General features: G+C 43.7%; 1 protein-coding gene across 5 annotated transcripts; it reads right to left on the bottom strand.

Moving 5' to 3' along the window:
- Positions 1 to 553: 553 nt before the first annotated feature.
- Positions 554 to 51,023, bottom strand: LOC122941355 (gastrula zinc finger protein XlCGF52.1-like). Of its 5 annotated transcripts, XM_044298534.1 has the most exons (8): positions 50,773 to 51,023; positions 37,803 to 37,919; positions 37,559 to 37,697; positions 37,230 to 37,412; positions 24,900 to 24,969; positions 24,692 to 24,786; positions 22,067 to 22,175; positions 9,346 to 14,450 (listed from the first exon to the last, which is right to left on the bottom strand). In XM_044298534.1, exons 3-8 carry the CDS (start codon positions 37,634 to 37,636, stop codon positions 13,549 to 13,551), a joined length of 1,437 nt encoding a protein of 478 aa, XP_044154469.1. In that variant the 5' UTR covers positions 37,637 to 37,697; positions 37,803 to 37,919; positions 50,773 to 51,023; the 3' UTR covers positions 9,346 to 13,548. The 5 variants fall into 5 exon arrangements, with proteins under 5 accessions (XP_044154471.1, XP_044154469.1, XP_044154468.1 ...); XM_044298536.1 differs by lacking the exons at positions 9,346 to 14,450; positions 37,803 to 37,919 and adding an exon at positions 554 to 731; XM_044298533.1 differs by having other exon boundaries at positions 37,559 to 37,919.
- Between the last annotated feature and the right edge of the window lie 9,925 nt (positions 51,024 to 60,948).

Raw genomic sequence — 60,948 nt, 5'->3', positions numbered from 1 at the left:
CACACTGCGGCAAACCTATATTAAAATTCAAATTATTGCTTTGTTCTCTGGGGTATAAAAAAAGCATATCTGGACACACACACACACACACACACTCAGCACTGCCATTTTTCTACTGCTGTTTCACACCTCCATCTACATCATGCCATATTCTGCCTGACTTGTATATTTATTTCTACGCTGTCTTGCTGCTCTTTTCTCTGAATAAACAAAAGAATCTTCTCAAGACGCGGTCTCAAGAAGTCTTGTGTTGCTGCGGCTAATTTCCAACATACCCCACCGCAGCATTTAACGACGGTATATCACCTCCTTTAAGAATTGAAGATTATGCTAGCGTTAGTGTACTTATAATCTTAATTTTAGTAATGACAGGAGGCTTCATATTTTCCATCAAACTCTCTTTACTTACTCCACATAGCAGTAAAGAAACAGTTAAAACAGTAACCAATCAAAATGCAATAGGAGGTATTGTATTCTCAGCCGTGAGACTCCTCCTCCTCTTTCGCATGCGACATCAGAAAAAACTGGACAAACCAAAGTCAATGTCTCTCAAACCACGAACCACCGAGCGAATTCCTTGTCCTGGAGCTGTAAGGTATGAAGAAAAATCCGGAGTGAACTGTAACCGGTATCAAAAAGGCCTTCTGTCCGCACCCAGATCTCCGGGAGACGAAGTCCGATCCACACGAAGAAACTCCCTGAAGTCGAGCCGGAAACCCCAAGTATTTATACTGAAAAACAACGTGAAATGGGTTAGGAACCGAATCTGAACCTGCTTGCAGGAACGACCCACATATAATGACAGTAAATGACATCACTTAAAAGAATCTTGGCTGCTAAAACGCAAAACCCGCCAAAACCTCCAACCCGAAAGGGAAGGAAACCATATACTTACCCACGAGCACTTACCAAGGGTGGGAAAGAGGTGGGAAAATACTCACCTCCTGTCATTACTAAAATTAAGATTATAAGTACACTAACGCTAGCATAATCTTCAATTTTACCACATGACAGGAGGCTTCATATTTTGCATTTTTAACGCTGATTCACAAGACACATAGCCGCCCCCGTGCTCGGGCGAAAGTAGAATGTCCGGAAGGTAGACTCTCTCGACCAGTCTGCCGAATGTAGGATGTCTGCTAGAGAAGCGCCCGCCGAGAAGGCCGAGGAAGCAGCCGCCCCACGAACTGAATGTGCCCCAAAACAGGGGTCCACCCCCGCCAGAGACAGAAGCCACCGTATCCACCTGGCGAGTGTAGTAGTCGAGACGGGAACGTGAGGCCTAACGTAGGACACTAAAAGCTGTCCCGAGGCAGAGACTCGAAGTGCGGAAGTGACCTCTACGTACCGATTAAGGGTAGAAACGACACAAAGTTGTGGTTCTGAAGCAAAGAAGGGATAAAAACCGATGTAGAGTTCGACTTGGTACGTCTAGACACCCGAAAGGTAACTCCCTCCGGAGAGACCGAAAAAGCGTTGACGTCGAAAGCCCGTACGTCCGAAACCCGACGAAAGGAAACGAGGCAAAGTAACAAAGTCAACTTGGCCGACAGTTGTCTCAGAGAGAGGTAGGTATTAGTCGGCCAATCTCTCAGAAACTGAAGAACCAAGGCCACATCCCAGAGACGAGAATATCTGGGACCCGGTGGTCTCTGCAACCGTATACCCCTAAGTAAACGGCAAACAAGTGGATCCCTCCCGATTGGGATCCCGAGAGAGGGAACGTGAGCCGCCGAAATAGCGGAACGCACCACGTTGAGAGAACGATAGGAGCGGCCCAAAGAGAACAAATGTGACAGAAAATTCAATATGGCGGTCACAGGTGCCGTAAATGGATCGAAGTCCCGTTCACAGCACCAAGAGGACCAGGAATCCCAAGCTGATAAGTAACATCTTCTAGTTCCAGGATCCCAGGAGTCCAATATGAGGTCTCTAGCTGCCTGCGATAAGTCGCTGGTCTGCCAGGCTCCCCGGAAAGAGCCCAAGCCACCAGAAGGAGACGGCCCTCGAGTACCAGGGGGTGCGGATTCCCTTTCGGGTCCGTGAGGAGCATCGGGAAAGACGGTAGGAGCAACGGATCGATGTAGGAGAGCGCCAGGAGGTCTGGGAACCACGGTTGACCCCGCCAAAGCGGAGCGACGAGCAGGAGAGAAATGCGTTGATTCCTCAGGAATTGAATTGTCCGTGCGATCATGGTGAAAGGGGGAAAGGCGTACGCTCCCTTGGCTGGCCACTGTTTGAGAAACACGTCCACCGCTAAACTCTCCGGATCCGGCAGCCAGCTGAAGTAGGCCGGAGTCTGCCTGTTGTTGCGGGAAGCGAATAGGTCCAGTCGGAAGGGGCCCCTCCTGACCGAGAGCCGTTGAAAGACCTGAGGATCCAGTCTCCAGTCGCTGCTGTCCCTCCAGTGACGCGAGAACCAGTCTGCCGTCAGATTCGTCTCCCCCGGAAGGTATTCCGCCATGAGCGAAATGTTGCGGGGAAGGCAGAAATCGAAGATCTCCTTCGTCACCTCCGACAGTAGTCGGGACCGGGCTCCGCCCAGGCGGTTGATATAGCGGACTGCCGAGACGTTGTCCATCCGCAAGAGAATACAGCAATGTAACTTGTCCTTCGCCAGACTGCGGATAGCGAACGACCCCGCCAGCAGTTCCAGGCAGTTGATGTGGAGAAGACTCTCCTGAGAGGTCCAGGCGCCTCCTGTTGACCTGCCTCCGCCCGTCGCGCCCCAGCCCCAAAGGCTGGCGTCCGACTCAAACGACGTCAGGAGAGCTCCCGAAGATGGCTCGGCCGTTCCAAGCCTCCATGCTGTCGAGCCACCATCTGAATTCCTCCCTGACCTCTTCCGTTATCGGGATCGATTGATCGTAGGAAGGATTCCGATGGAGAAAGGAGGTCTTCAGACGTTGCATCGCCCTGTAGTGGAGCGGTCTCGGGAATATGGCTTGAATGGAAGCGGACAGTAGACCTACAATCCGAGCCAGAGTACGGAGTGGGATGGAGAAGCAGCGGATGACTCTGCGCAACTCCTTCTTGATAGCCACGATCTTCGTCGCTGGTAAGCGTAGCGTGCTGGACCTGGAGTCTATCTCGAATCCCAGAAACTGCACAGTCTGAGTCGGGGACAATTCCGACTTCAAGAAGTTCACCACGAACCCCAGGGAGGTCAGGAAGTCGACGGTAAAACGTGTGTGCCGAGTCAGTCCGGACCTGTCGTCGCAAAACAGAAGCAGGTTGTCCAGGTATATAATGCACCGAATCCCTTGAGCACGAAGATGTGCGACCGCAGGCTTCAGCAACTTGGTGAAACACCACGGGGCTGAACTGAGGCCGAAAGGGAGGCACGTGAACTGCCACGGAAGGCCTTGCCACAGGAATCTGAGGAAACGCCGGGAGGTCAAGTGGACCGGTACCGACAAGTACGCGTCCTTGAGGTCCAGTCTCGTGAACCAATCTCCGTCTCAAAGGAGGTCCCTCAGAAGGTGTATGCCCTCCATCTTGAAGTGCCTGTACCGCACGTAGGAGTTGAGCCTTCTTAAATTTAAGACTGGTCTGAAATCCCCGGTCTTCTTCTTCACCAGGAAAATATTGCTGAAAAAGCCCCCCTGATCGTGTGCGGGCTCCACCGCACCTTTGGAGTGGAGCTCTAGTAGCTCGTTCTCGATCAACCCGCCGTCCTCTGCGGAGCAGACGAAAGGATGCAGCAGGACCGACTGGTCCGGAAGGCCCACGAAGTCTATGACGTAACCCTGCACCGTCTGGAGGATCCATGCGTCCGACGATATAGCCGCCCAGTTCTGAAAACAAAGGGAAATACGACCTGCTGTATGAGTGAGAAGAGGTACCTGCAACACGTGACGACATACCGGTGGAGTTGAAGCGAGCCCTGCCCTGGGCACGTGATCCACGACCTCTGTCGGCTCCTCTGGTGAAGGAGAAAGGCTGTCTATAGCCTGCTTCTGGGTAGAACGGTTGAGGCCTTTGAGAACTGGGGCCCGAAGGCCAGAATCGGCTGGCTGCTCGGCCCCTGTGGCCGCCAGCCCTTCCAAAAACACCCCTTTGGGAGTTGGCTCGGAAGACCCGCTTCATGGAGGTCTGCGCTTTGTTAAGCGACGTAAAGACATTCACATGCCTGTTGAGCTCCTTCAGAAAAGTCTCACCGAATAGCTTGCCCTGTGCCAGTGGCCCTAGTTCTTTGGTGCCCAATTCCACCAATTTTCCGTCCAGACGGAGTAATGCTGCCTTCCTCCTCTCAGAAGAGAGGGCTACGTTGGCGTTGCCCACAAAACAGAAGCACCGTTGTGCCCATTCTCTAATGTCGTGAGCCCATTCACGAACCATATTAGCGTCAAACTCCTCCGATCGCGCTAGGGCATCATCCGCCAAATACAAGATGCGGGAAAGTGGGCCAATGGAGTCCAGCAACTTATCCTGTACGCCATGGAATGCCCTCTCAACCCCTTTGCGGGGGTCCCGACCACCCCTAGACATAAAGGTGGTCATGATCTGGTCGAACTCCGGAGTTTGCGCCACGAAGTCGGGTAGCGAAGGGCGAGGGCACTCGGAGCGCAAACGGTTGCGAACCGTTTTGCCCATAGGCTTGCGTAGCCATAGGTGCATAAACTTTGCCAGGTGATCCGGAGGCGTCCAGTCCCCAGAACGTGGGTGACGGATGTTTCTCGGGTCGAAGAGACGTTGGCCGGAGGGGTCCAGGATGGTTTCCTCATCCTCCAGCGGTGGCGCCGAGTCGTCGGGTAGCTGGGCGGTTTCGAGAAAGGTGCCCCCTCGGTCACCGGAAAATGCGCCATCATCTGAGCCCCAGGCGTCCTCCGGAACGTCGGAGTCCGCGGCCTGCCACGAGTCCAGAAAATTCATGGACGGAGATAGCTTATCCTCCTCGTCCGAGGAGTAGTGGTGTCCAGGCGAGGGAGCGGGAGGAGTCGGTTTGTCGCGCTTGGCGGGGGCCTTGCCCCTGTCCGGGTTGGCGGAGCCCTTCTCTCCTTTCCAATGGCGTTTTTTTGGCCGAGTGTCGGCACGAACCTGTGACTCCAAAGCCTCGGAATCGTAGTCCTGTTGCTGGACCTCAGCGAGGTCATCTGGCCCATCAGCCGCCGTCATAATCCTGGAGAAAGCCTTCTCCATCGAGGCAGCAACTGCCTCATTAATCATGGCCTGAAGCTGTGCAGCGTTCTGGTCCATTGTCCAACAGCACACTTGCACAGGGCAGTATAAAATATATAGAGATGGTACCAGCAGTACCTATAACCCCAGCAGGGTAAATTGGGATTTCTGCACTGGGCAGCACCCAGGGATAGAGGATGTATGTCTGACACCTCTGCAGCAGCAGCAAGATAGGGGCGACACCCCAAAGCCCAGGGAACGAACCCTGCAGTGATGAGGCCTGGACAAACGGCCACTGAATTGGAGAGCCCTGCCTGGTCGCCTGACAGGCTTATCCGGTCCGAGCTGTGAAGGAGGAGAGACACAGTGAGGGCTCTGACACGGAGCACAAACGCAAATAGTAAGCGGGCAGGGTTGTAAGGGACTTACCGCAGAGCCGAGCGCGGTGGAAATGGAGTCCCGGATATCCAAGATGGCGGCCACAGATCTCGCGAGACGCGAGCGCGATGGCCGCCGCAGACGCCTGAAGGAGAGAAGATCCCGCGAGCGGCAGCAGAGGTAGCGCGGCGAAAGACCGCGAAGCGATGTGCGCAGACGGGGTGAACGTTACCCCAGGGAAGGGAAAAAGACCAACCACCAACACCGCAAAAGCGCGTGAGGTAACGGTGGCGGGAGGGGGTGGGGGGGGGATTTGAGGGAAGTGAGAAGGCCAAACAGGAACGGGAGACCTGCTGAGGAAAAAATACTTCACCGGAGCCACAAACCCCCCCCCAAATATGGTAGTAGACATTAAATACTACCACAAGGGTAGAAAGCAAAGCCCCCAAATGGAAAATACGTAACCCCAAAACCTTATAACGGGGAGAGCCGAAAACTCTGACCTGTCTGTCTGATGGAGCAGTAAAGAAAGAGGAGGAGGAGTCTCACGGCTGAGAATACAATACCTCCTATTGCATTTTGATTGGTTACTGTTTTAACTGTTTCTTTACTGCTATGTGGAGTAAGTAAAGAGAGTTTGATGCAAAATATGAAGCCTCCTGTCATGTGGTAAAATTGCTTACTTCCCCACAGCCCTGTTGCCACCTGCACTTGTCCATACATTGTTCCACCTGAGGCAATTGCCTCACCTGGCCTAATTGGCGGTATGCCCCTGATTACCTCCCATTTTATTGTACCTATGTCTGTCAGCAGTTGGTATAAAAGTCAGGCACAGATGCACTCTGCGATGCACACAGATATCTTTAACAGGTGTCACTGATACTCCCTCACTTCCCTCAATCTCAATTCATACACTTAAGACAAAACACACTTGGGATCAAAACACACTTGAAATATCGATTTTTGAGCCTGAAATATCGATTTTTGAGCCTGCAAACAGTCTCCAGATTTTTTTCATCAGAATAGGTCATCAGTATCTGATTGATGGGGTTCTGACTCTCGGTACTAAAACCAATCATCAGTTTAAAGAGGTTGTGCTGCAGCCTCTTTCTAACCCAATGATGTCATGTTCATTGGTCACATGGCCTATGGGCAGCTCAGTCCCATTCAAGTGAATACAGTGTACGGAGCAGTGGTGTTGTTATAGCAGCAATTTCCTCACTTACCTCACCTAGCAGGTCAGACCAGTCTCCCGCTGCCTTCTTCCCAGCGGGCCCAGCCACTGGGTCTGCTCTGTCCTTTTATGCAGGCCTATCCTCCTTTGCATGTAGGGCATGCACACGTTCTTCCAGCTCTTAAAGGGCGAGTGGACACACCTTAACCTTCACCAGCCAATGGGTAGCAACCCTGGGGTACTTTAGGCACCTTTTCCCATGGGAGGATGCCTAAGCAAAAGGGTCCTACTCTTTGTTTACTGGATTCTAAAATTTGTTCTTTCATCTCCGTATTTCAAAAAACATACCGCATTTTTCACTTTATAAGACACCCCCCCCCCCCCCCAAAGTGAGAGGAAGAAATGGCCCTGCATCTTATAAAGGGAATACTAATGAGCGCTTCAATTAAGGAAGCGCTCATTTGTAGGGTCTGTTCTCACCGCTTCCTGGTCCTCGGCTGTCGGCTGTGCCGTGAGGGCGCTCTGTGACCACAGGCTATGCGCATCAGGTCACAGCACAGCTGCAGCATGAACAGGGCAGAGCGAGCTGGAGGTGAGGAGCGGCGGCATCCAGGAGCAGGAGAGGTAAGTGTTTTTTTTTAATCTGTGGCATAGGGGCTCATAAGTGACATGGGGGCTAATACAAACCGGATTCCAAAAAAGTTGGGACACTAAACAAATTGTGAATAAAAACTGAATGCAATGATGTGGAGATGGCAAATGTCAATATTTTATTTGTAATAGAACGTAGATGACAGATCAAACGTTTAATCCGAGTAAATGTATAATTTTAAAGGAAAAATACGTTGATTCAAATTTTCACGGTGTCAACAAATCCCCAAAAAGTTGGGACAAGTAGCAATAAGAGGCTGGAAAAAGTAAATTTGAGCATAACGAAGAGCTGGAAGACCAATTAACACTAATTAGGTCAGTTTTCAACATGATTGGTTATAAAAAGAGCTTCTCAGAGTGGCAGTGTTTCTCAGAAGTTAAGATGGGTAGAGGATCACCAATTCCCACAATGTTGCGCAGAAAGATAGTGGAGCAATATCAGAAAGGTGTTACCCAGCGAAAAATCATCAACTGTGCATAACATCATCCGAAGATTCAGAGAATCTGGAACAATCTCTGTGCGTAAGGGTCAAGGCCGTAAAACCATACTAGATGCCCCTGATCTCCGGGCCCTTAAACGACACTGCACCACAAACAGGAATGCTACTGTAAAGGAAATCACAGAATGGGCTCAGGAATACTTCCAGAAACCATTGTCAGTGAACACAATCCACCGTGCCATCTGCCGTTGCCAGCTGAAACTCTACAGTGCAAAGAAGAAGCCATTTCTAAGCAAGATCCACAAGCTCCATAACCCAAGTTGTTATCAACGCTCAGTTCAGAAACCTGCATCTCTGATGGTATGGGGTTGCATGAGTGCGTGTGGCATGGGCAGCTTGCATGTCTGGAAAGGCACCATCAATGCAGAAAAATATATTCAGGTTCTAGAACAACATATGCTCCCATCCAGACGTCATCTCTTTCAGGGAAGACCCTGCATTTTTCAACAAGATAATGCCAGACCACATTCTGCATCAATCACAACATCATGGCTGCGTAGGAGAAGGATCTGGGTACTGAAATGGCCAGTCTGCAGTCCAGATCTTTCACCTATAGAGAACATTTGGCACATCATAAAGAGGAAGGTGCAACAAAGAAGGCCCAAGACGATTGAACAGTTAGAGGCCTGTATTAGACAAGAATGGGAGAGCATTCCTATTTCTAAACTTGAGAAACTGGTCTCCTCGGTCCCCAGACGTCTGTTGAGTGTTGTAAGAAGAAGGGGAGACGCCACACAGTGGTGAAAATGGCCTTGTCCCAACTATTTTGGGATTTGTTGACACCATGAAATTCAGATTCAACATATATTTCCCTTAAAATGGTACATTTTCTCAGTTTAAACTTTTGTTCCGTGATTTATGTTCTATTCTGAATAAAATATTAGAAGTTGGCACCTCCACATCATTGCATTCAGTTTTTATTCACGATTTGTATAGTGTCCCAACTTTTTTGGAATCCGGTTTGTAATAGGGGCTAATAAATGGCACTGTGGACTCATAATGGGGGCTAATAAATGACATGGGGGCTCATATTGGGGCTAATAAATGGCACTGGGGTCTCATAATGAGGGCTGACAAATGGCAGGGGGGCTGATCTGAGGCATGGGATGCTGATCTGAGGTCTTACTGGGCTCTTATTAACATTGGGGGTCTGATCGAGGGTCTGAATAACATTGGGTGTCTGATTGCTGGCCTGATCTGAGATCTAATGAAAAACCTTTTTTTATTGTCCTCCTCTAAAACCTAGGTGCGTCTTATCATCGGGTGCGTCTTATAAAGCGAAAAATACGGTAACTTGCTTTTTAAGCTACATAGCTGTTAGCTTGATTTTGCGGGATGAGCTATTTTTAAAATGACTGCGTTTTGGTGCATTGTATTGTCTAACTTTTACTAATTTTTGATTGTTATGAAGTGAAAAAGGACAGCAATTCTGCTCTTTTTGGGTTTTGTTTTATGGCTTTCACCATGTGATATAAGTGACTTGTTAATTTTATTCTGCCGGTCAGTATGATTACAGCTAAATTAAATCTCTTTATTTCTGTTGCTGTATTCAGAGAGCCATATTATTTAATGTTTGCATCAATGTGGCTGTTTTTTTGCAGGACAAGTTGAGGTTTTCATTACCAAACATATAGATGACATGTAAAAACGGTAGTATTTCTATTTCATTGAAAGTGGACAATCTCTTCGATACAAGTAAAGGTTCCACCAATCAAAATATTTGAAATAATGAAAATATAAAATTGTTTATAAACCTTTCATGACACATTTTAACAGATTGACAATAAACATAACCAGTTCATTTTATACACATCCTATGATTAATAGGTTTGTTCTTGCGTGAACTGTGAACTGTGGGCATATTCATAATAACAGAACTGATCGAGTGGGCTTCATCAATCCATGGGATTAATCTATAAACAGACATTTGAAATTGTTTTGAATTGCTCATTAGAACACTTATACTGACACTTATGGCATAATGGACTCCAGACCTCTAAATCAGTCTGTTGCCGCATTCACATTACTGTATTTTTAGTCTGTTATCTTATGGGATCTGCCTGAGAAAAATATTTTACAGTAACTCTAGGATCAAATAGATTTTCAGGAGCGCTTGCTGGAATGATGACATGGAGTGAGGATTTATTTATCTTTATATAGGCTACGCATTTCAGCACTGTGCTTAGAGGCCTGAGGAAGACCACTTTAAGGAATCTCTTAATCAATGCTGCTAAATGCAGCTGTACCTAAACCTATACAGTATATCCCAAGACTCACATTTAATGGTGCTGAATGCATACTTGTTTTACCTACAAATAAATAGTGCTCAGCTTAATTGAGTTTTCTGGGATTTTACAAGTGATAGCCAATTAGTCGGAAACGTCTTCCGATCAGCTGTTCTTCAGTAGCTCCAATGTCTACTCAGCTCTATCCATTGTGAAGTGGACAGAACTGGTAACTGTAATACTGCTGCAATTGAAGTGAATGGGAAGAGAACTGCATTAACCAGCTATGTCCACTAAAATCTTTGAAAATCCCTTTAAGGGTGAGTTCGTGGGTTCACATTAGCGTTGGGGATTCCGTTATAACGGAAAATAACGGAATCTATAAGACGGAAGGACGGATCCGTTCTTCTGCCCATAGACTTTTATTATAACGGAATGCAAAACGGAAGCCTTTAAAAGGCATTCCGTTTGCTTTCCATCCAAATAGAAGTCTATGGGAATCAAAACGGATCCATCTGGGTCCCGTTATGCAAGACGGGACCCAGACATGTCGACAGAACTTTGTTTTCCATCTTGCATAACAGGACCCAGACGGATCCGTTATGCTTTCCCATAGACTTTTATTAGGACGGAAAGCAAATGGAATGCCTTTTTAAAGGCTTCCGTTTCGCATTCTGTCTGGGCATTCCGTTATTTTCCGTTATAACCATGTTATAATGGAAAGCCATAATGGAATTCCTAACGCTAGTGTGAACCCACCCTAACTGACATTATTTTCTAGAACTGGAGAAGATGTTAGTTTTGGCTATGCATCTAAATACCAGATGCTACAAGCCAAAATACAGTATTTATGCAGCACATGCTCCATTGTCAGTTAAAGTTTATAACCAAATCACTGAAACCTTAATTATATTTGGATAGTAGTATTAATGCAATCACTGAAAATGTAAATAAAACATAACTTTTAATAGTTGTCTGATAAAATCACATCCTTGCAACTCAAAATAGCAATAAAAAGACAAACGCAACAATAATGGTGTCAGGGAACAGTTAAATAAATAATATTGGGCAAGGCATGGGTGAGGGGGAAGATACATTTTCCTTAATATAAACCCTAAAACAACCCCTGCACACGGAGTAACACCCTGATGGTGAATACACTCTACACTCCAACCTATCCCTGGGTACCCTGATGAACAAAACAGAATGCAGTTCCTAAAACAAAAAACAATGCTGCCATGAAAATTCTTGTCCCAACGGGTTGCCCCCTTGTCTGGGTTTATCAGGGGGACCGAGTCATGATCGTATGAAAACAGCAGCGACAGTACAAGTCAAAATCATAGATAAAGAAAGTGAAACCAAGAAATACATTGGTGATTTAATGGACAGAGGCTCAGGATTGAGCCACTGACTCTGTCCTCATGCTAATGGCAATGATAATAGGCAAATACAATAAAACCGTTGGTATAATGAACCAGGGTTCATGATAGAGCCACTTACTCTGTCCTCATGCTTATAACAAGTGCAGGCCAATTGCATGGATGTCGGGCACAGGCAGGGGTAGATTGGCCATAGACTTCACAAGAAAATTTCACAGTGAATGCCCAAGGGGCCACCCAAGCTTTCCTCTCTGCCTCTGGCTGGGTCCATAATGAGATCTCAGTAGTAATTAACTCTGTGAGAATAAGTTACTCGTGTTCCCAGCCAGCAACCACACATGCCCTCCTGAATTCAACTACTGTGGCCCGCATCTCACCTCAATTTTAGTTCCTGTGAGGCAGTGACAAGAGTCATTTATGATGGGAGATATGTGTCACCCAGAATGCTGCAGGAAGCATTCTAAAAGAGGTTTTGTTAGCATTGGGAACGTGTCACCAAGCTGCCCAGCCTTGGTGGAGTAAAGGCCCCTAGATTAGGTGTCCACTAAGGTAGTTGGTGGACACCATGATAGATAGCGTAGCTGGGTGCCTGTTCCCCACTTGGGGCATGCTCATGTCCAGGGATTCTATTTAATCCTGCTGCTGGACTAAGGAGGTATGTCTCAATCTGGGGAAGAAGGTAGACAGTGTGAGTTAACACTGTCAGTGTGTGCTGTTTGTTGGACCCGTCTGTGATCCGTATTTATCGGCTGTGTTTGGACAAGCCTAAATAAAGAAGAATTGATGAACTGTGGTGTCCCTGCCTCTGTACACTGGTCAAGTGAGTACGGTTCCTTAAACCCCCTGCTCCATATCTAAATCAGAGATAAAAAGAGGACGACAGAAAATGACAGCTGATGATGGCCACCACAGAGGGAACGCTTTTGGGACAATATATTGTACTGCACTGCGGTATATGGTTCAGCTGGGACAGTATTTTGTGCTATAGTTTTGCTGACCCCGCCTACTTGTGTTGCCCTGCCTTCTTTAAATTTGGTTTATTCCAGGGCCACTTTAACTTTCCACTCTGCCCCTGGGAGGAGACTGTGGGCTTGTGAAAAATAGATGAATTAAGTTTCCCCTCTGTCCATGTGACCCTTACATCCACAAATGTTATTGTATTAGGGTGAATCTCCAAAGTGAAAAATAACCCAATCTCATTGATGTTTAAAGAAGAGATGAATTAGTGGAATTCATCTCTGGTACCTGTCCACAACAGAAACGCATCAGCCATATATCTTTTCCAAAGAGCAATCTTGTTGCTCCACCATGCATTGTCAGCTGGGAACATCACAGTATCCTCCGACCATTCCAGGAGGAGATTAGCCTAAGTGGGGGCACAGGGGCATCCTATCGTGGCCCCCCTAAGCTGGTGGTAGTACAGAGAATCAAGTAGTTGCGGGTGAGTATGAATTCAATTAATCTTAAAATGAAACCGTTGTGTCTCTCAAAGTGATTTCCCCTAGTATGGAGGTAGTAGGAGGCAGCACGTAGGCCCGATCTGTGTGGGATCAAGACATAAAGTGACTCAACAAATGCTGCTAAATACTGGAGTTTTGGGCCCTAGTTGGAGTTACAAGGATGTGATTTTATCTGAGAATTATTAGAAGTTATGTTTTATTTGTTCTTTTAGTTCAAGGTTATCCCTGGTATGGTTGTATAGACAATAAGAGCCTCAACTGAAAACTGAGATGACTCACTATTATGTTTCATCCAGTAACATTAGACTCAACCATTGTACTTAAAGAGGTTGTCCCATTACAATAACATCCCATATCCATAGGGGCTAAGTTTGGGTGCCTATGTATTTGAATGGAGCAGTGGACACGCAGACATACCTGCCACTCCATTGAAGCAGGGGAACGCTTTCTCTTGATCGGCAGGCATTTGACTACTGGAACCTCCACAGATCATAAGACACTTATCTCCTATCCTGTGGATATGGGATAAGTTGTTGAAATGGGACAACCACTTTAACATAAGCTGTAAATATCCGATTGTTCACTTCAATTAACATTTGATTTTTAAATCAATGTAAAATGCTACAATATGGACACAAAACATGCAGCAAAAGAAGCAACTCATGACTGTTGCAAGGCAAATAGTAATTTTAGGGGTGTGTGGACTTTCTGGTGTGTAACAAGAGTGGATTTTTGTGTAAAACACCTCCCACACTCTGAACATGCAAATGGTTTCTCCCCTCTGTGGATCCTCTGATGTATGACCAGAGTAGACTTCTGGGTGAAACTTTTTCCACATTCAGAACATGAAAATGGTTTCTCCCCTGTGTGGATTCTCTGATGGACCACAAGATCTGATTTCTGGGTGAAACATTTTCTGCAATCTGAGCATGAATATGGTTTCTCCCCTGTGTGGCTTCTTTGGTGCACAAGAAGAATGGACTTCTGAATAAATGATTTCCCACACTCTAAACATGAGAATGGCTTTTCGTTACTGTGATTTCTCTGATGCTTTATGAGGTGGGACCTCAGTGTGAAGACCTTCCCACAATCTTCACAGGAAAATTGTTGACCTTCTGTTTGTTTGAATTGTTTTATCACAAAATCATCTTTCTCTCCAAAATTTTTCTCTTGATTAAAGCTGGACAGCTGTTGGTCAACTGTGTGAATTTTCTGGTGTTCCACAAGTGTAGTTTTGCGTGTGAAACTTTTGTGACACTGAGAACATGAATACGGCTTCTCGCCTGTGTGGATTCTCTGGTGTCTTACTAAACTTGACTTCCGGGTAAAACGTTTATCACACAGAAAACAAGGAAATATTTTGTCATCTCTGTGGGTCGTAGTTTGTGTAACAATGCCCAAGTTATTGGGGAGCCATTCTCCATACATAGCGACATCTGATGAAAGTTCTTCACTGTGAAGCACTGATTGTATTTTTGGGCCACTTTCTGTTAAAGGATCTTCATTGATGCTGCTTTCCATGGCACAATCTTGAGATAAAACCATATGTGTGCTGTCGTGTCCTACAGTAAAAAAAAATATATTCATGCAAATGTGAAAGTTAAACATGGTAGTTGTTAGTAGAAGATTAAGTGTCCAGACAGCGAGGCTAGGCATACATAAGGGAAACAATGAAAGTAATGTATCATACATTTTTTTAACTATTTAAATCAGGATTTTATTATAAAATAGTTTTATACTATTTTGGTGGTGTTTTCATTTGAGACTGTCCACACAAAAACACTGAAATATGCCAGCAATTTTCCACACTGCCCACTACAGCAGTCAGAGTAAGTAGACACTTTCTTTTTTACAGGTAGTAAATGTATTTATCCAAAATGGCAGCCCCAAGGGAAGTTTAAAAAAATACAAAACAGTGTGCCTAAACATTATAAAAAAAGTGGATTGTTATTTCTCACAGTAAAATCTCTTACTCGTAGTCTTCACTGGGGACACAGGAAACATATGTATATTCTGAAGCCACTAAAAGGCTGACACTAAGTAAAAAAAATGCTATCTGCGTCCATGTAGAATATATCCCGCCTTCTGAAACTGAGCTAATAGAAGACGCTATTCCAAAAAACAACAGATGTCAGAAACACCAAAGAACAGAAACTACAAAAAGACAACTCCTACAAAAAATTCTGAAAATGTGTGAGAAAAGATCAGCATTTGTCTCCTACTGATGCTAAGCTAACAAATGTATATGGTAGTTCAGTGCCTGTAGACTGGGGGTATGGTATGGTGAGGAGTAGCTAACTCTTCCTTACTGTCAGCTTTCTCATGGCAGCAGCTTATATCCAGGGTTCCTATGTCCCCAATGAAGCAACCAAGAAATATCAAACTATTTCTCTTCTACAGATTTAAGATTTGAGTTGCATGGAGCAAGTGAGACAGTGGTGGATGCTGAAGGTGACCGCTGCCTGCTGTAGTAGATTGTGGCCCCTCATTCAGGTAGCAATAAAAAAAATGACTTCTTACCCTTTTATCTTGACTGACAAGTCCAGTTACAGAGCCAAGACTGATGATTTAAAGGAAAGCTGGACCTGGAAGGGATTACTGACCACAAGTCAGCACCTTTCTTGCTTGCAAAGCCCAGTGGACACTTGCCAGTATGGCACAAGAGAGGATTAAAAAAAAATATTTTTTCAAAGTAGTGAAACATAATAAAAACTATGGGGGTCATTTACTATCCAGAAATAAGCCTATATTAGGCATATGTCTGGCGCATATTACGGTGCAAAGGCTATGCGCCTCAATCTGCAGCTTTTCCCCGCTCACCCCAGGTCTAAAAAAGTGGGCGTGGTGTGGGCAGGGAAAGGAACAGGTCGGTAGGCCTGTCTCATTCATCATTTTCTAGGCCTGTTTTAGGAACAGGCGTAGAAAGCTGGCTTACATTTAGACTGGCGCTGAATACGCCAGTCTGGATATGATCGATCCACCGCCAGCTATAAGGGATCTATGGGGGATATTAAGATCGGCGTCTAAAATGCCGGTCTTAATAAAAAACTATATATATATATATATATATATATACAGAGGAAAAATGCGGGCACTGGCTATGAATGGAAAAAGTAGGGTGCACGTTCCTGGGGAATAGAATTCTCATCCCCTCAATAGAATGCAAAAAAAGGACGGCACTCCAGTAAAATGAAATCGATGTTACCTTTATTCAACCATCCGGTGCAACGTTTCGGCTCTGAATGAGCCTTTTTCAAGCAGAGATACCATGTGAGTGAAAACAAACTTATAAGCAAATCAATTAACAAAGACACACCCATCTCTGGGGGTGGTTACACAATTACAAACGTGAGCAAATCCTGAAGACACATCCCACATCGGGTGTGTGAACAAAACAAATCAGTGTCATAATGGCATATAAAAAAGTACAAAACACTGAGTGCTAAAGTGAAAAACATACATATCACAAAATTACACATTACAAGTGCATTTATAAATTGCATATCCCATGTGGATCCATGGACACACACATCGATCAGGTAAACATAACTAATCGATGCGTGTGTCCAGTACCGCATGCGTGTAGAGGACGGAGTAGGAGCAAGGAAATATGGACATATCCGACATCACCTGGAGACATATTCCATGTGGCTATACGGCATTGTGGTCATTCCAACACTCAGGTACGGCGTAACCTTCATCCCGGACCAGAAACGTCATCAAAGCTTGCCGACATCATTGCGTCATCAAGACGCCCTTGACTGGTCACGACGCATGCCGAGTATCAATCCATGTTATAAAGCGCCATCTTTAAAGCTGGAGAAATACCCTTGACCTGTGTAGCAGCATACTAAGGTATATTTAAGCGTCAAATCTGTATGGAACCAGAGTGTGGCGGTCAAGACAGGTAGTGACAACAAGGAGAACCAATGTGTCAACAACCCATACCCAGGTATCAATCCTGTACACACACGGAAACCGCAGTGTGTAAACAGGTACATACCATGGGTGTCATACCGCAACTTTCCTTGCTCCTACTCCGTCCTCTACACGCATGCGGTACTGGACACACACATCGATTAGTTATGTTTACCTGATCGATCTGTGTGTCCATGGATCCACATGGGATATGCAATTTATAAATGCACTTGTAATGTGTAATTTTGTGATATGTATGTTTTTCACTTTAGCACTCAGTGTTTTGTACTTTTTTATATGCCATTATGACACTGATTTGTTTTGTTCACACACCCGATGTGGGATGTGTCTTCAGGATTTGCTCACATGTTTGTAATTGTGTAACCACCCCCAGAGATGGGTGTGTCTTTGTTAATTGATTTGCTTATAAGTTTGTTTTCACTCACATGGTATCTCTGCTTGAAAAAGGCTCATTCAGAGCCGAAACGTTGCACCGGATGGTTGAATAAAGGTAACATCGATTTCATTTTACTGGAGTGCCGTCCTTTTTCTGCATTCTATTGAGGGGTGAGAAGTCTATTCCCCAGGAACGTGCACCCTACTTTTTCCATTCATAGCCAGTGCCGCCATTTTTCCTCTGCATATTCTGACTCATTGGCTGAGCACGGCTTTCAGTTTTTTCTGGCCTTCGTCTGTTTTTCATTTTCTATTATGTCTATTACTGAATCCATTTCAACCAACGAATGTGTGTACACAGCTGAAGATACTGAGCGTATCCTGCGTGACATTGGGGGAGATGCCACCTTCCTCAATACCCCTTCCACCAAAGAACTAAAACGTAAATTTGAGAATGTTTTCAAGCGTATGGTTTCCCTGCGCCTTCATATGATGACACTTGGAGAGTACCATAAGACACAAAAAATCCCAAGAGGGATGCGGTCCAATATACGGCCTAAGTTGTTTTAAAGCAATTCCACATTTTGTAAGAAATTTGAGGCATTATCTAACCGTTATTCTCTTGATTTTATTTTACTCAACATTGAGTTTTTGCAACACGAACTTGCCAATTTAAATGGTGAAATACGTGATATTGAGACCAGTCTTCAGTCCCTTCTGTCTGCTGACGATTTTTCCAAATATCTGGAGGACATTTCTACACAAATGAAGCTTTTTCAAGCCGATTCCGAGGAGAATAAAAGAATCAAGTGGTGCAGAGACACCAAAGACTACAAAAAGGGCAATATTTACAATTGGCAGTCGGAGAGACAGTATAATTCACAACCGAGAGATGTCAGAAAGAAAAGGAAAGCAACACAGTCTTCTTCCAGCGGTGAACAGACCTCTTTTTTAGGCAGGGCCCCACAGACTTCGGAGAAACGCGGCGACGCATCAGAAGAGGTGGTCGCAGACACAGACGGTATAGGCAGGCTGCGCAGCAACAAGGCTCGGCCTGCAATACCCAAAACCAATTTAGTGAAGAAAAAGTAGCGGTTGTCAATCTGTCTTCCCAGGACTTGACCCCCCTGCAAGTGAGTGTTTTATCAAAAGGTTTTTCGTTTTGTCCCAGTTCTACTGTGAACTGGTTCGATTTGGAATCCAGTTTGTTTTCGTTCTTTCGCCGCATTAAATTAAAAGTTTGGTTCCACAATAGGACTGAGGTTGAGAGACCCCAGACTAGTGAATTCACTCTGGGCTCCCTCAATTTATTTCAGAAGAGCAATTTGTTACCCAACATTAATGAACCAGCGATAGAAGCATACATCAGTGCTGTCCGACGGGGGTTGTCTGAGCTTCGGTCTTCCACACAGGGAGATTTGAGGTTCAGGCGCCCTAATCTGACCAGCGCTGAGGTTGAGGCCCTAGACGCACTTAGATCTGACCCCTCCCTTGTCTTGAAACCAGCAGACAAGGGTGGGGCGGTTGTAGTTATGGACACCTGTAAATATGTCAATGAGATCGTGCGGCAGCTTGGGGATCCACAGGTATACAGAGTCTTGGATTCTGACCCCAGATTCAAAATAGCTGCTATTATACGCAGGTGTCTGGGAGATGCTGTGGTTGCTGGTATTATCGATAGGGGTCTGTGTGAATTTCTTGAGGTGGCACATCCAGTCACTCCGGTGATTTATGTGCTGCCCAAGATTCATAAGACCCTCATCGATCCCCCGGGACGTCCTATAGTCTCGGGGTCTGATTCCATCTCCAGCAACATAGCTATCTTTCTGGACAAAACACTGTGGGAATTCTCCATTGGGGGGTCTTCCCATATACAAGACACCACAGATTTCCTTGTTAAATTACAACAAATTGATGTGCCGCATGACTCCCCCTTGACATTAGCATCATTCGATGTAACTTCATTGTACACATCCATTGTATATGAAAGTGGTATCCAGGCGGTCAGGAAAATGTTATTGACATCAACATATACTCCTCAAGCTTCCGAGTTCATCATCACCCTACTTGATATTGTTCTTCGACATAATTACTTTCTTTTTCAAGACACATTTTATTTGCAGTTGCGTGGCGTGGCAATGGGGTCTCACGTGGCCCCCACGTATGCAAATATTTTCATGCAGTGTTTTGAGGAGGATGTCGTCTTTCTATCCCACCACTTCAGACGACTTCTTCCTCATATGGACTGGTAGTGAAGAGCTGTTGGTTGATTTTTCATGCCTTTTTAAACAGCCATGACTCCAGTCTGCAATTCACTCTTGTCCATTCTAAAACCGATATTCAATTTTTGGATACCAAGGTTATACTTTGTGGGGACGTGTTACAGACGGAGTTATATGTCAAACCCACTGATACTAACACCTTCTTGTGCTACAATAGTTCTCACCCTAGGAGAATGGTTGAGTCATTACCATTCTCCCAGTTTCTTAGGGTGAGATGTATTGTGTCTGACGACCACTTGTCTGACGTGACCCTTGAATCCATGGCTCATAGGTTTCGCAGTAGGGGTTACCCACAACGATTATTGAATGAACATATGAACAAGGTTCGCTTATTGAAACGTGATGAGGCATTGTCACAATGTAAGAATATTCAAAAAACTGACAGAATTCCTTTTGTGTCTATATACAGCGAGTTGAGCCCTCAGATCAATAAAGTACTCAGGAGACATTGGGACCTCTTGGGCTCTTGTTTTAAGGGTATCCCAGAGTTCCAGTGCCCACCACTTTTCTCCTATCGGCGCTCAAGAAACTTTAGGGATCAGTTGGTTAAAGCCGACATGGGTCCTAGGGTGTCCTTGAAACAGACCACCTTGACACAACCCGGCCTGGGGTGTTTCCCCTGCTTGGGTTGTGTCAATTGCAGATACATCAGAAAGGGGAAGGTTTTTGTATATCCCAGTACAGGTGCATCATATGACATTTCGTTTCACCTTACATGCAACTCCAGTTATGTTATTTATGTTTTATCTTGCCCATGTAACTTGTTGTATGTGGGTAAAACGACAACGGACCTCAAGACACGGTTAAATAACCACCGCTTGAGTATCAGGAAAAAACGTGTGTATATATATACACACACACAGTATTCCTGTAATTGTACTTATCCACAGAATAACTGTCATGTCATTTTAGCACCCAGTGAATGCCACAATATCAAACCTAAAAAACCTTGGTGGAATTGTCTTTAATGATAGCTCCCATTCGCGAGCATAGTGGGCACAATAACTGCTGAGTTTCTGCTGTTTAACACATTAGAGGCCCAGGGCTAATGTCTGCAATCGGAGATAATGCAGATTGCAGCCATTTAACCCCTCAGATGCTGTGGTCAAATATAAAGAAAAGAAAACAACACGAAGACAAAAAACAAAGACAAAAAAACAACAACGCAGCAGCACTCTGCAAACCAAATAAAATACAATCATGCCATAGTAATAGAAAATATTCCGGTACTAATGCTACACTTATTTTGTACATTTAAGATTCTTGGCAAATACATTTTGTACAAAATTATTTGGGCCTGTCTGCCACACGTCAAGGTGATGTCTGTAAGACGGGAACCTAACACTAAATGCTACCTGTTATGTGCCATAATGGCCACCATAAAATTCAGGGAGTGCAGGTTCCACATGGATGCTGGGTCCACTCTGCTTTTTATCATTTTTGGTGGTCAAATATAGCCACGTGTTACCAGGACGAGGCTGCTTTCCCTGGCTGAGATCGAGGAAGGCGTCCTATACTAGTAATGAACTGAACCTGTGCAAGGCTTCCAGGCCAATTATTAAATGATTGCAATGCAGGCCTGCATTCTTTATAGATATTCATTACAGAATACAAGAGGCAATCTAATGATTGCATGTAATAGTCAACTAGGGTGACTTAAAAAAAAGTCAAAAATAGTTGGTAAAAATGTACATATATATATATATATATATATATATATATATATACTGTATATATATATATATATATATATATATATATATAAATTCAAATCTCCCCCTTTCTCTAGAATAGAAAAATAAATAAACAAAACATTGAAACATTATGGGCATCACCACATCCGAAAAGCCTGTGCTATTAAAATATAAAAATATTCTTCCCATACAGCAAATAATGTAGCGTGAAAAAAAAAATCTAAATGGGCGAAACTACAGATGGTCTCACAAAAAAAAATATGTGCACTCACACAGCTCCGTAGACATCCCTGGAAAAATGTTATGGGGGTCAGAATATGGCGATGTTTTTATTTTTTCCCCCCAGTATTAAGATAAACTTATTCATAAACTTATTCATACTGACTTGGAGAATAAAGGTAACTGGTGTGAAGGTAACACATAGGGAACACCCCAAACAAAACCCATAAAACTGTAGCGGAAGAGTTTTTTTTTCACATTTTTTCCTATTCCACCTCATTTTTACAGTTTCGCACTACATTGTATGTACTTCAGATTTTGAGGCCCCACTTTTCATTTTTCTGAGGGCAATATTTTGTCTAAAATCAACCCTGCGTGTGACCATTCTAACAATGCAGTTGTTTAGTAGCATGAAAAGTACTCATAAACACTCATTTAACCTAAATTCTGTTCACAGATAAGGGCTTCATATTTAGCTGTCAGAGCAGCTGTCTGACGGATTCTCTGAAAACATAAAGTAAGATAATCTTCAGACACATTGAAGCTGAAAGCTATAGAACAGAAACAGTTGACAATTTTTAATAATTACCAAATTAAAAGATTTTTTTTAGCCCATTAAAAAAATGCCACATTGTGGGGATTATATCTTATTCAATGGCTATTACCTACCTTGGCTTATTTCTCTAGGGAACTCTTCCTTGCAAATGTGAATATCTCTTCCATACAATTCTTCATCTCCACATACATCTTCTACCTTAACCACAATAAGGTCATCTTCCTAAACAGTCATAAAAATACTGGTGATTCAAGTATAAAAGACAACATATCTTAAGGACAGATCTTTAATAAACTCTCAATTTTTTTATTACAAAGTTGCTGCCTGTCACATATATAAAAATCTATGGAAAGAAAGACCCACAATATATAATTGACAATCGCACAGATTCGCTGCTTGTTAAAGTTCTTGATTTGAGCTTCTGACACTTTGTATTACCATGCCTACTACTTTACAAATATGTAAATATGTCAGAAATCTTTAAGACATTATTATTGTCTTACAAACGTGTTTTTGGGGAGGGTGGTGCCTTGAAACCCCCTTTAAGTCAAGAAACCGTTTAGATCAGTTTATTCCCTTGTCTTGGGTACCCAAAATGGGCAGTCCACAACATATATGTGTTTAAAGTTGCTTTTGTGTAGGGACAGAGATAGGGAACACTTTTGTAATATAGTTTATTTAGAGATTTTTTACATTTATAATAGAAAACATGGCTACAAATGTCCCTTAGCAGCACTTTCTTAAGCGTTCTTCCTAATACAGTATAGTGCAGCACTAACTGTGAAGACTGGCCGGGAGCTGCTGGGTGCCTGCCCTCACTGCCCCCTCATATAGTGGACAATAAATTAATATCTGTAGATGAAATCTATATTTATTTCCTTTGCTCTCTCACTGATCAGCGTGGCCAGCTCTGTCAGTGAGTGCTTCTGCTATATTCCCGGGACGCTGAGTAAGTAATCAGCCGCTGGGAGAGATGTGTCAGTCAGCAGTAAACGCTTGCTATTGTCAATGCAGGAAGGGAGGGAGAAGTGGTTCTACTGTATATAGGGATAGTCAGAGTTTAAATAACTACAACTACTCCCAAAAAAGAGTACCACACAGACAGGGGCATACATACAAATCACTGAGCCTCATAGCAAGAATCTGAATTGGGCCCCCATGCCCCATTCACAGTCAATTTCACTACCCATTCCTAGCCCCTCTACTTGCTCCATGAACTGTGCTTGCTGCTGCATGCGTGTGCCATCGGGGCCAGTTTGGGAGTACAAAAAGCCCTGCCACACAAACCCCACTTGCCACATTGCATAAAAATAATAGTGTAATGCACACTGAGGAGGTGAATTTTGAGTTACTTGGTCATGCCACTATGTAAACCATTAATACAAGAAAGGAAATAAAAGTGGAACGCAAAAATGTTTGATCACATAGTTGGGGACGTTACCCTCCCCAGCAGCAATACATACATGATAACGCTCAACATACTGTACCTCCTAACATAGACTTAACTCAATATCTCCCCAACTAACTGTGACAAACTCCTTTCAGAGCTGTTTGTATTGAGCATCGTGAGAGTTCAGTATTGGGGAGGCGTTACAGTGGAATAAGCTTGTCAATTGGGCTAAAGGCAGAGTTTAAAGGGATTTTACAGTTAGCAGCAACATCCTTTAGAAGATAGCTGTCATTTTGTGATGTATGTCTTTTAACTTTATTCCTCTTATTTTCCATTTTGCGTTGTCCATGTCCTTGTAGCTATTTTTACTGTGATGTTTATTGTGTCCATGGGCATGTCAAAGCCTCAACAGAAGCAGTGATAGTAAAGTGTCTATGTACCTAGCTTGGTGGGAGGAGCTATAAACTAGCTGGGCACTTTTTGGAGGTTTCCACTATAGAGGTACCTCAGGGTCTCTTCAAATATAAAACGGTGCCCAAAAACCATCTCTCAAAATCTGCCCTCCAAAAACCATATGGCACTCCTTCCTTTCAGACCCCTATCATGTGCCTATAGAGCAGTTTACAAACACTTATGGGGTGTTTATGTATATTGCAGAATCAGGGTAATAAATATTGAGGTTTGTTTTGCTGTGTTACAGGAAAAAATTTGATTAATAGAAAATATGCCCCAAAAATTTAATTTTGATATTTCATCTCTACCTTTAATTCTTGTGGAACACCCCAGGGGTTAACAAAGTTTGTAATGATTTGAGGGGTGTAGTTTCTAAAATAGGGTCATTTATGGAAGATTCTATTACGTAAGCCCCTCCAAATCACTTTATAACTGAATTGGTGCTTAAAAAAATTGGTTTTGGAAATGTTCTTGAAAATTTTAAAAATTGCTTCCTAAAAACTAAAGTTACATTTACAAAATGATGCCAACACAAAGTAGACATATGGGGAATGTTAATTGATAACTACCCTTGAAGTATTACTATCTGTCTTAAAAGTAGAGACATTTTTCCAAATGTTTTGCTAATTTATTTTATTTTTATAAATAAAGGCAAAAATATTGACCCAAATTTACATAAAGTACAATGTGTCAAAAGAAAATGATCTCAGAATCAGTTAGATAAGTAACACAGTTATTACCACATAGTGACACATGTCAGATTTGCAAATAGGCCTGGGGAGGAAGGTGAAAACTGGCCCGGGTAAAAGGGTTTAATAACGTATGCAGTTTGTATTGTGAAATCTGGTGACAATTACTGATTAACAAAAACGTATTTTAGCATATCATCCTATACCTCATTTCGTGAAACACCATGACTTTCTTTTGTGCAATCCTGCGAATAGGGGGAACTAAGATATCTGTCTGAAATATTCCCATTATTAGATCCATCTGCATGAAAAACATAAAGCCTAGTTAATATGCGTCAAGAACAGATCATGGTTGTATCAAAGTGACCCTCTAAACGGTTCCCTCATTAACAGTCAGAGTCATTTTCCTCTCACCTAGTGATTTGAGGTTTCGTACCTTCCTCCTCAGCACTTTTTGGTTCAAATCTTTTTCTTCTTCAATATCCTTGGTGGAGATAAAGATGCATTTAAATTCTCATGTTATACTCATATGGCCCTCGAGTCAGGATCTAAGAAATTATATGCAAAAGTACATCCACACGTGAGAGTCCAAATCCACAACAGATCTGGACAAAAACAGTTGGAATTGCCTGAAAAGGATTCCCAGTGGCATCGCCGACAGGATTGCAGTGGGTCTTCCCTGGTAAAACTCGCAGCATATTTTGACATGCTGCGAATTGAAGACGTGCAGTGCAATTCAGTTTATGCTGTGGGTTTTATCTGCGCTGTGTGGAACTGTACAATGATGCAGATCTGCCGCATTCAAACCCACAGCGGCAAACCTGCAGTATTTACACCACATGTAGACAGTAGTCAGTACCTAAAAGAGATGATGAGTTGCTATTTATTTTCTTTTTAGCTCAGCTGTACTAGAGCAAACCTTTGATAGGGCAGATTAGCTACAGCGCCTGGTCTGAGGTAGTCTTAGACACATACCCTAACTCATCATTGGGTCAGACTGCAACAGAGCAGCAGAAGAAATAAATAAAATGCTATATTAACCATGGTGGAAACTGCAGTGTTTGCCAACAGATGCATTTAAATAAAGATACAGTTGCATCTAAATAAATTAGAATATCATCGAAAAGTTAATTTATTTCAGTAATTCATTTCCAAAAGTGGAACTCATAAAGTTATACAGATTCATAACATACAGAGTGATCTATTTCAAGCGGGTTTTTTTTTTTTAATGATGATTACGGCTTATAGCTAATGAAAACCCAAAAGTCAGCATCCCAGAAAAGTAGAATATTATATAAGACCAATTAAAAATTTTTTTTTTTTTAAAAAAAGGCTATTTACTGATAACCTTGATAGTATAAGCATTGACCTAGAGCCAGACATTCTAGAGAGTGAAGTTAAGTGGCCTTTAGAAAGCATTGCCAACAACAAGGCTAGTGGAGGTGACGGAATTCCAGCTGAGCTTTTTACAATAGTATAAGATGATGCTGTTAAAGTGCTGCACTCAATATGCCATCAAATCTGGAAAACACAGCAATGGCCACAGGACTGGAAAAGGTCAATTTACATCCCAATTCTAAAGAAGGACAATGCCAAAGAATGTTCAAACTACCGAACAATTGCCCTCATCTCACATGCTAGCAAGGTTATGCTAAAGATTCTTCAAGCTAGGCTTCAGCAATATGTGAAGCGAGAACTACCGGAAGAACAAGCTGGTTTTCGAAGAGGCAAGGGAACCAGAGATCAAATTGCCAACCTTCGCTGGATTATGGAGAAAGCAAGAGAGTTCCAGAAAAACATCTACTTCTGGTCCATTGACTGCACCAAAGCCTTTAATTGTGTGGATCACACACAATCAAAGGCTTTGATTACAATAAATTATGGCAAGTTCTTAAAGAGATGGGAGTACCGGATCACCTAACATGTCCCCTGAGGAACTTGTACGCAGGTCAAGAAGCAACTGTGAGAACTGTACATGGAACAACTGATTGGTTCAATATCGGAAAAGGAGTACAACAAGGCTGTATATTATCACCCTATTTATTTAACTTATATGCAGAATATATCATGCAAAATGCTGGACTGGATAAAGCAAAAGCTGGAATTAGAATTGCTGGAAGAAATGTCAACAACCTCAGATATGCAGATGATGTCAGAAAGCGAAGAAGAATTAAAGGGAACCTGTCATCATCTTTATGCTGACTTCACTGAGGGCAGCATACATTAGTGACAGAAATGCTGATTTCAGCGGTGTGCCACTCATGAGCTAACAGTAAGTGGTTGCTGAGAACCAGCCTCATAAGCATTGCAGCCAAGTCCTTGAAAAGAGTCAAATCTACTGAAGAGTCATGGTTATTCCTAATCTCCTGCTCTCTCACCAATCTGCTGATTGGCAGTTCTCTCCTAGACAGAAAGGGAGAAAACTAGGCAGAAGACTGTCAGTCATCAGCAGGAATTCATGAGTAACCATGACTCTTCTTAGGTGGCCGGGACTCTTTTCCAGGCCCAGTCTCCAATGATTGTGATGTTGGTTCTCGGCAACCCCTTTTTTTAACTTTTAAATGACAGACCGCTGAATTCAACTCACCTGTCTGTACTTTATACTGCCGTTAGTATGGGCAGCATAAAATTGATAACAGGTTCCCTTTAACCACCTCCCGACCGCCTAACGCATGGATGCGTCCGGAAGGTGGTTGATTCATTCCTCCTGGACGCATCCGTGCGTCATCTCGCGATAGCCGAGATTTGCTGTGAACGTGCGCACACAGGCGCGCGCGCTCACAGGAACGGAAGGTAAGCAAGTGGATCTCCAGCCTGCCAGCGGCGATCGCTCGCTGGCAGGCTGGAGATGTGATTTTTTTTAACCCCTAACAGGTATATTAGACGCTGTTTTGATAACAGCGTCTAATATACCTGCTACCTGGTCCTCTGGTGGTCCCTTTTTCTTGGATCGACCACCAGAGGACACAGGCAGCTCTGTAAAGTAGCACCAAACACCACTACACTACACTATACCCCCCCTGTCACTTATTAACCCCTTATGAACCCCTGATCACCCATGATCACCCCATATAGACTCCCTGATCCCCCCCTGTCATTGATCACCCCCCTGTAAGGCTCCATTCTGAGGTCCGTATGATTTTTACGGATCCACGGATACATGGATCGGATCCGCAAAACGCATACGGACGTCCGAATGGAGCCTTACAGGGGGGTGATCAATGACAAGGGGGTGATCACACATATAGACTTCCTGATCACTTCCCTGTCATTGATCACCCCCCTGTAAGGCTCCATTCAGACGTCCGTATGATTTTTACGGATACACTGATACATGGATCGGATCCGCAAAACACATACGGACGTCTGAATGGAGCCTTACAGGGGGGTGATCACGCATATAGACTTCCTGATCACTTCCCTGTCATTGATCACCCCCCTGTCATTGATCACCCCCCTGTAAGGCTCCATTCAGAGGTCCGTATGATTTTTACGGATCCACGGATACATGGATCGGATCCGCAAAACACATACGGACGTCTGAATGGAGCCTTACAGGGGGGTGATCAATGACAAGGGGGTGATCACGCATAAAGACTTCCTGATCACTTCCCTGTCATTGATCACCCCCCTGTCAGGCTCCATTCAGAGGTCCGTATGATTTTTACGGATCCACGGATACATGGATCGGATCCGCAAAACGCATACGGACGTCTGAATGGAGCCTTACAGGGGGGTGATCAATGACAGAGGGGTGATCACCCATATAGACTCCCTAATCACCTCCGCCATTGATCACCCCCCTGTAAGGCTCCATTCAGAAGTTCGTATGATTTTTACGGATCCACGGATACATGGATTGGATCCGCAAAATGCATACGGACGTCTGAATGGAGCCTTACAGGGGGGTGATCACCCATATAGACACCCTGATCACCCCCCTTACATTGATCACCCCCCTGTAAGGCTCCATTCAGACGTCCATATGATTTTTACGGATCCACGGATCGGATCTGCAAAACACATACGGACGTCTGAATGGAGCCTTACAGGGGGGTGATCACCTCATATACACTCCCTGATCACCCCCTGTCATTGATCACCCCCCTGTCATTGATCACCCCCCTGTAAGGCTCCATTCAGACGTCCGTATGATTTTTACGGATCCACGGATACATGAATCGGATCCGCAAAACACATACGGACGTCTGAATGGAGCCTTACAAGGGGGTGATCAATGACAGGGGGGTGATCACCTCATATACACTCCCTGATCACCCCCTGTCATTGATCACCCCCCTGTCATTGATCACCCCCCTGTAAGGCTCCAATCAGACGTCCATATGTGTTTTGCGGATCCAATCCATGTATCCGTGGATCTGTAAAAATCATCCGGACGTCTGAATGAAGCCTTACAGGGGGGTGATCAATGACGGGGGTGATCAGGGAGTCTATATGGGTGATCACCCCTCTGTCATTGATCACCCCCCTGTAAGGCTCCATTCAGACGTCCGTATGTGTTTTGCGGATCCGATCCATGTATCCGTGGATCCGTAAAAATCATACGGACGTCTGAATGGAGCCTTACAGGGGGGTGATCAATGACGGGGGTGATCAGGGAGTCTATATGGGTGATCACCCCTCTGTCATTGATCACCCCCCTGTCATTGATCACCCCCCTGTAAGGCTCCATTCAGAGGTCCGTATGATTTTTACGGATCCACGGATACATGGATCGGATCCGCAAAACGCATACGGACGTCTGAATGGAGCCTTACAGGGGGGTGATCAATGACAAGGGGGTGATCACGCATATAGACTTCCTGATCACTTCCCTGTCATTGATCACCCCCCTGTCATTGATCACCCCCCTGTAAGGCTCCATTCAGACGTCCGTATGATTTTTACGGATACACTGATACATGGATCGGATCTGCAAAACACATGCAGACGTCTGAATGAAGCCTTACAGGGGGGTGATCACGCATATAGACTTCCTGATCACTTCCCTGTCATTGATCACCCCCCTGTCATTGATCACCCCCCTGTAAGGCTCCATTCAGAGGTCTGTATGATTTTTACGGATCCACGGATACATGGATAGGATCCGCAAAACACATACGGATGTCTGAATGGAGCCTTACAGGGGGGTGATAAATGACAAGGGGGTGATCACGCATATAGACTTCCTGATCGCCCCCCTGTCATTGATCGCCCCCCTGTCATTGATCACCCCCCTGTAAGGCTCCATTCAGAGGTCCGTATGATTTTTACGGATCCACGGATACATGGATCGGATCCGCAAAACGCATATGGACATCTGAATGGAGCCTTACAGGGGGGTGATCACCCATATAGACACCCTGATCACCCCCCTGTCATTGATCACCCCCCTGTAAGGCTCCATTCAGACGTCCATATGATTTTTACGGATCCACGGATCGGATCCGCAAAACACATACGGACGTCTGAATGAAGCCTTACAGAGAGGTGATCAATGACAGGGGGGTGATCAATGACAGGGAAGTGATCACCTCATATACACTCCCTGATCACCCCCTGTCATTGATCACCCCCTTGTAAGGCTCCATTCAGACGTCCGTATGTGTTTTGCGGATCCGATCCATGTATCCGTGGATCCGTAAAAATCACAGGGGGGTGATCAATGACAGGGGGGTGATCAGGGAGTCTATATGGGTGATCACCCCCCTGTCATTGATCACCCCCCCCCCTGTAAGGCTCCATTCAGACATTTTTTTTGGTCCAAGTTAGCGGAAATTTTTATTTTTATTTTTTACATTCATATTCCACTAACTTGTGTCAAAAAATAAAATCTCACATGAACTCACCATACCCCTCACGGAATCCAAATGCGTAACATTTTTTAGACATTTATATTCCAGACTTCTTCTCACGCTTTAGGGCCCCTAAAATGCCAGGGCAGTATAAATACCCCACATGTGACCCCATTTTGGAAAGAAGACACCCCAAGGTATTCCGTGAGGGGCATATTAAGTCCATGAAAGATTTAAATTTTTGTCCCAAGTTAGTGGAAAGGGAGACTTTGTTATAAAAAAAAAATATATATCAATTTCCGCTAACTTGTGCCTCAAAAAAAAAATCTATGAACTCACCATGCCCCTCATTGAATACCTTGGGGTGTCTTCTTTCCAAAATGGGGTCACATGTGGGGTATTTATACTGCCCTGGCTTTTTAGGGGCTGTAAAGCGTGAGAAGAAGTCTGGGATCCAAATGTCAAAAAATGCCCTCCTAAAAGGAATTTGGGCCCCTTTGCGCATCTAGGCTGCAAAAAAGTGTCACACATGTGGTATCGCCATACTCAGGAGAAGTTGGGGATGTGTTTTGGGGTGTCATTTTACATATACCCATGCTGGGTGAGATAAATATCTTAGTCAAATGCCAACTTTGTATAAAAAAATGGGAAAAGTTGTCTTTTGCCAAGATATTTTTCTCACCCAGCATGGGTATATGTAAAATGACACCCCAAAGCACATTCCCCAACTTCTCCTGAGTACGGCGATACCAGATGTGTGACACTTTATTGCGGCCTAGGTGGGCAAAGGGGCACACATTCCAAAGAGCACCTTTCGGATTTCGCAGGCCATTTTTTACACATTTTGATTGCAAAGTACTTCTCACACATTAGGGCCCCTAGAATGCCAGGGCAGTATAACTACCCCACAAGTGACCCCATTTTAGAAAGAAGACACCCCAAGGTATCCTGTGAGGGGCATGGCGAGTTCCTAGAATTTTTTATTTTTTGTCGCAAGTTAGTGGAATATGACACTTTGTAAGGAAAAAAAAAATCATCATTTTCCGCTAACTTGTGACAAAAAATAAAAAATTCTAGGAACTCGCCATGCCCCTTACGGAATACCTTGGGGTGTCTTCTTTCCAAAATGGGGTCACTTGTGGGGTAGTTATACTGCCCTGGCATTCTAGGGGCCCAAATGTGTGAAAAGTACTTTGCAATCAAAATGTGGAAAAAATGGCCTGCGAAATCCGAAAGGTGCACTTTGGAATATGTGCCCCTTTGCCAACCTTGGCTGCAAAAAAGTGTCACACATGTGGTATCGCCGTACTCAGGAGAAGTTGGGGAATGTGTTTTGGGGTGTCATTTTACATATACCCATGCTGGGTGAGATAAATATCTTGGTCAAATGCCAACTTTGTATAACAAAATTGGAAAAGTTGTCTTTTGCCAAGATATTTCTCTAACCCAGCATGGGTATATGTAAAATGACACCCCAAAACACATTCCCCAACTTCTCCTGAGTACGGCGATACCAGATGTGTGACACATTTTTGCAGCCTAGGTGGGCAAAGGGACCCACATTCCAAAGTGCACCTTTCGGATTTCACCGGTCATTTTTTACAGATTTTGATTGCAAACTACTTCTCACACATATGGGCCCCTAAATTGCCAGGGCAGTATAACTACGCCACAAGTGACCCCATTTTGGAAAGAAGACACCCCAAGGTATTCCGTGAGGGGCATGGTGAGTTCCTAGAATTTTTTTATTTTTTGTCGCAAGTTAGTGGAATATGAGACTTTGTAAGAAAAAAAAAATCATCATTTTCCGCTAACTTGTGACAAAAAATAAAAAGTTCTATAAACTCACTATGCCCATCAGCGAATACCTTAGGGTGTCTACTTTCCGAAATGGGGTCATTTGTGGGAGTTTTCTACTGTCTGGGCATTGTAGAACCTCAGGAAACATGACAGGTGCTCAGAAAGTCAGAGCTGCTTCAAAAAGCGGAAATTCACATTTTTGTACCATAGTTTGTAAACGCTATAACTTTTACCCAAACCATTTTTTTTTTTTTGCCCAAACATTTTTTTTTTTTTATCAAAGACATGTAGAACAATAAATTTAGCGAAAAATTTATATATGGATGTGGTTTTTTTTGCAAAATTTTACAGCTGAAAGTGAAAAATGTCATTTTTTTGCAAAAAAATCGTTACATTTCGATTAAAAACATAAAAATGTCAGCAGCAATGAAATACCACCAAATGAAAGCTCTATTAGTGAGAAGAAAAGGAGGTAAAATTCATTTGGGTGGTAAGTTGCATGACCGAGCAATAAACGGTGAAAGTAGTGTAGTGCAGAAGTGTAAAAAGTGGCCTGGTCATTAGGGGGTTTCAGCTAGCGGGGTTAAAGTGGTTAAGGAGCCTCTTGATGAGGGTAAAAGAGGAGAGTGCAAAAGTTGGCCTAAGGCTCAACATTAACACAGGATACATCTCCCCCTGGCAAATAGAGGGGGAAGAAATGGAAGCAGTATTAAATTTTGTTTTCTTGGGCTCAAATATCACTGCAGATGGTATCAACAGCCATGAAATTAAAAGACGTGTAATTAAAAGCAGAGATTTCACCTTGCCAACAAAAGTTCGTATGGTCAAAGCCATGGTTTTTCCTGTAGTAATGTATGGTTGTGAGAGCTAGACCATAAGGAAGTCTGAGCGTAGAAGAATTGACGCCTTCGAACTATGGTGCTGGAGAAGACTTCTGAGAGTTCCATGAACTGCAAGAAGATTCAATCAATCAATTCTTGAAGAAATTAACCCTGATTGTTCATTGGAAGGAGCAATACTGAAGCTGAAATACTTTGGACACATAATGAGAAGGCAGGAGTCATTGGAGAAGAGCCTGATGCTGGGAAAGATCAAAGGCAAATAGAAGAAGGGGATGGCAGAGAATGAGACGGCTGGACAGTATCATGTAAGCAACAAACATGAGCTTAGGCAAGCTTCGAGAGACAGTGGAAGATAGAGGGGCCTGGCGTGTTGCTAATCTGATTAGAGTGTGACACCAAGAGCCTACAGTATTTAACTTTTCCACAATATTCTAATTTTCTGAGATACTGACATTTGGGTTTTCATTAGATGTAAGCCATAATTATCAACATTAAAATAAATAAATGCTTGAAATAGATATCTGTGTGTAATGAATCTATATATAATTAACTTTTGGATTATCTAATTTATTGAGATGCACATGTATATTAGATATATATTTTTTGATTGGAAACAATGGCAGTTTGGAACAGATGACTAGAAGTAGACATCTTAGATCAGTAGCCTACAGCTCGGTTCAGGACCGCATTGTGACTATCATTTATAATGAAAGCCACAATAATCTGCTGGATCTTACAGATACAAGTGCTGCCCGTGGTTCACACTGATTTATAATGGGGTCTGTGGGGTTTAGAATAGGTGTCTATCGTTTTGACAACAAAAAAGCACAGATGTGAACAGTGCCTAACTGACTGTAATATAGTAACATAGTTTATAAGGCTGAAAAAAGACATTTGTCCATCCAGTTCAGCCTGTTATCCTGCAAGTTGTTCCAGAGGAAAGCAAAAAAATTAAAACACGATGTAGACGCCAATCAGACAATCAGCATAACTCCCTGGATCAACAACCCATCTCTAGTAACTATAACCTGTGATATTATTACACTCCAGAAATACACCCAGGCCCCTCTTGAACTCTTTTAGTGAATTCACCATCACCACCTCCTCAGGCAGAGAGTTCCATATTCTCACTGCTTTTACCATAAAGAATCCTCTTCTATGTTTGTGTACAAACCTCCTTTCCTCCACACGCAGAGGATGTCACAGTCCTGGGGATAAATAGATGATGGGATAGATCTCTGTACTGACCCCTGATAAATTTATACATAGTTATTAGATCTCCCCTCAGTCGTCTTTTTTCTAAAGTGAATAAGCCTAATTTTGATAATCTTTCTGGGTACTGTAGTTCACCCATACCAGTTATTACTCTAGTTGCCCTCCTCTGAACCTACTCCATCCCTGTTATGCCTGCTTGTTCATAGGAGCCCAGAACTGTACACAGTACCCCATGTGTGGTCTGCCTGGTGATTTGTAAAGTGGCCGGACTATGTTCTCATCACGGGCATCTATGCCCCTTTTGATAAAACCCATTATCTTATTGGCCTTGGCAGCAGCTGCCTGACACTGGCACTGACACTGGTTTCTAAAGCTTAGTTTGCTTAGTGTATTACCATTTACACTGACCAAAAATATAAACGCAACACTTTCGGTTTTGCTCTCATTTTGCATGAGCTGAACTCAAAGATCTGAAACATTTTCTACATACACAAAAGACCCATTACTCTCAAATATTGTTCACACTTCTCCTTTGCCGAGATAATCCATCCCACCTCACAGGTGTGGCATATCAAGGTGCTGATTAGACAGCATGAATATTGCACAGGTGTGCCTTAGACTGCCCATAATAAAAGGTGCAACACATCTCCGTCGCATAGAGTTGATCAGGTTGTTGATTGTGGTCTGTGGAATGTTGGTCCACTCCTCTCGAATAGCTGTGCGAAGTTGCTGAATATTGGCAGGAACTGGGAAAACGCTGTCGTATACGCCAATACAGAGCATCCCAAACATGCTCAATGGGTGACATGTCCGGTGAGTATGCTAGCCATGCAAGAACTGGGATGTTTTCAGCCTCCAGGAATTGTGTACAGATCCTTGCAATATGGGGCCGTGCATTATCATACTGCAACATGAGGTGATGGTCGTGGATGAAAGGCACAGCAATGGGCTCAGGATCTCATCACGGTATCTCTGTGCATTCAAAATGCCATCAATAAAATGCACCTGTGTTCATTGTCCATAACAAACGCCTGCCCATACCATAACCCCACCGCCACCATGGGCCACTCAATCCACAACGTTGACGTCAGCAAACCACTCAACCACACAACACCACACACACTGTCTACCATCTGCCCTGAACAGTGAAAACCGGGACTCATCCATGAACAGAACGCCTCTCCAACGTGCCAGACGCCATCACATGTGAGAATTTGCCCACTCAAGTCGGTTACGACGACGAACTGCAGTCAGGTCCAGACCCAGATGAGCACGACAAGCATGCAGATGAGCTTCCCTGAGACGGTTTCTGACAGTTTGTGCAGAAATTATTTGGTTATGCAAACCGATTGTTGCTGCAGCTGTCTGGGTGGCTGGTCTCAGACGATCATGGAGGTGAACATGCTGGATGTGGAGGTCCTGGACTGGTGTGGTTACATGTGGTCTGCTGTTATGAGGCCGGTTGGATGTACTGCCAAATTCTCTGAAACGCCTTTGGAGACAGCTTATGGTAGAGAAATTAACATTCATTGCACGGGCAACAGCTCTGGTAGACATTCCTACAGTCAGCATGCCAATTGCACACTCCCTCAAATGCTGCGACATCTGTGGCATTATGCTGTGTGATCAAACTGCACATTTCAGAGTGGTTTTATTGTGGGCAGTCTAAGGCACACCTGTGCAATATTCATGCTGTCTAATCAGCACCTTGATATGCCACACCTGTGAGGTGGGATGGATTATCTCGGCAAAGGAGAAGTGCTCACTAACACAGATTTAGACAGATTTGTGAACAATATTTGAGAGTAATGGCTCTTTTGTGTGAAAATGTTTCAGATCTTTAAGTTCAGCTCATGCAAAATGGGAGCAAAACCGAAAGTGTTGCGTTTATATTTTTGGTCAGTGTAGTATGTACTGTTGACTTGCATTATTCCTTCCCATGTGCATAACCTTACATTTGTCAGTGATAAACCTCATCTGCCATTTCTCTGCCCAAGCCTTCAATCTATCCAGATCCATCTGAAGCAGTATACTGTCCTCTTCTGTGTTAATTACTTTACACTGTAATCAGCTAAAGGAGTTTCCTGTAAGTACTTACCTGACAAAGAGGTGATGTAAGCCTCGAAATGTGTTGGCGACTTGAATATTAAAACTATTATTATTTTACTGAGTCATCTTCTGCTGGTCTGCATTTTCATCTCTATGGTCACTTAGGAAGTAGTTTAACGCTTGTTCCAGGAAACTCTTTTATCTATTTATCTCCCCCACAAGGTGGGCATCCTTGCTGACAGGGGTAGTTATTCATATACCTGAGCAACTCTACGATGTGAGCTTTTAGTATTATTAGGACATAAATTACCTGTATTGAACGTACCCCTCATAGCCCATTCTATGAACTGAAATTAGTGGCAGATTATAGAATGGGATGTTTGGGCAACTGTCTGGGACCGAAGTTCCTAGGAAGGAGCCATGGCCACCCAAAGTGCCCATATGATGATCCACTACTGGTTTACACCTATTTCAACCTCATATATGGCCAACCACCATCACTGCAATACAGCCTCAACTAACATCAGAAATTATCAAAATTCTGAAGTTAAACAGGCCTCTATTGTCTCACTCAGTCTCACAGAGACCATGCTATCTTCATTCCCCCTTTTCAGTCTTACAAACTATGTTGCTATGTTATTTTGTTGTCCAGCAAAAAAGTATAAGTTATATGGATACATTTTTTTTTTTTTTTACAATAGAACCTTATGGTGATTGATGCCACTGCATAGCATCCATATGAGGCTCCCAGTTTAACATATACGTTGTGAATACTTTAAACGTGGGACAAAAATATAATGTGACCATAGCCTTACATGGAAAACCACAAAGCAAAGTGAAATTATGTATCAAAGTTAGATGTCATGAATAATGTGTTACATCATACTTGTCAAGATATTTAGCCTCCTGATGTTAAGAATTATGTATAATATCGTATCTGGTGCTAAACTATACTAACCTGCTTTGTGTTCCTCTCAGGCTGACTTTTGAGATCCACACATCATCCACAAGTTTGAGATCCACACATCATTCATAATGCTTACCTCTCTAGACAGCAGCTCAATGATCTTGTTGGTGAGCTCTAGGATCTTCTGCTCATTGTTTCTTTCTGTAATTAGAGGTGAGGATTTCATTATGGGGTACTGGATCCTGCGCAGTCCTCCTGAAATACAGTTGCTGCTGGTTGTCAGAAGCTCCCCAGATATTTTCTTCACAACCACATAGTCCTATATACAGGAAACATGAATACCCAATGCAAAATGTATAAGCAGTGGAAACAACCTATAGATATATTTTTTAAATTTTTTTTTTCCAAATCTATTTTACTGCAATACAGGTAAGATAATTCAACATATTTCCCAGAATCCCTCACCTCTCCAGTCAACAGGTAGATGATCTCAAGGGTGATGTTTAATATATTATTCGTTTTTTCCTTCTTGTTTCTGTCCATCTCTTGCCGTTTATTCAATGTACATCAAGATGGTGGTTGATCAAAGGTTGAAGCTGACCACCTAATTCAGAACAAATTTACATATTTCTGTAATTCTCTGACATCACAAACACTCTCCTATAATTGTTTTGGCACAGTACAATACTCTACATCTCCCTTCAATCACCAAAAGTTATACTTCACAACTTAAAGCTCTTCCCATTTCTCAAACTGCAGTGAGGTGTCCCACTCTTGTTGGTGCAGCTGGAGTTGTAGTTTGGGGTGATGTGTGTCCTTTTAAGTTCTATAAAGAATAAAACTTATTATTTTTCATTTTAACTTGAACTAAAACAAATTACAAGGAACACGTCACCATATTCTGGTTAGTGGGCAGCACTATAAAAAGGTTACGAAGCTCTGATCTATACCATGCTCAGCAGAATCTGACTGGCAATAACATTTTAATGAGCATGATGATCTACAATGTAAAAGTTCTGTGTGATTGCAAAGGACAAAAATTGAATGTTCAGTTTATGTTTCACTGTTTCATTGGAATTTGTCATATAGACAATAAATTGCATTACAAGTGTAATACAGTAAAATTATAATAGTTTGGTACTAGTGGGACTGCTGACAACCACGATCGTCAATGATTGTCAGTGCTCAATGGAGGTCTGGGACCTGGTGTACCCACTATGGAGGCAACAACATAGTTTTTGCATGCTTATGACCAAGTTGGATGTCAGCATCTTGAGGCCCACAAATTATCTCCCTGATCCAGCAGTAAGGACCCCCAGCATGTGTATTTGTGTGAAAATACTTGACTATGGTCATTATCCTGTTAATTTGGCATGTTTTTGCAGCACACCATATTAGTAGGACTTCAGGAGTGCCAAATTAATGGATAAACATTATAATTCAAACACTGAAGCTTTTGTTCGGAGTCAGTCCAGACGATTAAGAAAGCTACTAAGGCTCCATGAGACATAGGGAAATCAACTTTCTGGACACTACCATAAGTATTCAAAACAACTTAAAACAGACATCCCTATATCAGAAACCCATTGATCACCTTACACACCCGAGATATGCCAGCTTCCACCCCAACCGCTTTAAAAATTCCATTGTCTACAGCAGGGGTGTGGAACCTCTGGCACGTGGGCCACATTGGCCACATATTGGCCACATATGGCCCGAAGGATCATTTCATGTGGCCCCCGACTCCCTGCCCCCAGGTCAAAGCATATAGTTCAAATGCTTCAATTATAGAAGTGTTCATTAGCATGTGGGAGGTACAGGAAGGTGAGAACAGTGCTGCGCTGGCAGTACTCACCTTCCCTAGTCTTCTTCCAGGCCCCGCTCTGTGTCCTGACATGGACAGTGCATATAGGCACACACTATGATGCTGATGCTGTGTGCCTGAGTTCACAGTACAGCACAGCAGGAAGAAGACCATTGAGGGTGAGTGAATCTGCCGAGTGGCATGGCTGTCCAGAGCTGGGTCTGATCTGAGGCTAATGGAGGATGGAGAGGGTCTGATCTGAGGCTGGGAGTCTTCTCTGATCCTGGGGGGTTTGATCTGAGGCTGACCTGAGGCTAATGGAGTGTGGAGAGGGTCTGATCTGAGGCTGGGGGTCTGATGCGGCTGATCTGAGACTAATGGAGGGTGGAGAGGGTCTGATCTGAGGCTGGGCGGTCTGATGGGGGTCTCATCTGAGGCTAATGGAGACTTTGGGGGTCTGATGGGGCATATCTGAGGCTATTGGAGGATTGGGAGGGTCTGATGGAGATATAATCTGAGGCAGGGGGGTCTGATCTGAGGCTGATGGAGACCTTGGGGTCTGATGGGGCCTGATCTGAGGCTGATAGAGGCTAGGAAGGGTCTGATGTGGGGGTCTGATCTGATGGAGACTTTGGGGTCTGATGGGTGCTGATCTGAGGCTAATGGAGGCTAGAAAGGGTCAGATGGGGGTCTGGTCTGAGGCTGGGGTGGTCTGATTTGAGTCTGATGGGGACTGATCTGAGGCTAATGGAGGCTAGGAAAGGTCTGATGGGGGGTGTGATCTGAGGCTGAGGGGTCAGATGGAGGTGTGATCTGAGGCACATGTAGGCTGGGGAGTCTGATGGAGGTGAGGGGTAGATCTGAGACTGAGGCAGGGACAGTTGCAAAGGCAGGGACAGTGTCAGGGAGAGTGAAAGCTGGGCGAACCCCTCTCTGGACCATTAATGTCAAATAAAGAACAAATATATAACATTCTAGTGGTGACCTACAACCCACAACTAGAGGTACAAAGAAAAACTGCAAGGAAACTACAGAATACTCTACTCAAAGATGACCGTCTTAGGACAATATTTCCAGACCCCCCCATGCTATGCTTCAGACAACTTCTGAACGTCAAACTTTTATTTTTTAATAACAAATTTTTTTCCTTTTTTTTTTTTTTTTTGTCCCACTATGGGACTTAGGGTCCGATCCTTCAATTGTCAATTTTACACTGTTGGGAAGGGGGGAACTCCTTTCCAAAAGGGAGAAGAGCAGCACTGCTCTTCCCACATTTGGTTAGGAATTTATGTAACTATGGTAATCCCTCAAGATACAATGGCCTCAGGATACAATGTTTTCAGAATACAATGGGCCATTGTAAGTTGAAACTAGGTAATCAATATCAGATCGGCAGATCTGACACCCGACACCCCCGCCGATCAGCGCCGCCTCCTCTTCACTGTTTACCTTCCTGCCGTTGCATCTGCAGCGGTGAGCAGGTGTAAATACACCCAAGCCGTCCCATTTATTTCAATGGTATGGATCGCTCCTATACAAGTGTATGGGAACGATCCGTCTCATTGAAATGAATGGGACGGTTAGGTGTAATTACACCTGCTGTCTCAGAGATCTGGTGATGACAGTACCCCTCCCTCTACGAGTGGACTCAGAGCCCATCTTCTCAGGAGGGACCTATGGAACGCCCTGAGACGAGTGGCCTTAATGTCCGCCACTAGAACCCACATCCTCTCCTCAGGACCATAACCCTCCCAATGAACGAGGTACTGAAGAGAACTGTGGATAATACGAGAGTCCACAATCCTAGAGACCTGAAATTCAAGATTACCATCAACCACAATCGGAGGCGGAGGCAAAGAGGAGGGTACAGTGGGTTGGACATAAGGTTTTAATAGGGACTTGTGAAAAACATTATGGATCTTCCAAGTCTGAAGAAGATCAAGACGGTAGGCTACGGGATTGATGACGGACAAGATTTTGTAAGGCCCAATAAACTTAGGACCCAACTTCCAGGAGGGAACCTTCAATTTGATATTCTTAGTAGACAACCACACCAGATCACCAACATTCAGGTCCGGACCAGGCACACGTCTCTTATCCGCCACACGCTTATATCTCTCACTCATGCTCTTTAGATTATCCAGAATCTTTTGCCAAATAGATGACAAAGACGAGGAGAATCTCTCCTCATCAGGTAAACCAGAAGACCCCTCTCCAGAGAATGTCCCAAACTGCGGATGAAACCCATATGCGCCAAAAAATGGTGACTTATCAGAGGACTCCTGACAACGGTTATTAAAAGCAAACTCAGCAAGGGACAAAAAGAACACCAATCCTTCTGATTCTCCGCCACAAAACAGCGCAGATATGTCTCCAGATTCTGATTGACGCGCTCTGTCTGGCCATTCAACTGCGGGTGGAAAGCAGAAGAGAATGACAACCGAACCCCCAAGCGAGAACAGAAGGCCTTCCAAAATCTGGAAACAAACTGCGTGCCCCTATCAGAGACTATGTTTGAAGGAATACCATGCAATTTGACAATGTGATCAATAAATGCCTGCACCAGCGTTTTAGCATTGGGCAACCCAGGAAAAGGAATGAAATGCGCCATTTTGCTAAAACGGTCCACCACCACCAGAATCACAGTCCGTAATGGACAGATGCGTCCAAAGACGGGAAGGAATGGGTAACGGTAGGAGAGGACCTGATGGCTGTGAATGAGGGACTTTGGCACGCAGGTCTCGCAAGCTGCCACAAAACCCTCAACCGACTTACGAAGCGCCGGCCACCAGAATCTCCGAGCAATGAGATCCACTGTGGCTCTACCCCCGGGGTGCCCAGCAAGGACAGTATCGTGGTGCTCCTTAAAAACCTTGTGTCGTAAAGCGAGAGGCACAAACAACCTCCCAGGAGGACAAAGATCAGGAGCCTCTGCCCGGGCTGCCTGAACCTCTGCCTCCAATTCAGGATAAAGAGCAGAGACCACCACCCCTTCAGCCAAAATGGGACCCGGGTCTTCAAAGTTCCCCCCTCTTGGGTTCAGACGCTTGGCTGACTCCAAGTAGGCCAGATTCTTATGGTCGGTAAACACGGTAATAGGGTGTCTGGCTCCCTCTAGCCAATGGTGCCATTCCTCAAAAGCTAACTTAATGGCCAACAACTCCCTATCTCCCCATCCTAATTTCTCTCTGCGGAGGAGAGTTTCTTCGAGAAAAAGGCACACGGACGCCATTTGGCAGGAGAGGGACCCTGAGACAAGACCGCACCCACACCCACCTCAGAAGCGTCCACCTCAACAATGAAGGGCAGAGAGACATCAGGTTGTACCAAGATGGGAGCGGAAGCAAAACTCTCTTTGATACTAGAAAAGGCCTTACTCGCCTCTACCGACCAGGAGGAAAAATCTACCCCCTTCTAGTCATATCAGTGAGTGGCTTAACAACAGAGAAATAATTCAAAATGAACTTCCTGTAATAATTGGCAAAACTCAAAAAGCGCATCAGCGCCTTCTGATTCTCAGGAAGCTCCCAATCAAGCACAGCGCGGACCTTCTCGGGGTCTATGCGAAAACCAGAAGCGGAGAGTAGAAAACCCAGAAATTGAATTTCTGGAACTGCAAACATACATTTTTCCAGTTTAGCGTACAATTTATTCTCCCGCAGAATGAGCAAGACCTGGCGTAGGTGGTCCCTATGAGTTTTGAAATCAGGAGAAAAAAATCAAAATGTCATCTAGATACACTAGTACAAATTTCCCCATTAAATGATAAAAAATACTGTTCACAAAATGTTGGAAGATGGCTGGAGCATTCATCAAACCAAAAGGCATAACCAAATTCTCAAAATGTCCCTTAGGGGTATTGAAGGCCATCTTTCATTCATCCCCTTCTCTGACCCTGACCAGGTTGTATGCCCCTCTTAAATCCAACTTGGAAAAAACTTTAGCCCCAACAATCTGGTTAAACAGGTCCGGGATCAGAGGAAGTGGATAAGGGTCACGAAATGTGATACTGTTCAGCTCCCTGAAATCCAAACATGGTCTTAAAGAACCATCTTTTTTCTTAACAAAAGAAAAAACAGCGGCAACAGGTGACTTCGAGGGTCGTATGTGTCCCTTTCTCAGGCTCTCGGAGATATAATTACGCATAGCGACCCTTTCAGGTTGGGAGAGATTGTATAAACAAGATTTAGGCAGCTTGGCCCCTGGGATGAGATTAATAGGACAATCGTACTTCCGGTGAGTGGGCAGCTCCTGAACACTACTCTCAGAAAACACATCCAAAAATTCAGAGAGAAAAGATGGTACAGTCTTAGTAGAAACCTCTGAAAGAGACGTCGAGAGGCAATTCTCTCTGCAAAAGTCACTCCAACCATTTATTTGCCTCACTTGCCAATCAATGGTGGGGTTATGTTTAGTGAGCCAGGGTAGCCCCTTCAATTTCCGCATCAACCTTGCCAATTGTAACAGATGGAATGTTTTTAGAGGACTTTTTTCTTTTTGTTTCTTTTTTACTCTAAAAAAACTCCCTGAATCTCCTAGAGGCACAAACATTTGCCAAATGATTTATACCTCCACAACAGAAACAAACCCTCCTCTGAGAGCTGAATCCTCTGTTGTTAGAGGCAAGCAAACCCAGCTGCATGGGTTCCTGCTCAGAGGGGATTGAGAGAGGCTGAGACCCTTGCGCACTGAATGAGACCGTCCCACTGTCCTTGGACTGAGTATCACAGGAAGGAGTGATCTCTCCTCTCTCTCTAAGGCGCCTGTCAATATGAACGGCCCGAGACATGGCAGACTCCAAGGAGGTAGGTCTCTCATGAAAGGCAAATGCATCTTTCAATCCCTCTGAAAGACCATGGCAAAATTGACTTCGGAATGCAGCATCATTCCAACCAGTATCAGCTGCCCATCTCCGAAATTCTGAACAGTATATCTCTGCGGACTGTTTACCCTGGCACAAAAGACGCAGTTTAGATTCAGCCAGAGCAATATGATCCGGATCATCATATATCTGACCCAGAGCTACAAAAAATTAATCCACTGATCGGAGGGGCCGTGCCCCCAGCGGCAGCGAAAAGGCCCAAGACTGAGCGTTATCCCTGAGCAGTGATATGATGATCCCAACCCTCCGCTCCTCATCACCAGAGGAATGGGGAAGTAGGCGAAAATGGAGTTTGCAAGCCTCTCTAAAACGAACAAAATTCTCACTACCCCCAGAGAAGGTATCTGGAAGCGAGATCTTAGGCTCAGAACAAACTCCATGAACGCAAGCAGAAGCAGAAAACAAGAAGTAACAAAAAAGATGTGACTGACTTGATCCCAAACTAAGGAACAAAAGGATGAGCCCTATTAAAGCCCTAGAGCTCTCCCTGACTGTGATAGAAAGTTGCATGTCCACGTACCTAGACTGAGTGACACCTGAAAACCCTATAATAGTGAGGGGACACGACCACCGGCTCCCTGCACTTAATACTGAGGGAGTCAGGGTCACCTAGACTCAAGCCAACAGGAAAACACAAATAAAGGGATAGACTTATCTGAGAAACCAGCAGTAGCAAACTTCTAGCAGTGAGCACAATCCAGGAAGTAGTATAAACCGAAAAGTGAGGCAGTATGGGAGGGGATTTAAAGGGAGGCAATCACTGCTAATTGATGACAGCTGGGAGAGGGAGAAGAGATGTCAAAGCGAAACCAAAACAAAAGAACATCATGCAGGAGGTACTGAAGAACGTCTGTCAGAACTTCTCAGAGATGTGGCGGTGACACCTGCTCACCACTGCAGATGCAATGGCGACTCTCCAAACAGCTGATCAGCAGGGGTGCTGGGTGTCAGACCCCAGCCGATCTGATATTGATGACCTATCCTGAGGATAGGTTATCAATAAATAAAACTTGGACAACGCCTTTAACATACAAAACCTCAGACTAAGACCCAACCAATCAACATGGCCATTTTACTGGTAAAACGCGTTTTATTGGCTGTCTAGTAGCTCCTTTGTGGTACTATATGTTCTGTACTGCCCCAGTCTGTGCCAGGATGAGCTACTCCTTTGAAAACCAGGTGAGCTATGGCTTCTTTTTATTTTTTTGGTACATGTATGTAGTATGCAAGCAGTGGCGTAGGGATCGCCATAGCAGCCATAGCAATGGCTATGGGGCCCTACGCCACTGGGGGCCCGGGCCGCCGGCTGAGGATTTTAAAAAAATTCATGCGGCGAGTGGCGGTGTGACAGGGGGCAGCCCCCCCATCATTGGTGGCAGCGGCAGTTCCGATCGGAGTCCCAGCAGTGTAATGTTGGGCACCCACCAATTATTTTAATACTGGGGTGGGGGGGAGGGCGCACTGCCCACCAATGATTTTAATACTGGGGAGGGGGGGCGCACTGCCCACCAATGATTTTAATACTGGGGAGTGGGGGGGAGGGCGCACTGCCCACCAATGATTTTAATACTGGGGAGGGGGGGGGGCGCACTGCCCACCGATGATTTTAATACTGGGGAGGGCGCACTGGGGGCTGATGGAGAGGCACTGGGGGGTGATGAAGAGGGTACTGGGGGGTGATGAAGAGGGTACTGGGAGCTGGTGAGAGGCACTGGGAGCTGATGGAGAGGTGGTGGCAGCGGCAGTTCCGATCGGAGTCCCAGCAGTGTAATGTTGGGCACCCACCAATTATTTTAATACTGGGGAGGGGGGGAGGGCGCACTGCCCACCAATGATTTTAATACTGGGGAGGGGGGGCGCACTGCCCACCAATGATTTTAATACTGGGGAGTGGGGGGGAGGGCGCACTGCCCACCAATGATTTTAATACTGGGGAGGGGGGGGGGGGGCGCACTGCCCACCGATGATTTTAATACTGGGGAGGGCGCACTGGGGGCTGATGGAGAGGCACTGGGGGGTGATGAAGAGGGTACTGGGGGGTGATGAAGAGGGTACTGGGAGCTGGTGAGAGGCACTGGGAGCTGATGGAGAGGCACTGGGGGCTGATGGAGAGACATTGGGGGCTGATGGAGAGACATTGGGGGCTGGTGAGAGGCACTGGGAGCTGATGGAGAGGCACTGGGAGCTGATGGAGAGGCACTGAGGGCTGGTGAGAGGTACTGGGGGCTGATGGAGAGGCACTGGGGAATGGTGAGAGGCACTGGGGGCTGATGGAGAGGCACTGGGGGCTGATGGAGAGGCACTGGGGGCTGGTGGAGAGGCTACCTGGGGCTGCTATAAGGCTACTGGGGGTTGCTATAAGGCTACTGGGGGCTGCTATGAGGCTACTGGGGGCTGCTATGAGGATACTGGGGGCTGCTATGAGGCATGGGGCTCTTATCTGGGGTCTTATTAGGGTCTTATTAACATTGGGGGTCTGATTGGAGGTCTGACCTGAGGTATAATGAAAAAATAAATAAATTCCGGAGCAGCTTGGAGAAAAAAGGCCTCACAGTCTCCCACACTACTTCTGCCCGGCCAAGCGAGCCAGCACCCCTGAGGCCAAGCCTGCCAGCACCCCTGATGCCAAGCCTGTCAGCACCCCTGAGGCCAAGCCTGTGCCAGCACCCCTGAGGCCAAACATATTATAAGCTCCCCTTATATATAATTTCAAGAGACAAATTATGTCTGAACAGACATAAAGTGCAAATTCCAGTTTTTGTTTATATATTGTGTTGCAGTGAATTTTCGTCAAAATATATATACAGGTGAAACTCAAAAAATTAGAATATCATGCAAAAGTCCATTTATTTCAGTAATGCAAATTAAAAGGAATTGCATTAATTCAGCTTAAAATTTGAATTTTTTTAAAAGGTTCAATATTCTAGGCTCAAAGTATCACACTGTAGTCAGCTAATTAATCCATACACCCTGAGCGAAGGGTACCTGAGATTGTGACTTTGGGGTTTCATTAGCTGTAAGCCATAATCATTCAAATTATAACAAATAAAGGCTTGAAATATCTTGCTTTGCATATAATGAGTCTATCGCATATATTAATTTCACCTTTTAAGTTGCATTTCTGAAATAAATGAACTTTGCACGATATTCTAATTTTTCGAGTTTCACATACACGTGTATCAGCACTAGATATATACCCCTTACTCTCCCTAATACTCAAACTACACAAGATACATATCCCTACCTTCTGTCTAATACACATACACACCCCACGATATGTACTTTCACCTTCTTGTGTTACAGACCCCTGTACGATTTAACAATCTTCTTTAATACACAGACATTTAGATTCATACATTTCCTACACTGGCACAAATGCGTTGTCAGTGACCAACTGTCTGTGCTCAGTCCTACGCGTAGCAGTCGCAAGTGCATGAGGAGCTGCGGATGTGGCGCGAGGTCCAAGAGGTATGTGGGGGTGGGAGATCCGGGAGGGGGGGCCATACATTTTTTTTGCTATGGTGCCCAGTCATTTCTAGCTACGCCGCTGTATGCAAGACCCTGAGATCCTGTTATTACCATAGAAGATGATTTACAGGTGCAGTAGAAATGTGTGCCATAACTCGCAAAAGAATTTCACTCAATATAAGCGATCATTGATCAGATATCGACCAGCTATTGGTATTCCACTTGGTCAAAGTTCTCTTTCCTGCGTCCACAATCAGTGTTCATACAATCGCAATATGTACCATAAATCGCAACAAATGTTCATTCAATATATGCAATCAATATGTGGTCAATATACTGCATATGACAAACTAATGAACTAATGGCAACGTAAGTGTTGGTTCTTTACCACTCTTGGTTCGTTTCCGGTCTTATCGTCTCGAGAATATTCATTTTCTTGTGATCTGCCAGGACCAAATCACGTGATCCGGCCGTCTCCTTGTGGCATCCCACGTGACGGAGGCAGGTGGCAGAGCGTATCTTCTAAGTCCTAGAGTTCTTCCTCGCTCGGCTGTAACGGTAAATATAGTTGCTGTGCTGAATTTGTTGATTTCACACTTTACCCCTATGTTGGGGCCCCACAAGTAGGATCCAGATTCTTTTTGCTGTTTTTACCAAACACGTTTTGGGGCTAAGCTATGACCCTTCCTCAGTGGTCAGACCAACATAGGGGTAAAGTGTGAAATCAACAAAATCGGCACAGCAACTATATTTACAGTTACAGCGGAGCAAGGAAGAACTCTAGGACCTAGAAGATATGCTCTGCCATCTGCCTCCGTCACGTGGCAGATCACAAGAAAATAAATATTCTTGAGACGATAAGACCGACACACAAACCAAGAGTGGTAAAGTACCAACACTTACGTTGCCATTAGTTTGTCATATGCAGTATATTGACCACATATTGATCGCATATATTGAATTAACATTTGTTGTGACTTATGGTACATATTGCGATTGTATGAACACTGAGCTTGTGGACGCAGGAAAGAGAACTTTGATCAAGTGGAATACCAATAGCTGGTCGATATCTGATCAATGATCGCTTATATTGAGTGAACATTTTTTTGTGAGTTATGGCACACATTGCGACTGCATGCACGTTTTGAAAGAGGACTTTGATCAAGTAGTATACCAGATGCTGGTCGTTATTTCACTATAACAGCGGATTTTTTGTTTATGTTTTTATGTTTCTATGCTTCTTGAGTATTTATTGTATTTATGGTATAGTACCAGAACTCTCATTGGCAGGAGTTTCATATGTTCTTATGTGTTTGAAAAAAATAGTTATAGATATCCATATGGCCAGATATTGAGTGCCCTCTGTACGGTACAGACCAAAAGTTTGGACACACCTTCTAATTCAAAGAGTTTTCTTTACTTTCATGACTATGAAAATTGTAGATTCACACTGAAGGCATCAAAACTATGAATTAACACATGTGGAATTATATACATAACAAAAAAATGTGAAACAACTGAAAATATGTCATATTCTAGGTTCTTCAAAGTAGCCACCTTTTGCTTTGATTACTGCTTTGCACACTCTTGGCATTCTCTTGATGGGCTTCAAGAGGTAGTCACCTGAAATGGTCTTCCAACAGTCCTGAAGGAGTTCCCAGAGATGCTTAGCACTTGTTGGCCCTTTTGCCTTCACTCTGCGGTCCAGCTCACCCCAAACCATCTCGATTGGGTTCAAGTCCGGTGACTGTGGAGGCCAGGTCATCTGGCGCAGCACCCCATCACTCTCCTTCATGGTCAAATAGCCCTTACACAGCCTGGAGGTGTGTTTGGGGTCATTGTCCTGTTGAAAAATAAATGATGGTCCAACTAAACGCAAACCAGATGGAATAGCATGCCGCTGCAAGATGCTGTGGTAGCCATGCTGGTTCAGTATGCCTTCAATTTTGAATAAATCCCCAACAGTGTCACCAGCAAAGCACCCCCACACCATCACACCTCCTCCTCCAAGCTTCACGGTGGGAATCAGGCATGTAGAGTCCATCCGTTCACCTTTTCTGCGTCGCACAAAGACACGGTGGTTGGAACCAAAGATCTCAAATTTGGACTCATCAGACAAAAGCACAGATTTCCACTGGTCTAATTTCCATTCCTTGTGTTCTTTAGCCCCCAAAAAGTCTCCTCTGCTTGTTGCCTGTCCTTAGCAGTGGTTTCCTAGCAGATATTCTACCATGAAGGCCTGATTCACACAGTCTCCTCTTAACAGTTGTTCTAGAAATGTGTCTGCTGCTAGAACTCTGTGTGGCATTGACCTGGTCTCTAATCTGAGCTGCTGCTAACCTGCGATTTCTGAGGCTGGTGACTCGGATGAACTTATCGTCCGCAGCAGGTGACTCTTGGTCTTCCTTTCCTGGGGCGGTCTGCATGCGCGCCAGTTTCTTTGTAGTGCTTGATGGTTTTTGTGACTGCACTTGGGGACACTTTTAAAGTTTTCCCAATTTTTCAGACTGACTGACCTTCATTTCTTAAAGTAATGATGGTCACTCGTTTTTCTTTACTTAGCTGCTTTTTTCTTGCCATAATACAAATTATAACAGTCTATTCAGTAGGACTATCAGCTGTGTATCCACCTGACTTCTCCACAACGCAACTCATGGTCCCAACCCCATTTATAAGGCAAGAAATCTCACTTATTAAACCTGACAGGGCACACCTATGAAGTGAAAACCATTTCAGGTGACTACCTCTTGAAGCTCATCAAGAGAATGCCAAGAGTGTGCAAAGCAGCAATCAAAGCAAAAGGTGGCTACTTTGAAGAACCTAGAATATTACATATTTTCAGTTGTTTCCACATGTGTTAATTCATAGTTTTGATGCCTTCAGTGTGAATGTACAATTTTCATAGTGATGAAAATAAAGAAAACTCTTTGAATGAGAAGGTGTGTCCAAACTTTTGTTCTGTACTGTACATGTCTTTATTTTAGTTGTGGCTTTGGCATAGGGTGAGCCAGTGGAGTGTGCACCGTCTCTGTCTCCAGGTAAGCCACTTAGGATTTAAGTTTGTTCAGTAACAATAAAGTCACAAATACATTACAAGCAAAATGATGTGATTCACACAACACAACTAGGAAGATGCTGCACATTATCTGTCTAGCATGGCCAGTAGAAGAGCTCACAATCTTGTCAATGTTATCACAGTGTAACAAAAACCTATGACTGAAAATGTCTGCAGGCTATTCTCAGTATTACAGCCAATATCCTCACTATTTGCATGCTCCATAGTAGAGTTTGGGATCATGGAGAAAGAAAACCATAGTATCAGAATGACTTCAGGGTTTCTTCATTATTACAATCTCCCCAATAATCTCAGGCTCCCTTTAACAGTGTGTGTTGGGGAAGAATTTCAGGGCCCCCTCTTTCAGCCTAGAAAAGGGGACACATCGGACTCCCTCCATGAACTTGTTAGTACTGCCATTGTAATTCTTACCTTATTCTCCCTCTCCCCTTTGGTGCTAAAGTACTTACCAAGTCATTTCAGGACCAGTGTCAGTGGCACAAATCAGCTTTGCTAGAAGCGTCTGGGTTTTATTGGAGCTGTTGGAAATCGACTCCTGATCGGCTCCTTTGATATAGGCAGGAAAGTCGACTTGCTATAAAATTCCTCAACTCTATCTGGATACAGCCTGCTTCAATGTGTGAAGATGAGCAGCTCACATAAAGCTTGAGAAAGCAGAGTGTGCTGGAGGAGAAGAATGGTTAAGAAGATGCCTTCTGGATCTAAGGAGATGACATCAGAGGAAATAGTCATGGCTGTAGGAGGGACTGAGGAAGTAGAAGAGGTGGCAGTCAGTGATGATGAGGAATTGGGGGCTGACCCAGCTAAGAGAAGCAGATCTCCTAACAACAGCTATTCTCCTCCTTCCTTTCAAGAGAGGAAAGAGTCTCAGAAGAAGGCAGGAGCTGTTCAGAAAAAGGTGCTGAACAGACACCAGAAAACAGGAAAAACCGCAGCAGCTTAGGAACCTAGACACGAAAGCTGTGGGTGGGATACCTTCAGTCAGTGTCTCTGCACCTGATCCTGCTGATGTGAATAATAATACCATGTTTATTGATTTTATGAAACCTATGTTTGAATTTATGCAGAACTCATTCACTGTGTGTGCATTCTGCATCTGATGTGTGGGCTGCTAATTGAAGATTTTCCTAGTTTCAACAAAGGAAAATATAGATTTTATGAAAGACAGGAGACGAACATTATGCTTATATCTTTCTTTTTTACTCCCAGCTGCAAAATAGTTAACAATGTAAACATAGAAACATTTTTTATAAAATATGTAAATGAGCCTCTAGGAATATCCAATGAACAGCCAACAAAGGTTATATAAGGTTTAGCCCCACATAAAAACGTCCTTCTTTCTTGATGATGTGATGAAGGATAACTGGAACTTGGTCCGATAAACATCCATTATAAATACAGTCATTGGAAATTAAATCTGGATTTGATGATCCACCAAGAATCACACCATCTTGAATATAATCGTATTAAACTGAAAGGAAAGAGAAATGTAGATAAATAGGGTGGGATAATGTTCGTCTCCTGTCTTTCATAAAATCTATATTTTCCTTCGTTGAAACTAAGAAAATCTTCAATTTTAATTCAAGACAGGAGACTCCATTATGCAAGTTCAAAGCTTAATTTTAGATATTAGATATGAATGTAAAACATAATATCACAACATTGTTACTGGTTATTAAATAATACCATGGAAACATGTGCTTGAGGTCTAAAATAAAAGTTTTTAAAAGTTGATACGGAAGACCAATTAGCTGCTTTTAAGATGTCTGATAGAGATCCTTCAGCTTGTCTAACTTTAGTAGACATAGTTCCTCTAGAGCAGGGGTGCACAACCTGCGGCCCGGGGGCCACATGCGGCCCTTGATACCATTCTGTGCGGCCCCCAACCATCTGGTAACAGACATGTATGCCTATGTCTTGTGGCTGCTCACATGTATTTTTCATGTATTTCTCCCATTAGATGGGAGTCCTGGAAGTGTAACTAGACATTAATGTTATATAATGTGTGTTCAATATGCCATAAGTACAATATTTCAGTTGTTAATACACCTTTAAATTTTCATTTCGGCCCTCGTCATTGGTTTAGTCTGGCAATGTGGCCCCCAACCAGGAAACGTTGTGCACCCCTGCTCTAGAGGAGTGTGCTTTAAACAGTGAGGCATCAACTCCAGCTAAAGACATAGTTTGAGTACCCATCTAGCCAGGGTTGCTGATGACACTGGTAAGTGAGGTTTGCAATAAGAAATAAGGAGTTGAGATACCGATGGATTCCTGAGTGTTAAGGTTTTTAGTTGATAGGATTGTAAACACCTAACTACACAAAGTTTTTCTTGTAAAGGGAACGCAGGGTAGAAAACCGATGAGATATTATTTTTTGTACGACGTACAATAGAGAATTGGATGCCTTGTGGTAGAAACTGTCTATGGGATATATCCAAAGATTTGACATCTGATACTCGTTTAAATGAAATAAGGCATAATAACATGGTTAGTTTACATGACAACAATTTCAATGGAAGAAGATCATTATCCTCCCAATTTAGGAACAAATTGAAAACCAAATTTACGTCCCAAGTAGAATTATATTTGGGCATAGGAGGTCTTCAAAATCTAATACCCTTCATGAGTTTGTAAACTAAAGGGTGTTTGCCTACTGGTAGAGTTTGGATAGGGGAATGATAAAAGGAAATGGCCGATCGGTAAACCTTAATCGTTCTATATGCTTTTTCTGCGTCAAAAGAATCAGACAGGAAATTTATAATCTGATTTAAAGGTGCACATACGGGGTCCAATGACCATTGACTGCACCAATTAGACCAAATCTTCCAGGCTGATCTGTAAGAAGATCGGGTGCCTGGAGCCCAGGCGTCAGAAAGAATGTCGTTAGCTGATCGTGAAATTTCAAAATCAATTCCTGGCGACCAGAAATTAACCAGCCTACTAGGGATAGATGGTTCGATAGAATTAACGGATGTTGTTGTCCTGCTGGATTTAGAAGGATCGAGGAATGAATGGGAAGGATGCGTGGGTAATCTATCGTCATTGCCAGTATCTGGGGAAACCATGTTTGAGTTGTCCAGAGTGGGGTTATCAGAACCAGAGTTGATTGTTGTGACATGGTTAGAAGAAGAATCCTCGGGATGAGATTGAAAGGAGGGAAAGCATATAACCTCTTCTCGGGCCATATCTGAGATAGAGCGTCGGTACCTAACGATTCCGGATCGGGACTCCAACATAAAAAACTAGGAAGTTGACGATTGAGTCGAGAGGCAAAAAGATCCAGATACATTGGACCCCAAAGTGAATCGATATGATGAAAGACATTGGGATCTAATCTCCAATCGGGAATTCCAATCTGCAATGGTATTGGATAAGCCCGGAAGGTATTCTGCCTTCAGAGTGATATGTTTGTCTAGGCAGAAATGCCAAAAATCTTTGGCAATGTTGGCTAACGTCTCTGATCTGGTTCCTCCCAAGCGTCTGATGTATTGTACAGCCGCTATATTGTCCATCCAAAGAAGGACACAACAATGGGATATTTGTTTCGTAAAACTCTTGAGGGCAAAAGAGCCTGCCAAAAGTTCTAAACAGTTGATATGAAAGGAAGACTCTTTTTCGGACCATTTCCCTCCTGTGGAAAGAGAGCCACACCGAGCACCCCGACCCAATAGACTGGCGTCCGACTCGATAACTATATCTGGGACAGAATTGAATATAGTTTTCCCATTCCAGTCTTGGATATGTTGTAGCCACCAAATTATCTCCTCCCTGGTGTCCGGGGTTAGGATTACTTCGTCCGAGTAACCTAATCCTTCCCTTAAATGTTGTGTTTTTAAACGTTGGAGGGCCCTGTAATGTAAGGGAGCAGGAAAAATTGCTTGGATTGAGGCTGAGTAGGCCTATAATCCGTGCTATTGTCCTCAGAGATACTAAATTCTTGTTGAGGACAGATCGGATTTCTTTCCTGATAGTCTTCAATTTCCTGGATGGAAATTCCTCTTTTTCACTAAGAAGAGATTGCTCAAAAAAACCAGAGATTGTACGGGTATTTTTATTAAAGTGCCTTTGGAACATAGTTCCTTGATTTCTAAATGATCAGATTTTGATCTGTCTGGGAAAATGTGATCGGATGTGGTAACTGAGTTTGAATTGGTTTGTAGCCAAAGTCTATTTGGTAGCCTCTTACGGTGTTTAATATCCACGCGTCTGTTGAAATCATAGCCCAGACGTGGATAAAATGTTTTATCCGACCTCCTAAGGGAATGTGGGAAGAAAATGGAAAGAGATTTCTTACTTGCAAAGGGTCTTGATCTCGGAAATCCTCTATTTCCTCTCGCACGCCATGGTCTTCCTCTTGTAGGGAAGAATGGCGTGGTAGTGTAGGAGGTGGATGGGTAATTAGTATATTCTTGTTGTGGGGAGGGGCCTTTTAAGAATTGTCTGTCATGGGATCCTCGCCTGGGAAACCGGCCCTTTCGTCTCCCAGCCCTTCCAAAAACACGCCCTTGGAAGACTCTTTTTAAAGAAGTCTGGGCCTTATCAAGTGATGAAAATAGCCCCACATACTTGTTAATATCTTTAACAAAATAATCTCCGAAGAGTAACCCATCGGAGGATGAATTATAATGCGGGTCATTATGCACCGTGGCAAGGTGCGTCAATTGTGGGTCTAACCTCATAAGAATAGACCTCTTTCTTTCAGTGCATATGGTCGCATTTGTATTACCTAATAGACATATTGCCCTTTGTGACCATACTTTTAGGACTGATAAATCCACAGGTTTGTCTGAAGTGGAAGCCTGTTCGGTCAAATCAAATTTTTCTGTCAAAGGACCAACCATGTCTAGTAATCTATCTTGGATCGTCCTAAAGGAACGATCTACTCCTTTTTTGGGATTTTTTCCCAATTTTGACAAATATTTAACCAAAGCTGGATCAATTTCAGGTGTATCTGAAATTTTATGTGGGTCTAGGGCATTCAGCTCGTAGTTTGTTTCTTGCAGAATTTTCTAGTGGCTTTTTGACACCTGGGGTAATGGTACCCATTCTCCTGACCTGGGATGCTTAATCATTCCAGGGTCAAAGAAAGGTACCCCTGATCCATCCAAAATAACGGATGAAGAAAGATTTTCTTCTTCCAGGTTTGTCTCTTCCTCATCAGAAATGTCTTCATATAGAGATATTATATCACTCTTATAAGAATTATCTTCTTCACTAGAGGATTCAGGAGGGGAAGATGCCCGCTTCGTGACTTAAAGCCTCAGATGCCCGCTTCGTGACTTCAACCTCAGGGGCAGAGGGTGCAATATTAACTGCTTTAGCAGTGGTAACTGTGCTTTTTGAAAAAGCTCTAGATATTTCCTGATCCCATTTATGTGTTTTTTGTAAATTTTTAGGAGCGGGATCGGTAGAAAATCGCCTTTTACAGGCTGATTTATGCCTCTTAAAACCATCCGCAAGGCGGGAAGAGGATTCCTCCGTAGACCAGAATTGGTCGGACGGGGTAACAGGGTCATTTGGTTTTTGCAAGGTCTGCGCATTAGTCTTAGCCATGGTCACAGAATGTGTAATGATACTTTGAAATGACAACATGTCTGTGTCGACTGCACATTGTACAGATCTAGAAACTGTTTCATTGACCATGGTTTGGAGGAGGTCTTCCTCCACAATAAGTGAACCTGGGGTTCCAGGAATATTTTTATGATTTTCAGCGGACATGTTGGCTGATAACATATATATATATAAGCAATTAAGGAAAAATGCAGAAATTTTAAGGGATTGTAAAATATCACCATATACACCAATATAAAGAAATTGTAATGAAGAACAGTATATGTAAAGGATATTATGAAAACTATCACTAGGTGGCAGCAGAGGATAAGGAATGAAATTAGCTGGCAGTTTTCTTCTGAGACGAAACGAGCAACAGACGATATCTCTGAATGAGGAGAAAAGGGCGCGCAGGCTGATGACCAGCTGCACATGCGCACTGGGGGTCGGGTGCTGAGGTAAAGTGAAAGTAAACAGTGACAGCACTACTACAGGTAAGTCAGCATAGAGGAAAATAGTGGTGCAAATGCAAAGCAGGCAATAACTCTAATCAGGGGGAATGCAGGAGAAAACACACCAATATGTGAGTGTACCCGAATTTTTATGAAAAATAATCACATGTAGCATAGCATTTTGGTAAAACCACAAAACAAGTGGCAACATATATTTCTTATATTGATTATTTATTCTTCTATATGGTTGTGGACAACGTAGTCCACAACCATATAGAAGAATAAATAATCAATATAAGAAATATTTATAATAAGTATATAAAATAATCTATATAATTATATTTATATGACAAAAGAACTTCAATACATATCTTTCTGGGAGCAGCAAGAAAGAAGGACGTTTTTATGTAGGGCTAAACCTTATATAACCTTTGTTGGCTGTTCATTGGATATTCCTAGAGGCTCATTTACATATTTTATAAAAAATGTTTCTATGTTTACTTTGTTAACTATTTTGCTGCTGGGAGTAAAAATGAAAGATATAAGCATAATGGAGTCTCCTGTCTTAAATTAAAATTATTAATTATTAAAGCGTCATTCATTCCACAGCGCTTTACATATGATAAGGGGTATACATACATAATACAAGACAAATACAAGAAGCATGAACAAGAGGAGTTACAAAATGGTACAGAAGGAGAGAAGACCCTGCCCCTGAGGGCTTACAATCTGATGTAATAACCACAGGTAGTTTATTAGCTAGTGCTGATGGAGTGCTTCAGGTTCTGTGATGTATGAGTGCTCTGCTTCTGTTCCAATTACCCAGAGAAAGTGTGACCGAAACATATAAAAGAGGCTCTGACCTGTGAGATATCTCGAATGAGGGTGTCATTTACTAATGGCAATAAACAAAAAAGTTTAGTGCATTGAATTTGTTGACATTCCAAATTTATTGACTTTTGCGAAAGATGAGTTTTTAAGCATAAAAAAAAAATCCAAAAACTCCAATGACAAGTATGAGGATAAATGGATGAGGATTATGCCTATGTTGTAAAATCTGACTGTGCAATGGATTTAGGGTGAAAAGCAGCCTGACAAATGTGCTAGAGGCATATCGAAATGTTGGTGGTATGACCTGTTACTTATATGATGAAATGTTTATGCTGAAATTGGCTTTACGTCCTAAAATGAAATAGGGACAAAAAGATGTAGGGTTATGGATTAGCCAGATGCTGCCACAAAGAAGCATTTCGGCTAGGCATGTTAAGGAAGATTAACACTGCACTATTGTTGGGCTGAATATCTGGAGCAAACAACACTGAGTGCCCGATAAAAGGCACATGTTAAGGTGCCGCTGATGACCCGATGAAGAAGCAAAACATTCATTCATCTGGTGAAATGCTGTTTCATGCAGAAGATTAAATCATAATTTCTGGACATAAAATTTTGCTGTGTAAACAGCAATCTGCTGCCCGCAAACAATAAATCTGTATGAAGACGAGCAACGGCAATAGATATCTCTCATCCTCATACAGTGGAGGCGATTGCTGCATGTAATTGCAGCTCTTTACCTCTAATGGAAAGCAGGCAGTTATTGGGAAGAAATGGTCCTTTGCCAATAATTGCCTACTCAATCGGGCAGTGTAAATTCGTTACTGCTTCAAGCCAAGGGTCACCCAGAAAAAGGTGTCTGCTTTACATACAATGAAAGCCAATGCAATTGGGCTGGCAACTGTTGCAGTAGGCATGAGTGCTCCTTTTGCGCTTGAACAGACCACATGTGAAAATGCTTTAAAAGAGCAAACCAAACTTGCCAACAATCCAGAACTAATGAAATATTAGCAAAAAGCATGGCCTCCAGTGCGTCTATGAAGAATTTTGACATGGTTGGAAATGTATCTCGATATCTCTCCTTCCTCAGTTGTAAAAATAGCTATACTTGAATCGGTCCCGATTCAAGTATAACTATTTTTACCACTGAGGAAGGAACAAGTTTCCAAAACGCGTCTGGTGATCGATAAGACGGCGATACAGGCTGAATACACTGCAAATATAACCTGGGAATATTAATCCTAACTCTAAAAGAAAGTGTCTCAAGTCCGGCGTGGGTAAGAGCAAAGTACGCATGTGCGAAGATAAACCAGCTGGCACATACAAGTGAGAGCGACGAGCGCAGAGGAACGCAGAGACTGGTTAGAGTTATCGTCTCCCATTTACAGTGAATGTCCACAAGTACGCATAGAATGATAATACACCAGGAGACTGTTACAACACCTACAGGCTCGACTACTTCTATTTGAAAATGTAGCAAAATATTTTTGATAAAGTCCGTGAATAACAGATAGACTGTAGTGTGAACTGGCACTTTGCATAACCATACAACGCGCGGTAAAGCCCATCCAAGAACGGATATCAAATAAGAGAACATAGTGGATTATTTAACCCAGCCATACATCCAAGGAATAAAGCCAGAAAGATTGTCATCAAAGTTGACACATGCGAGAGCTACGCATGTGATTTTAAAGGGAGTGGGACACTGTCATAGATATTTTAAACTGTTGTTTTATAAGTAATCAGTATTAATGACATGTATGCATGTAATCTATCATTTTTAGATGGCTATTAAAGGGCTTCTGTCACCCCACTAAAGTGATTTTTTTTTTTGGGCTAGTGAAATTAGTTATATTGCGATATATGACAATATAATTGTGTTACTTACTTTGACCCAGCAGTTTCTGCAAAAAACGAAGTTTTAATATATGTAAATTCGGTCTCTACCAGCAAGTAGGGCGGCTACTTGCTGGTAGCTGCTGCAGAAATCCGCCCCCTCGTCATGTTGATTGACAGGGCCAGCCGTGATCTCCTCCTCCGGCCGGCCCTGTCGGCATTTCAAAAATCGCGCGCCTGTGTTGATTCAGCGCAGGTGCTCTGAGATGAGGAGGCTCGTCTCCTCAGAACTCCCTCAGTGCGCCTGCGCCGATGACATCACCAAAAGTGATCTTTATAGCGCCACAGCGATTTTACTGTTTTTGCAGTGATCAGAAAAAAATAAAATTCTGTCACTGCGGTGGGGTGGACTGAACGCAAGTGTGCGCACAAGATCAGGCCTGATCGGGCGAACACTGCGTTTTTTGAAGAGCCTATAGAACACGTCCTATTCTTGTCCGCAATTGCGGACAAGAAAAGGCATTTTCTATATAGTTCTGGCGGAAAGAACATTGCCGGTGTCCGTGTTTTACGGATCCGCAAAACACATACAGACATCTGAATGGAGCCTTACAGGGGGGTGATCAATGACAGGGGGTCTATATGGGGTGATCAGGGGTTAATAAGGGGTTAATTAGTGACGGGGGGGGTGTAGTGTAGTGTGGTGATTGGTGCTACTTACAGAGCTGCCTGTGTCCTCTGGTGGTTGATCCAAGCAAAAGGGACCACCAGAGGACCAGGTAGCAGGTATATTAGACGCTGTTAACAAAACAGCATCTGATATTCCTTTTTGGGGTTAAAAAAATCGCATTTACAGCCTGCCAGCGAATGATCGCTGCTGGCAGGCTGTAGATCAACTTCTCAGCTGCGCGTCGCTGTAAACGCGCACGCATTCACGCAAAATCTCGGCTCTCGCGAGATGACGCGTAGATGTGTGACAGAGGAATAACCCGGCCGCCCGCAGGATGCATCCCTGCGTTAGGCGGTCGGGAGGTGGGTAAGTACTGCTTTTGCAATATCCCATTAAAGGTTTGTGTTTTTCTATGTTATTGTGTTATCCATCTGATATTCTCCCCTCCAACCTTTCAAAAGAGCACAGAATTTGTCACCTTTCAGTAACTGCACTGGCAGGAGCCAAAGTATGTCTGTGCCCTTTGGGTATTCATCTCTCACCCCCAAAACCACCGGACAATGTTCCGATATCACCATTTACCTGATGGTCACAAATGTCACTATAAATCAATCAATGCATGACCATGCGTCATGAGGGTGAGAGAAATGAGTCTAGTCCCTTTTCATTGGATCATGAACTCTCTAAACATCCAAAAGGGCAACTGTATCCATAAACCTGCGGAACACAGTGTCTTGTTGACTCTGTCCCATAGCACCTTCTCTTGCTCTCTTTCTATCCTCCTCCATAGTACTCACTCATTCACATCCCCTCCTATGATTAGATTTCTATTCTGACTGCCCAAGAGTTTACCCTCAAAAACCTTCATTGGCATTATTAGGGGTGTATACATTGATCAAACAGTATCTTCTCCCTGCACTGTCAATATGCAATGTAAGCAGTCATCCTACAGAGTCATGTTCACTAGTAGTGATCTGGTATGTTAATCTTTTATGTAGCAACACAAATCCTTTCTTCTCCTGCAAATGCATTTCTTGCAGCCTAGCAATGTCCGCCTTCAGGTGTTTAAGATGATGCAAAACAGCCATGTGTTTGGGAACTTAGGCCCTTCACATTCCAAGTAACAATCCTCATAACATGCCTTGTGCTTGAAGGCCTAACCTGTGGTTCGTCAATTGCAAATGGCTCCCTTTCCAGTGGTCATACAAACCTCGTAAATAAACATGAATCCTAACTCCGCCCATTAAACAACACTGAAAAAGTCCCCTGGTAAAAGAAAAGAACAT

Source organism: Bufo gargarizans, chromosome 6, assembly GCF_014858855.1.
Source record: "Bufo gargarizans isolate SCDJY-AF-19 chromosome 6, ASM1485885v1, whole genome shotgun sequence".
NCBI lineage: Eukaryota > Metazoa > Chordata > Amphibia > Anura > Bufonidae > Bufo > Bufo gargarizans.
The sequence above is the reverse complement of the archived record's forward strand: the minus strand, read 5'-3'. Positions and strand labels throughout refer to the sequence as shown.

What these genes read in the sequence shown, in the direction of transcription:
- LOC122941355 (XM_044298533.1), bottom strand. Translation starts at nt 37,636, where the DNA reads ATGGACAGAAACAAGAAGGAAAAAACGAATAATATATTAAACATCACC. An exon ending in TTGAGCTGCTGTCTAGAGAG is followed by an intron (nt 24,970 to 37,229) that starts GTAAGCATTATG and finishes ATCTCCACCAAG; the next exon opens with GATATTGAAGAAGAAAAAGA. An exon ending in ACGAAACCTCAAATCACTAG is followed by an intron (nt 24,787 to 24,899) that starts GTGAGAGGAAAA and finishes TTTTTCATGCAG; the next exon opens with ATGGATCTAATAATGGGAAT.